Below are 60,948 nucleotides of genomic sequence, written 5' to 3' on the forward strand. Positions count from 1 at the left end.
CTTAAAAAAAAATTTCGCCCTCAAAATTTTACCTTCATTTGCATCAAACGAGTCCGGAACTGTTTGGGTGCCTAATGCATAAGTTTTTGCTGGCCCACTAGTTCGGTTCCCTCTTTCATTTGCTTGTTTTGTTTTAGCTCCCTCTAGTTGCGGAATACTACCTCCGCGTGACTGTCTCCTCGGACAGTTGCTAACTTGGTGCTCACCACTCCCACAAATCAAGCACTTCCGCCCTTTCCACCAACAATCGTTCTCGGTATGATTGGCCTTTCTGCAATAGCCACAAGTCAAGTAGGAAGCCATTTTTTGGCTTTCTGGAGAAGTCTCCCCATATCCGGTTTGGCTTACTTTGGTAGACCTTTCATTTCCTGCCCCTACTGTCCATGGCGGGTAGGACAAAAAGTTCACTTTCTGCATTTTAGAAGGTGCTATTGATTCATTAGGAGATTCTTCAATCACATTACCAACTGCACCTCTTTTCCGAGTTTGGGAGGCGTTTACTTGTGCCTTTGCATTCTCGATTCGTTGAGCCTTCTCAAGGGCCTCCGTAAAAGTATTCACTTGCGCCGCGGCTAACGCCTCTTGGATGTCCAAATTCAGTCCCTGTATAAACCGTCTTACTCTTCGCCGTTCAGTGGCTACCAGTTCAGAAGCAAACTTGGATAATCTTGTAAATTTTGTTTCATATTCGGCCACACTTAACGTTCCCTGGCGTAACCCAATAAACTCCTCTTCCCTCCTTTCTTGGACTAAAGGTGGGAGGTATTTCTCGTTAAATTCTCTTATGAAGTTCGCCCATGTCCAGATGGTCTGTTCTCTTTCCCACTTTGCTCTAATTACGTTCCACCATGATCGGGCCGGTCCCTCAAATTGAAATACTGCAAAGTTCACTTGCCTTTGCTCAGTGTAGTTTAGGGCTGTGAAGATATTAACCATGGTTTCTATCCATTGTTCAGCCACGTCCGGATCGGGCCCTCCAAGGAATTTTGGTGAGGCAAACTTCTGGAACCTTTCAAGAGCCTTATCCTCGCCCATCTCAGGGTTCCGATTTTGGGTTACGGGTATTTGGCCTTGTTGATCCACCAGCCTTGCCAAGATATCCGTCATCTGTTGCATTGCCGTTGCCATTTGGTCTCCAGTCGCAGCTCTTGATCCCTGCCCTTGCTCGGCTGACGTTTCCCTTTCTCCTCTTGATTCCGGGGTCCGCTCAGTTCCCTGGCCTCGACCACGTCCACGACTAAGTCTCCCGTCCATAGATATATTTTTCTCTCTCTCTTTTCTTTTCTTTTCCCCAAAAGGTATTTAAGTGAATAAACACAGTAAATTAACTAAGCACCAATTCCAACATACCAAATACACAAGTAAACATATACGCACATAACATGCCAGATCAAGGAGGCACAGAATCAAATATACAAATACATATCACAAATACATATCAAGTTTGACAGATAATCAAATTTGGTCTTGGTCAAGGCCCTAGATGGCCAACAAGTGTCACTACCAATTTCCACTCATTTTTTTGTTTCTTTTCCTTGCCAATTTGGTCAAAATTTTTGGCCAAAGCCAGTTGGAAATGAGGGGATATTTTGCTCAAATTTTAATGAGCTTATATGGTAAGAAAGTGGTGATCAAGTGGTGGGTTCAATCGGTAGTGATCGATACCCGTCGATTCGAGCCATTTTTTTTCTTAAATCACGTATACTAGGGTTTTTACCTTCTAATCACTAACTTATTATTATCACTTCAAATCATATAATATTTCATCATCCAAAAGTCACTCGTACTTATCAAATTTGATCCTCACTCCGTACCGAAAAATCACCCTACGGAAAAACGTGAAAACCCTAACTTGCTCCAACTTGAAAACGAAAAGTGAAAACCTTTACTTTCATGTTCATTTGCACTTATTGTGGGGTGATTGAGTGGTAGGGCTATTATAAAATCATATTTTCCAATTAAAAGGGCATTTTTAAGAAAACGTGAGGGATTTTAAAATTCCATAAATTGAATTTAGGGTTTCGGTTGAAATATGAGAAATTATTTCTAGAATTTAGGCTTTCTAGTCTGTAAAAAAAAATAGTAAAATAAAGAAACCGTAATATTCTCTTTGAGACTAAACAACAATAGTATCCTAAAAGTTGGGGTATCACAATCTCCCCTTCTTAAAAGAATTTCGTCGTCGAAATTCATCCATGCACTCCTAAATAGCGTAGGGTATTTTCTTGTATATCCATTTCTAGCTCTCAGGTCTCACTGTAGCCAAAATTTAGCTTAACAATAGAAATCACGAATCGTACCTTCTACTATCTCCGATGGTTCAGGTAATGCCTGTTGGTCCAGGGCGTACACTCTAGCTGGCACTCTTGGCTTAGTTCCTCCTACATTTGCATGTTCAGGGTTTAGGTGTGACCTACGGGGACAAGTTGCAAGCTGGTGCTCGGCACTACCACACCAGAAATATTTTCTTGCCTTTCGCCAACAATCATTCTCCGTATGATTGGCCTTCCCACAGTACCCACAAGATATTCGAGTTTGACCTCCTTGTGAGGCACCTCTTGCTTGCTCCCTGCCACGCGAGGCTCCTCTTGGAGTAATTTCCTTAGATGTCCCTGAAATTTTCTCGCCACCATCTCCTCGACCCATCTTAAAGGGTGGCATATCTAAATCACCTTGTCCTTGCCTTTGATATCCACCAGGTGCACCTCTCCTTTTTGCATGAAAAGCTCTCACTTGTACCCTAGCAATTTCTATTCGCTGGGCCTTCTCCAAAACCTCCGTAAACGTATTAATCTGGGCCGCCATCAAGGCCTCTTGTATCTCCACAAAGAACACTTGCACAAACCTCCTGACTCTTCTTTGCTCCGTAGCTATCAGTTCAGGAGCAAATTTAGACAACTTTGTAAATTGAGTTTCATACTCAGCTATACTCAAAGTTCCCTGTCGGAGCTTAATAAAATTGTCATTTCTTTTCCTGGACGATAGGTGGAAGGCATTTCTCGTTAAACTCTCGCACGAAATTCACCCATGTCCATGCGGTCCCCTCTCTCTCCCACTTAGCCCTCACTACATTCCACCAAGCCCTGGCCGGTCCCTCAAACTGGAATACCGCAAATTGTACTTGCCTATCCTCAATATAGTTTAAAGCGGCAAAGATGTTGATCATGGCCTCTAGCCATCTCTCAGCTCCTTCCGGGTCTGGTTCTCCCAGGAACTTAGGTGGACAGAACTTCTGGAATCTCTCTAAAGCCCTATCTTGCCCCATATCGGGGTCCCTAGGTTGATTTACAGGGGCTTGACCCTGTTGTTCCACTAAACGGGCCAGAATATTAGTCATTTGTTGGATTGCAGTTGCCACTTGATCTCCCCCTACAGCCTGGGGTCCAGGTTGTGGCTCAATCGTTGCCTCTCTTTCATCTCTCGGTTCTTGCACCGGTTCCTGTGCTTGTCTACCCCCACGGCCACGACTAGGACCACGTCCTCGGTTAGTTTCCCTGGCTTGACTTCTTCTACCCTCCATGTTTCGCGGCTAATCAACTATAGCAATATAGCCAACTAATCAATGATAGAGTATAGCCACTAAATAACTATATAAATATAAACAGAATAAAATAAGGCTCAAATAAACCTTTCCAAATCATAAAACAGGGGTAATGCAACACATTTAATCAAAACAAGTCACATCAAAACTCAAAGCACGTGAATAATAAGGATCCCAAATCCCACGAATATCTTCAATATATTTCAAGTCCAGACTATTTGCAATCCCCGTGCCTTTGCTTTCGCCATCCAAACTTATTCTAATATTATGCGAGATCTCAACTTATCGTAAAGGTATCACTCTTTGGTACTCGAGGATAAGAATCCGAAAATATGATAATTCACCACTCAAGCTGGCCGGGCTCAAGAGCAAATCACCCGTATTAGAGATTCCTACCAAACATACATATTTAAGGTCCCCAACAATAGACAATCGTTCCACACTTAACAAGTCAATCCCCACAGTCCGAGAACCTTCTCCCGGCACGAGCTCGATAGGAGCTCTGATACCATCTGTGACGACCCCACCTCCCCCTGGGCGTACCCTAGGGTTTAGCAGACCGCCTGCCCAGCTCTCGCCAGGACTCACTCACTCGCATCAATTAAAATAAAGTGCAACCACAATAACAAACGAAATAACGGTTCCCAAGTTTGGAACATACGAATACATTCATTTCTATCTCAACCATCCATACAGTCCCAAATACATCAAAAGATTTAAGTTCTCAGTACATTCAACCCTAATTGAGCGACTAGTGCGAATACAATTATAAAATTCAAAACAACTAGACTACACTAGTCTGTACACGTCTCATGCCTCACTCGAAACCCCTGTAAGGAAAACAAATGGAGTGGAATGAGATAAAAGCCCAGTGAGGTTCCAAATAGCAAATTGACCATTATTTATAAGTACAAGTTTTCGATATAGCTAAGCAACGAGCATGAGGAGTTCATAAAAGTGAGCAATAACACTTCAAGTAGCAATCTCAAAATGAGTGAGAATAAAAGTTTTCAGAAGAAACAATAATCCAAAAAACAATAACCATTCCAAAGCATAAGGATACGGATGGCTCTCAGGAGCCAACTTCCCATTTCATCATCAGGAGCTTGATCACGTAATAGTTGACACTCCGTCAACTTTCAACTAAAGCAACCAATCCAGTAGAGCACCACATACACTACTCTCCGTCCACCATTCAAACCCCCTACTAGGCCCAAAATCCTCAATAAACACGAGTGATAATACTCGAGTATACCGATTAGTCGAGGAGATATCACTCCACTCGACAAACATGAGACCCAGGGTTCGTTACCCAATCGACCAAGCCCTTGCCGGCTCGACTCGAGTAATTTGCCGTAGGGTTTTTGAAATTCCAGGAAGTGCTCACATCATAAACAATTATATCAAATCGATTTCAACAATAAACAAGTATATATCAAATAAGGGCAAGTGCGATAAAGTACACTCTTGCCCGATCAAACCAATCATATATCATTTAATCATATTGATCAAGTATTGGAAACAAGTGTTCAGTTCAATCAGCAATTTGGAAGCACTCACCAAATGAAGTGCCCATAGTAATCACGTCTGGGTTATACTCCGGGTTCGGAGTCTAAATCTGCGATAAAACTTTGTTTCAGAACTTTAAAAATTGACTAAGGTTCGAAACTTAGACGTTTCGTTCAATAAGAATCAAGAAATGAAAATTCACTTGGAAAATATTCGTGAAACACTCGCTCGCTTTTCCAACTATATAACTTTGTAACATTTATACTTGGAAATGCCATTTGAGTCAAAAGTACAAGGAAAACATATTTCTAGTAGTCATGGTTGTATTTCTCAAGGGTACAAGTTCGGCCAAATCCTTACTTATATACCTCGGAAAAAGAAGACGCAAATATCCTAGATAGTTCAAGTGGTAATCACTCTTAACCCTTACTCAAGTCGCAAGTATATTTCTCTAGTACTCGAGCGTAAATTTGGGCAGCATGCCCTTTGTATTTATCTAATTTTCCAGCCATTTACGGCTTCATTATTTTCCTCAACCAATCCCAAAGTCATACACAATATAAATTCATCACAATAGCCGTTCAATAGGCTCAAGGTAAGACAAGTACAAAAATCAAGCTAATGACATGTGCGGAAATGAAGTTTAACAAAAGACGGATTTGACGTATTTTTGTGGAATGGACACATCTGAGGCTACGGTTATCGGATTGAGGTACCAATTATACCGTTTCGAAGCTAAGGTAGAGAGCTACAACTTTGATGAAGATCACTTAGTTCAATTTACAGTGTATCCCAGTCAAATTCCCAATTCACAGAACCAAACTCCTACTAATTAGCTAATTAACCATACTACCTTCAAATGGCCATATCTCATGCTACCAAAGTCTGTTTAAGACGTTCTTGGAGGTGTTGAAAATCTAAGACAACGTACTAAAACTTTCATGTTTTGGTAAATGGCTAAATCAGCACGAATCATAGTGAACAGACATGGTCAATTGGATGAACTGTCCAAAACGGATTACTAGATGCATCCTAGGGCAGTGAGGTTATTTTGGTCTTTTCACAGGCTACGTTGCTCTGATTGGGATGAAATTTTGTATGAATATATAAAATATCATTCTATACAACTTTCATGTTTTATACTAAGCCTAATTCTGCCTCTAAAATCATGAACTGGAACCGGACAGAACTGAGCTACAGTTTTCCAGAAATCTGAATTTTTTAGTATTCAAAGGAAACTTTCTTCATTTCTTGCCTCAATCACCACCACAACCTCTTATATAAGCTTAGATACAACATATACTATCCATACAGCAAGTATAGGCAGAAAATCATTAAACCCTAACTCATGTAACTCAAGAACATACACTATATCCATCCAAATCATTATAATAGGTATCATCCACCACAAATTTAAGGTGCTATGCCAAATTAAACAAGATCAAGAGTAAGAAATGGTAAATCATCCTTATTACCTTATTAAAATTACTATCAAGAGCAGCCCTAGATTTTCCTTCCAAACTTTCACCAACACACCACTAACTAAACACTCAAAGAAGGTTTTAATCGATTTAGTTTCTTGTTTCCTCACTTGGATGGCTCAAACTCAAGATGAAATGGTGTATCTCTCCCTTGGTTTTTTCTCTCCCTCTCTCTCGGCCAAAGCAAGCAGAAATGATGAAGAAAGGAAGCAAAATGGTGATAATAAGGCAAGACAATTTGGTCTTGGTCAAGGCCCTAGATGGCTAACAAGTGTCACTACCAATTTCCACTCATTTTTTTGTTTCTTTTCCTTGCCAATTTGGTCAAAATTTTCGGCCAAAGCCAGCTGGAAATGAGGAGATATTTTCCTCAAATTTTAATGAGCTTATATGGTAAGAAAGTGGTGATCAAGTGGAGGGTTCAATCGGTAGTGATCGATACTCGTCGGTTTGAGCCATTTTTTTTCTTAAATCACGTATACTAGGGTTTTTACCTTCTAATCACTAACTTATTATTATCACTTCAAATCATATAATATTTCATCATCCAAAAGTCACTCGTACTTACCAAATTTGATCCTCACTCCGTACCGAAAAATCACCCAACGAAAAAACGTGAAAACCCTAACTTGCTCCAACTTGAAAACGAAAAGTGAAAACCTTTACTTTCATGTTCATTTGCACTTATTGTGGGGTGATTGAGTGGTAGGGCTATTATAAAATCATAATTTCCAATTAAAAGGGCATTTTTAAGAAAATGTGAGGAATTTTACAATTTCATAAATTGAATTTAGGGTTTCGGTTGAAATATGAGAAATTATTTCTAGAATTTAGGGTTTCTAGTCTGTAAAACAAAACAGTAAAATAAAGAAACCGTAATATTCTCTTTGAGACTAAACAACAATAGTATCCTAAAAGTTGGGGTATCACAATCTCCCCTTCTTAAAAGAATTTCGTCCTCGAAATTCATCCATGCACTCCTAAATAGCATAGGGTATTTTCTTGTATATTCATTTCTAGCTCTCAGGTCTCACTGTAGCCAAAATTTAGCTTAACAATAGAAATCACGAATCGTACCTTCTACTATCTCCGATGGTTCAGGTAATGCCTGTTGGTCCAGGGCGTACACTCTAGCTGGCACTCTTGGCTTAGTTCCTCCTACATTTGCATGTTCAGGGTTTAGGTGTGACCTACGGGGACAAATTGCAAGCTGGTGCTCGGCACTACCACACCATAAACATTTTCCTGCCTTTCGCCAACAATCATTCTCCGTATGATTGGCCTTCCCACAGTACCCACAAGATACTCGAGTTTGACCTCCTTGTGAGGCACCTCTTGCTTGCTCCCTGCCACGCGAGGCTCCTCTTGAAGTAATTTCCTTAGATGTCCCTGAAATTTTCTCGCTACCATCTCCTCGACCCATCTTAAAGGGTGGCATATCTAAATCACCTTGTCCTTGCCTTTGACTTCCACCAGGTGCACCTCTCCTTTTTGCATGAAAAGCTCTCACTTGTACCCTAGCAATTTCTATTCGTTGGGCCTTCTCCAAAACCTCCGTAAACGTATTAATCTGGGCTGCCGCCAAGGCCTCTTGTATCTCCACATTGAGCCCTTGCACAAACCTCCGGACTCTTCTTTGCTCCGTAGCTATCAGTTCATGAGCAAATTTAGACAACTTTGTAAATTGAGTTTCATACTCAGCTATACTCAAAGTTCCTTGTCGGAGCTTAATAAAATCGTCCTCTCTTTTCGTGGACGATAGGTGGAAGGTATTTCTCGTTAAACTTTCGCACGAAATTCACCCATGTCCATGCGGTCCCCTCTCTCTCCTACTTAGCCCTCACTACATTCCACCAAGCCCTGGCGGGTCCATCAAACTGGAAAACCGCAAATTGCACTTGCCTATCCTCTATATAGTTTAAAGCGGCAAAGATGTTGATCATGGCCTCTAGCCATCTCTCAACTCCTTCCGGGTCTGGTCCTCCCAGGAACTTAGGTGGAGAGAACTTCTGGAATCTCTCTAAAGCCCTATCTTGCCCCATATCGGGGTTCCTAGGTTGATTTACAGGGGCTTGACCCTGTTGTTCCACTAAACGGGCCAGAATATTAGTCATTTGTTGGATTACAGTTGCCACTTGATCTTCCCCTACAGCCTGGGGTCCAGGTTGTGGCTCAATCGTTGCCTCTCTTTCCTCTCTCGGTTCTTGCACCGGTTCCTGTGCTTGTCTACCCCCACGGCCACGACTAGGACCGCGTCCTCGGTTAGTTCCCCTGGCTTGACATCTTCTACCCTCCATGTTTCGCGGCTAATCAACTATAGCAATATAGCCAACTAATCAATGATAGAGTATAGCCACTAAATAACTATATAAATATAAACAGAATAAAATAAGGCTCAAATAAACCTTTCCAAATCATAAAACAGGGGTAATGCAACACATTCAATCAAAACAAGTCACATCAAAACTCAAAGCACGTGAATAATAAGGATCCCAATTCCCACGAATATCTTCAATATATTTCAAGTCCAGACTATTTACATTCCCCGTGCCTTTGGTTTCGCCATCCAAACTTATCCTAATAGTACGCGAGATCACAACTTATCGTAAAGGTATCACTCTTTGGTACTCGAGGACAAGAATCCGAAAATATGAAAATTCACCACTTAAGCTGGCCAGGCTCAAGAGCAAATCACCCGTATTAGAGATTCCTACCAAACACACATATCTAAGGTCCCCAACAATAGACAATCGTTCAACACTTAACAAGTCAATCCCCACAGTCCGAGAACCTTCTCCCGGCACGAGCTCGATAGGAGCTCTGATACCATCTGTGATGGCCCAACCTCCCCCTGGACGTACCCTAGGGTTTAGCAGACCGCCTGCCCAGATCTCGCCAGGACTCACTCACTCGCATCAATTAAAATAAAGTGCAACCACAATAATAAACGAAATAACGGTTCCCAAGTTTGGAACATACGAATACATTCATTTCTATCTCAACCATCCATACAGTCCCAAATACATCAAAAGATTTAAGTTTTCAGTACATTCAACCCTAATCGAGTGACTAGTGCGAGTACAATTACAAAATTCAAAACAACTAGACTACGCTAGTCAGTACACGTCTCACGCCTCGCTCGTACCCCCTGTAAGGAAAACAAATGGAGTGGAATGAGCTAAAAGCCCAGTGAGGTTCCAAATAGCAAATTGACCATTATTTATAAGTACAAGTTTTCGATATAGCAAAGCAACGAGCATGAGGAGTTCATAAAAGTGAGCAGTAACACTTCAAGTAGCAATTTCAAAATGAGCGAGTATAAAAGTTCTCAGAAGAAACAATAATCCAATAAACAATAATCATTCCAAAGCATAAGGATACGGATGACTCTCAGGAGCCAACTTCCCATTTCATCATTAGGAGCTTGATCACGTAATAGTTGACACTCCGTCAACTTTCAACTAAAGGAACCAATCCAGTAGAGCACCATTTACACTACTCTCCGTCCACCATTCAAACCCCCTACTGGGCCCAAAATCCTCAATAAACACGGGTGATAGTACTCGAGTATACCGATTAGTCGAGGAGATATCACTCCACTCAACAAACATGAGACCCAGGGTTCGTTACCCAATCGACCAAGCCCTTGCCGGCTCGACTCGAGTAACTTGCCGCAGGGTTTCTGGAATTCCAGGAAGTGCGCACATCATAAACAAGTATATCAAATCGATTTCAACAATAAACAAGTATATATCAAATAAGGGCAAGTGCGATAAAGTACACTCTTGCCCGATCAAACCAATCATATATCATTTAATCATATTGATCAAGTATTGGAAACAAGTGTTCAGTTCAATCAGGTATTTGGAAGCACTCAAAAAAATAAAGTGCCCCTAGTAATCACGTCTCGGTTATACTCCGGGTTCGGAGTCCAAATCTGCGATAAAACTTTGTTTCAAAACTTTAAAAATCGACTAAGGTTCGAAACTTAGACGTTTCGTTCAATAAGAATCAAGAAATGAAAATTCACTTGGAAAATATTCGTGAAACACTCGCTCGCTTTTCAAACTATATAACTTTGTAACATTTATACTTGAAAATGCCATTGGAGTCAAAAGTACAAGGAAAACGTATTTCTAGTAGTCATGGTTGTATTTCTCAAGGGTACAAGTTCGGCCAAATCCTTACTTATATACCTCTGAAAAAGAAGACGTAAATATCCTAGATAGTTCAAGTGGTAATCACTCTTAACCCTTACTCAAGTCGCAAGTATATTTCTCTAGTCCTCGAGCGTAAATTTGGGCAGCATGCCCTTTGTATTTATCCAATTTTCCAACCATTTACGGCTTCATTATTTTCCTCAGCCAATCCCAAAGTCATACACAATATAAATTCATCACAATAGCCGTTCAATAGGCTCAAGGTAAGACAAGTACAAAAATCAAGCTATTGACATGTGCGGAAATGAAGTTTAACAAAAGACAGATTTGACGTGTTTTTGCGGAATGGACACATCTGAGGCTACGCTTATTGTATTGAGGTGAAACTTATACCGTTTCGAAGCTAAGGAAGAGAGCTAAAACTTTGATGAAGATCACTTAGTCCAATTTCCAGTGTAACCCAGTCAAATTCCCAATTCACAGAACCAAACTCCTACTAATTAGCTAATTAACCGTACTACCTTCAAATGGCCATATCTCAAGCTACCAAAGTCCGTTTAAGACGTTCTTAGAGGCGTTGAAAAACTAAGACAACGTACTAAAACTTTCATGTTTTTGAAAATGGATAAATCAGCATGGATCATAGTAAATAGACGTGGTCAATTGGATGAACTGTCCAAAACGGATCACTGGATGCATCCTAGGACAGTGAGGGTATTTTGGTCTTTTCACCGGCTACGTTGCTCCGATTGGTCTGAAATTTTGTAGGAATCTATAAAATATCATTCTATACAATTTTTATGTTTTATTCTAAGCTTAATTCGGCCTCTAACATCACAAATTGGAACCGGACATAACTGAGCTACAGTTTTCCAGAAATCTGAATTTTTTCATTTTCAAAGGAAACTTTCTTCATTTCTTGCCTCAATCACCACCACAACCTCTTATATAAGCTTAGATGCAACATATACTATCCATACAGCAAGTATAGGCAGAAAATTATCAAACCCTAACTCATGTAACTCAAGAACATACACTATATCCATCCAAATCATTATAATAGGTATCATCCACCACAAATTTAAGGTGCTATGCCAAATTAAACAAGATCAAGAGTAATAAATGGTAAATCATCCTTATTACCTTATTAAAGTTACTACCAAGAGCAGCCCTAGCTTTTCCTTCCAAACTTTCACCAACACACCACTAGCTAAACACTCAAAGAAGGTTTTAATCGGTTTAGTTTCTTGTTTCCTCACTTGGATGGCTCAAACTCAAGATGAAATGGTGTATCTCTCCCTTGGATTTTTCTCTCCCTCTCTCTCCGCCAAAGCAAGTAGAAATGATGAAGAAAGGAAGCAAAATGTTGATAATAAGGCAAGACAATTTGGTCTTGGTCAAGGCCCTAGATGGCCAACAAGTGTCACTACCAATTTCCACTCATTTTTTTGTTTCTTTTCCTTGCCAATTTGGTCAAAATTTTCGGCCAAAGCCAGTTGGAAATGAGGGGATATTTTGCTCAAATTTTAATGAGCTTATATGGTAAGAAAATGGTGATCAAGTGGTGGGTTCAATCGGTAGTGATCGATACCCGTCGGTTCGAGCCATTTTTTTTCTTAAATCACGTATACTAGGGTTTTCACCTTCTAATCACTAACTTATTATTATCACTTCAAATCATATAATATTTCCTCATCCAAAAGTCACTCGTACCTACCAAATTTGATCCTCACTCCGTACGAAAAATCACCCTACGGAAAAACGTGAAAACCCTAACTTGCTCCAACTTGAAAACGAAAAGTAAAAACCTTTACTTTCATGTTCATTTGCACTTATTGTGGGGTGATTGGGTGGTAGGGCTATTATAAAATCATAATTTCCAATTAAAAGGGCATTTTTAAGAAAACGTGAGGGATTTTACAATTCCATAAATTGAATTTAGGGTTTCGGTTGAAATATGAGAAATTTGAGAAAACGGTCAGTCACAAATGAAACGAGGGTTTTGATTAGACTTTATTTCTAGAATTTTGGGTTTCTAGTCTGTAAAACAAAACAATAAAATAAAGAAACCGTAGTATTCTCTTTGAGACTAAACAACAATAGTATCCTAAAAGTTGGGGTATCACACTAATTAGCGGGCTAGAGCCCAAACTAACAACCATCACTTGGCTCCTCGTGGGCTTGGATTAATGGGTAGGTAACTTGATTAACATCCTTCAAGCCTTCAAGGTCCCACCACCCGTGCACACATCAGTCCCCTCCACTTGAATAGGATTTGTCCTCAAATCTATATGGGGATGACTGATACTAACAAGAGTTAGTAGTATGACACCTCAAATCGATAGTGCGCTTGGAGGTTAGCCACGTTGGGAACAAATGAAAGATCACGAGCCAAGTTAAATGTCGTTTGGTCAGCTTCATGAGGCTCTCAAACAAGAACATGCGCCAAGATAGGAAAGAGCTTGTGTAAGGCTCGTGAAAATTTCAAGTAGCAATCCAAAGCTCTCTAATCAGCCTTCGGCCATGGATTGTCAGATTGTCACTTACACAATAAATCTCATAGTTAGTGGTCATAGGCATACAATTGTGCAACAGCCTCCCATTCTCATGCACAGGATAAGGATCTTCATAATGATGCTCATGGGAGCTAGAGAAATTCCGAATCGGGTTGTTCAAGGTGGTATGATTCTTCCCTGGTGGTCGCTGATTTGGCACAACTTGCCTATCTGGAGGTGGAACATTGAACCAATCGGGTTGCACTTCCCTAGAAGCATGAACCAGTGAGGTAAGGATAGCATTCGGATCTTGATTGACACACTTGTGTGCATCACCCAACATAAGCGGCAGCAATGAAGTGAAGTTCACTTCATACGAATCACATGCATTCGCGCAACATGCAGCTGGAACAAGCAGGAAATCAGGTTGCAACTCTTTAGTCATAGTTGGAAAATTTTGGACAGCTTTACAACCTACAAACACAAAATAACCTTCAACTTGAAACAATTCAGAAATTGAATAAAGAAAGAATGTGACATTATTAACTAAATGGTAAGAAGGTGTAGAACAAGATTTAAATGAGAAAACTCCCTTTGACACTTCAATATTCCTTCCACCAATTGATTCAACTTGAGATTCCAGTGCTAGTCCTTTACACTTCTCATCAACACCTACATAAGAGCAACAAGAGTTAGTGCTAGTAACATGCTCAAAATAAGGCAAAGGTGATGAATGAACCATAGGTAAAGAACAAGAAGTAGAATCTGGAATTTCCCTTTTAAGATGAGCTCGAATGAATCCTCCAATGGCGCGGACAGATTTGAATGGACATTGTTCCATGAATTGATACCAAAGAGATTTAGTTCCTAGAAGACAAACTCCATGGAAACTCACAAAGTGTCCAAGTGACTTCGGGATGGAACATGCCATGACCAACTCTACTTGACTTTGTTTAACCTGCACAAATGAGGATATACTAAACAAAACACATGTTACACTTTTCGCCTTTGTAAACACGGTCAGCCCCTCCTCTTTACTCTTCACTAAGGCCAAATTATTCTTGCCTTTTCCCCTCCATTCTTCTCGGGCCATTGCTCACTCATTGTATATGAGGTTTGATTTTCATTGTCTAGCTCATGTTCATGGCTCAGTTGCAACTCATTCATATTTGGCTTTTCAATCAACGAGAAACTAGAATGAAATTTTCCTTTATTAGCACCGGTTGACACATGATTAAGTTGGTCCAAGTGTGAATCCAACACTTGGCTAATTCTTTCCATCATAGAATCAACCAATACTTTAGTTCCGACTTCGGAAATCATCGCTTGATTTACGAAGCGTTGACTCAATTCGAGAATTCTCAAACTCCTTGTCTTGATTGTCAAGACACTTCTCAGATGAATCTCGTTGGCTTGAGGTGGACCTCAATTTAGAGGTTTGGCGCAAACTTCTTTGCTCCTTCTCATATTCAGCACAATCTCGTTTATACCCTTCATATACACGCGAAGCACGGTAACGTTCCATCTCCTCCCGGAGTGAACGAAACTCATGTTGTGATAGATTCCATGGAACTAGAGTGCTTGGGAGTAGGCCGCTTGGAACCCCTCCTCTTGAGAGGCTCATTCTCCAAGAATTCTTGGTTGTATGAGTAAGAGGCAACTTCCCTAGGCATGATTACGTGACCTGCCAAAATGGTTAGCAAAGAAAAAGAGATTCCTCAGGACACACAAGCTCACGTGTATGTGCTCATCACTCATGTATCATTCAAAGCACTCAAATAATCTTACCAAAATTCCTTACCTTGCCTGTTTGAGTAGTTGAGAAATGCCGCGCAAAAATCCAAAAATTGTTCACCCAACTTTAGCACAAGAGTAACCAAGAACAAAGACACAATTTGAAAACAATTCAGACACGATGGTGTAAGATTTTGGCAATTTCCTAAGGTGGACATATTTGGAATATGCGAGAATGGAAAAGGAAATAAGCAAATGCGGGATTTGGAAGTTTCCTAATTTAAATGGACTTAGTCAAGTGGAAATAGGAGAGTTATCCAAGCTGTCCACTTAGTTTCCTAATTGAATTTGGAAACAAGTTAGTTTTTGGTAACCCTTTGGAAAACCTTTTCTTCTTGTAACAACGTTTAGAAACTTCCAAATTATACTTCAAGAAGGATTGTACAAATCAGATTTGGTTTAGGAAACCTTTTGGGAAACCCCTTTCCTTCTCGTAACAACTTTAGAAGGTTCCAAATTCTATTCCAAGAAGGATTGCGCAAATCAAAAATTTCCTTCCCACAATTCGGTTGCCTTCCCTTTTTTTTTTTCTCTTGTTGTGTTTTGCCAACTGATCCTTCCTTCTCTCTTTTTTTTTTGTTTATGTTTTGTTCCCATTTTTTTTTACTTGTAACAAACCAACACAACACAAAGATTTGACCGAATGGACTATTGTTTGTCCAGATTTGTGTTCGGCCAATTCAATCACACAAGAAACCTTCAAGATCCTCAAGATCCTTCAAGAACTCCCAAGTAAGTTATCAAAAACTTCAAGAACTTCAAGATTGTGGTCAAGAAATTCAAGAAACTCAAGATTCTTGTAGGTTCTCTTCAAGATTCACAAATACCAACAAGTTTTACCAAAATTCAGATTTGAAAAATAAGTAAACAACTTGGACGAAGCAAGCAATACTTGGACAGATTTGAAACAAAGAAACCCTAGCGCAAACGAAACCCTAGCCGCCGCCCCACTTGTTTTCTTGTTGCTCAAGTGATGACTAATGACCAAGAACCTTACGGCAAATTTTGGACAGAAATTATCAACAAACTAGACACAAACACAAAAGAGATAACACACCAACAGATTTTGTGTTCGGATGAACAGTAACGTGAACAGTGTTGATGAACAGTACGGTGAATAGTGACATATATATTTTTTTTAAACAAGGCAGCAGACAAAACACAAAATCCCTACGACACAACTACGAAAAACAAGGATATAACGAAAGATACCTCCACCTAAGCTCTGAAGCCAACTGATACGGTCCTCGATCAACACGTTTCGAGACACGTAGCACGTTTGCCCAAGGATCTAGCGAGATTGTCCAACGCTTAGATTGCGGGACCTAAAATCAACACGGACGACACGAGTTGGTTTAAGGTGGTAGAACGACGACTCCAATCGAGGTGAATACTCAAGTGGATAGGTCGGACGAACAATCAAGGACAACACGAGATTGCTCAAGAAACCTTGCCAAAAGCAAGTAAAGGAACGAAATTCTCACAAGAAGAAAATCGAAAGAAGACAATTTTATTAATCAATCGAGTCTACCCTTAATGCTTACAAAGCAAGCCTTTATATAGGCAAACTAACGAAACCCTAATGCTAGTAAAAAGGAAATAAAGGTTCGTCCAGGCCTTGGACAAGGTGGGCTGAATCCATGACTCATCAAGTCCTACAACTAGTAACTAATCCAAACAATAACTTGACGGCTCAAGACTAAAAAGGCCCAACAGTTGGCCGACTCCCTTTAATTGGAAAAAATACAAAGACTAACTAGCGGGCTAGAGCCCAAACTAACAACCATCACTTGGCTCCTCGTGGGCTTGGATCAATGTGTAGGTAACTTGATTAACATCCTTCAAGCCTTCAAGGTCCCGCCACCCGTGCACACATCAGAATTGATTTTGAAAATGATTTGTTCTGATAAAATGTAGCCTTTTGAATCTAGTTTTCAATGCCACTGACCATTCTTAATTCCAAGTTGTATTGAGTGAGATATGGTACAATTTGTAAACTGCAGCAGAGCTAGAAAACCCTACTTTTTGCTGGCCAACTGATTTGGTTGTTTGTGAGATGCTTTGCTTTGAAAATTTTGATGTCAACCAACTACGAACTGCTTATGAAATGTTTCTTGGACCATGGTTTCACAAATGAACCAAAATGGGACTGATTTCGTGGTGCAAAATGTTTGAAAAGGAAAAAGGAAACAAGAAGACAGATTTGTCTTGGAAGTTCCTTAAACTTTGGTAGTTTTGTTAACTACCTTCCAATGTGAATTTTCAAATGAAATTTGATAGAGGAGTAGTCCTCATATGGAAGTTGAATTGTACCAATTTTGGTGTCAATCTAAGACCATTTCGATATACAAATGATGTCCCAAAGTTGCTTTTCAAATCTGGAAAACTTTTCCTTTTCTCTTGGCCGAATGGTCAAATCTGATTTGGGAAGTTATATTTCGAAAACCTTGATGTCAATTACCTCTAAATTGCTTATTGGATGTTTATGGAACATTGTTTTCGACGCTTGAATTAATTGAGGTTGATTGTGTGGAATAAAACTTTTAAAAAGGAAGGAAATGTGAGAAGGCAGATTAGCCTTGGAACATTTCTTGAACTTCAGTTGTTTTAATGACTGCCTTCCCGTGAGATTTTTTGCATGAAACTTGGTAGAAATATTGTTAACACATGGAATATTTAGCGTACCAAGTTTGGTGTATTTCCAATGCCAAATTGATGGCCAAATGATACTTCAAAGATAACCTTTCAAACCTGAAAAATGACAGAACAGTTTATAAAATGTGACCAACTTTGAACTGATGTATCTCGACACCCAAAACTCCAATTTTAGTTCTGCTTGTTGTGTTTGAAACCTTGATTGGATTTCTTATTGTGTTACGAATTTCGGAGGCTAGTTCACATTCTATGAATTTTTCCGAATTCCCAAAGTTTACCGAAAACTAAGACTGAAACTGTCTTGTAAGTATAAGTCAGCCACTTTAAGCTGAAATTTGAATGTCTTCCATTTAGAATCTTGGAAAAGTGTCTTCTGGAAACTTTTAGTACTTTGAAACTAGTTTGCAACGGTATAAATTTTTCCAATTATGGACCTACTGAGTGCAAGATACAATTTTTCAAAGATTGTTCCTTAAAGCTAAATTTTCGAACTTGTTGGGAAATGATTTTTGGAAACTCTTCCCTATCCTTTGATATTGATTGATCATTTTAGACTTGATTTCATGAAGGAAATCAGTTTTTCCTTGTGTTATTAAACACCATTTTTTAACCTAAAATTTTGAGCAAGCAAAGCTCTATTTCATGATATTTTCTTAGATTGTACAAGTGTACAATCTCCCTTGTTAATAAGGGATTTATATAAGTAATAGTGTGTTATAGCCAATTGTTATTTGCTCAGGCACTCAAGGGGACCTTCAAGAGGATCTCGAAGCGAAAGCCTAAGAGTTATTTGAGCACTTACTCCCTATTTTGATTGGTGAGTGTCAAGTGCATGAATTGTTGATAAATGCTTTAATTGTTAATTGAGTATTATGGAATTGTTGAGACGAGTGTGTACTTTACCGCACTCGCTCTCCCTTATTGAATTGTGCTATGTGAATTGATATTCAAATTGTGTGAAGTGAATTGCTTTGTGAATTAAGTGAAGTGTTGCTATCGCAAACCATATTTGTGTTGTGATGTCGAGTGGAGTGAACCTCCTCGACTTATGTGTATACTCGTGGGGACGCACTCGTCCTCTCTTTCTTTTAATTATGCGATACTTGTTACTGGAATACATATGATCGGTAATTGTTTATAAACATGTCTAACTCGTAAGCCCTGAGCGGATGAATGCACCACACCAATCTGGGTGGGAGGTGCCTCTCATACCATCTCAGTGCTATAATCGGTTCCCTGATCTATAGCATGTACCACACCAATTTGGGTGGGAGGTATCTCTCATGTCGACTCAAAACCCTAAACAAATAATCGATTCTCTAAGCGATAGCATGTACTGCACCGATTCGGGTGGGAGGTACCTCTCATGTCGACTGAGTACCATAAACAATTGTAATCGGTTCCCTAAGAGATAATATGTATCACACCGATTCGGGTGGGAGATGTGAGGACTCGAAAAATTTGTTTATTTTAAACTCCTAATTCTAGCTCATTTAATTATTTATTTGGCCAATAGCCCCGAATATTATTTTCTAACCTTTTTAGACCTAATTACATGGATCTATAGCTTAATTATATTTTTAAAGTGACTTGTTTCAAAATTTAATTTTTTGGAAGCTCGTTAAGTGAGAATAGTGAATGCGCGTTTGGAAGCAATAACTGATTTGAGAGTACAATGAGCTTGAAAAATTGGAGACTTGTACATTAGTCTTAAAATATGTATTTTTATGTTCAAGTGTTAGTTAGTTATACTATCATTATAAGAATTTCTTGAAAATTCCACTTTATCGCGCACAAATCGGAAGTACGCGTTTTTACGCGCGCGATTAATTGAGGGACTTTAGACCTTTATTTTTAGACCATTAAGAGTGAATAATAATAGTATGAATGCAAGTGCATTAGAGGTTTAGTGCACTAGTGCAACAAACTCGAGAGGAATCGAGCACAAAACGTGTGCGTGCGCGCGGGAGAAAGAGTTGACTTTTGAATTAATTAGAACCACACATTTTAGCTTATCTTGGAAGCTTCATTAGAGCCCAAAACACTCTTTTTTTTGCTCCATTCCAAACGTGCATATCAAGAAGAAAAGAACCAAATTTCTCCTCCAAGTTCTTCTTCATTTCATCACTAAATTTCCACCAAATCACCTCAAACTTTAACCACACTTTGCAATCTACTTGGAGAGCAACTCAAGCTACAAAAAGAGCTTCAAATCCATGGTTTTTTTTTAGCAAGAAGGACCGAAATTTCTGCCTTAATCATCTAAGAAAGGAAGTGACGATCAACCTTGCAAATCTTGACTTATGGAAGTTGTTTAGCACTTATGAGTTCATAATTTCTTATGGGTAGCTTTAAATTGTTGAAAAATTGGTGAGTGGGCTCTATGAACTCCCACTATAGCTTGATGGACTGATTTTGTGAGTTTTGATGTTAATAATGTTGGATTAGTGCTTAAATTAGTAGAAATGAGTGATATTATGGATGAAAGCTCAAAGGAAGTGAAGGGGAGAATTTTTCTATTTCTGCCCCTGTGAATGCCGTGACCTTTAGAGCATTTTTTTGAAGTTCTATTGACTTGTTTATGATGTATATATGTTGTATGGGTTGTTGGAAAGTTTTCACAAAAAATTACGTTATTTGGTTGGCCAAATATGGTGATTTCGAAAGTTCATTCAAAACTGGAATTTTTCCCGTATTGCACTGGCAGTGTTTTTCAAACAGCTATAACGTTTTGCTCCGATGTCGAAATCGAGTGCTATTTGTGGCACTGGAAACTAGACATTCCCATCTTTCCAACGGCATAAAATGTACATCCTGATTCCACTTGAGTGATCCGAACCAACCTTGTAAATTTGCCTGTTCTGTTTCTCATTTTACTGGAAGCTCTGTTTTATGTAGCGAGTTGATGCCCAAATATGAGCTAGTTATGGATAGATTTTTAAAACAATTTCTTCTGAGAAATTGTATCTTTATGAATCTAGTTTTCAACGCCACTAACCATGCTCAATTCCAAGTTGAATTGAGTGAGTTGTGGCCGAAGTTCGAAACTGATTCAGGGATTGAAAACCCTCTTTTGGCTAGTTGATGCCTTAACCTTGAGTGGGACTCGTTGTTTCGAAATTCTTGGTGTTAATCACCTACCAAACATATCTTGGATGCTTCTTAGACATTTTCTACCTAAATGAACCATATTTGAGATGTTTTCATTGGCCGAATATTTAGAAAAGGAAAATTTGCATACAAAGACAGATTTGTCTTGGAAATTCGTGGGACTTTAGTGATTTTGTTAACCGACTTTCCGTACGTATTTTTCTATGAAATTTGACAGAGGAATAGCCCTTATATGGTAGTGTAATACTGCTAATTTTGGTGCCTTTCCGAGTCCATTTCGATGTTCAACCAAAGTCCCAATGTAAGTGAATTAAATCTGGAATTTGGTCTAACTGTCTCACTTTTCAGCAACTTTGAGCCGCCATATCTTGGTGCTCAAAACTTCAATTCTTGTTCCGCTTATTTTGTTTTAAACTTTGATTGTAACTCTAATCGAGTTTCAAATTTGAGAGGCTAGTTCAAATTCTGTGAATTTTACCGAATTTCCAAAGTTGGCCAAAAACCAACCCCGAAACTGCCTCGATAGCCTAAAACAGAAACTGAGCCAAATTTTGAATGTCTTCCATTTGGAATCATGGAAAAGTGTCTTCTAAGAACTTTTAGTACTTTGGAAGAAGTTTCCAACGGTACCAAGTTTTCTAATTTTGGACTTGTAAAGAGTGAGATACGATTCTTCAAAGATCTTGTATCAAAGCTGAAATTTTTGAAACTTAAGGAAATGGAGTTTTTCGAATTCTCCTTTTTCCTTCGATATCACATGATCGTTTTACACTTGAATTTAGAGATAAAAACCAGATTTCTCTTGTGCTTTAAAACCCCACCTTTGAGTCTCGATTTACGAGTAAATAGGGCTCATTTTCATGAGATTTTCTTAGATTGTACTCTAGTACAATCTTCTTCGATAATTGGGATTTATAAGTGATAGATTATTATTAATTGCTCAGGCACTCAAGAGGACCTTCAAGGGGATCTCACAGGAGACACCTAACTTATCGCTTGTACTTGCTACTTGAATCATTCGGTGAGTGTCAAGTATGTGAAAACGTGTTAATTGCTTTGATAATAGAATATTTTGAAAATGCTGAGTCGGATGTGTACTTTATCACACTCGTTCTCATTTAAGTGAAGTGTACTTGAATTTCGTGACATGAAATACTTGAATTGCTTGAAGTGACTTGTTAAGTGAATTTAAGTGAAGTGTTTAAGTGATTATTTATGCTATGGTTGCATAAGTCGATGGGAGTGAATCTCCTCAACTCTTAAGTGTTAAGTGGGGGACGCCCAAATCTCACTGACTAACCCTGAACTCGAGCCGGCATGGGCTTGGTCGGGCTCCTTGGCGAACCATGAGAAATAAAATCTTGACCTATTAAGAGGTCTTACTTGGCATACTCAACCAGTATCACCTCAAACAAAAGACAGGCGGGCCCGATACTGTGATACCCCGACTTTTAGGATAATGTTTTTGTTTAGTCTCAAAGAGGATATTACGGTTTCTTTATTTTATTTTTGTTTTAAAACATTGTTTTATTTTAAAGACTAGAAACCCTACTTGTACTTTAAAACCCTAGTTTACTTGTGACTAACAGGTTGTGTTTAAAATCCCTCATATTTGACTCAAAACCCTAATTTTATTCTATGGAATTGTAAAATTCATCACATTTTTCTTAAAATTTCCTTTTATTTGAAATACATTACCTTATTATAGCTATACTACTTATTTACATCCTCAAGGGTTAGAATAAAGAATAGAATTAAGAGTTTTACCCTTAGTTTTATAGTTCGGGTAAATTAGAGTTTTCACGTATTTTGGTAATGTGATTAAGTGTGGAGGTTTGTGTGCTAAATTTAGTAATTAAGAGTGAGTTTTAGATGAGAAATAATATGAGATTAGAAGTGAGAATAATGAGTTAGTGAATTATAAGTAAAAATCCTAGTACGTGCGAGTTAAGGAAAAACGGGTAGAACCGACGTGCACCGTTTGTTACCGAGTAAGTGTACCACGTGAACACCACTTTATTACCTTAATATATATATATGGACGGGAGACGTAGTCGTGGACGTGGACGTGGCCGTGGAAATAAACAAGCTCAAGAGCCAAGAGAGGAAAGGGAAACTACAGCTGCACAAGAGCAAGGACCGAGGGTTGAAGCCGGGGACCAAATGGCGACGGCAATGCAACAAATGACAAACATCTTAGCAAGGTTGGTGGACCAACAAGGTCAAATACTTGTGAATCAACCTCCGAACCCTGAAATAGGAGAAGATCGGGCTCTTGAGAGGTTTCAGAAATTTGCTCCTCCGAAATTCCTTGGAGGGTCTGATCCGGATGTAGCCGAACAGTGGCTGGAGGCCATGATCAACATCTTTGCAGCTTTGAACTATACCGAACAAAGGCAAGTGAACTTTGCGGTATTTCAATTTGAAGGACCGGCTCGAGCATGGTGGAACGTGATTAAGGCAAAGTGGGAAAGGGAACAAACCGTATGGACATGGGTTAACTTCCTAAGCGAATTTAATGAAAAGTATCTCCCACCTTTAGTTCAAGAAAGGAGGGAGGACGAGTTTATTGGACTACGCCAGGGAACCTTAAGTGTGGTTGAATATGAAACGAAGTTCACCAAACTATCCAAGTTTGCTTTCGAATTAGTGGTCACGGAACCGAGAAGGATAAGACGATTCATACAGGGATTGAATCTGGAAATTCAAGAAGCACTAGCAGCGGTTCAAGTGAATACATTTACGGAGGCCCTTGAGAAAGCCCAACGAATCGAGAATGCAAAAGCACAGATAAAAGCCTCCCAAAATCGAAAAAGAGGTACACCTGGTAATGTGCCTGAGGAACCAAGTGAATCGATAGTCCCTTCCAAAGTGCAGAAAGTGAACTTTTTGTCCTATCCACCATGGACAATAGGGACGTTAGATGAACGATCTACAAAAAGAAGTCAAGTAGGCCATGGGGAGATTTTTCAAAAAAGCCAACAAGTGGCTTCTTCCTTGACTTGTGACTACTGTGGAAAGGCCAATCACACTGAGAGTGATTGTTGGAGGAAAGGACGGAAGTGTTTGATTTGCGGAAGTGGTGACCACCAGGTTAGCAACTGTCCGAGGAAACAGTCACGTGAAAGTAGTACTCAGCAACTGGGGGGCACTAAATCAAAACAAACGAATGAAAGAGGGAACCAAACAAAAGTACCGGCAAAGGTATATGCTGTAGACAGCCAACCAACTCCTGAGCCATCTGAAGGTAAAAATTTTGAGGACGAAATTTCTTAAGGGGGAGAGATTGTGAGGACTTGGAAATTCCTTATATTTTCTCAAATTCCCTTTTATTTGAAAATTATTTGGTAATTATTATTCATACCATCCTACGGCTAAATCACCCTAGAAAAGTGCCAAAAGTCATAGGAAATTAGGGTTTTCCTATTCGTTTTCAATTCAAGGTGAAATAAGAATTTTCGTGTATCCGCAGTGTAATTATCCGGTACAGAGTACGGATCAAATTTGGTGCTTAAGAGTGACTTTTAAGTGAGAAATAATATGTGATTTGAAGAAATGATAAAAAGTTAGTGAATAGGAAGTAAAAACCCTAGTACGTGTGTTTTTAAGAAAAACGGCGCGAACCGGCGGGTCCCGCGCACTACCGTTTGAACGCACCACTTGACCACCACTTTCTTACCATACAAACTCATTAATACTTGAGCAAAATATCTTCTCATTTGCCAGCTAGTTTGACCGAAATTTAGGGCTCAAAATAGCAAGGAAAAGAAAGAGAAAAATGAAAGGTGGTGGTGGCGACACTTGTCGTCACCTAAGAGTTTCTTGACCAAGAGAGTAACCATCATTCTTATCCCAATTTTTGCACCTTTCCTCTTCATTATTTCAGCAGCTTGGCCGACCAAAGAGAGAGAGAAAAGAGAGAACAAGAACAACTTTCTTCTTCTTGATCTTAGCTATCCAAGTGAGAAATCAAACTTCCAAACCGATTAAAGTGCTAGTTGTGGGCTTAAGAAGCTAGGGCAAACAAAAATTTCCAAAGGAAGTGGAGTATCACTCTTCCAAGCTTGTCTTTGAGGTATAAGATCTGATTATGGTTTTTGGTCTTTTAAATTTTGGTTTAAGATGTCATCTAGTTCATGTTTTGGCTTGATTACAAGATATGCAAGTGGATGTGATGATTTTTGGATGATATATGCAAGTTAGGGTTTAATAAATTTCTGCCTAAACTTGTTGTATAGTTAGTATATGTTGTATATAAGGTTATATAAGGGGTTTTGGTAGTAAGTGAAGTAAGAAATCAAGAAAGGTTGCATTGAAATCAACAAATTCCAGATTTCTGGAAATTTTCACCCTATTCTGCCCGTTTTTGTTGCACCATGTTAGAGGCCGAATTGGGATTGGAATAAAACATGAAAGTTGTATATAATGGTATTTTATAGGTTCCTACAAAATTTCAGCTCAATCGGAGCAAGTAGCCTGTGAAAAGACCAAAATACCCTCACTGTTTTAGGATGTTTCTCAGTGTTCCGTTTTAGTCAGTTCATCCAGTTTATCATGTTTATTCACTAGGATCCGTGCTGATTTAGCCAATGTCCAAAACATGAAAGTTTTAGTTTTCTGTCTTAGCTTTTAAACGCCTCCAAGAACACCTTAATCGGACCTTGGTAACCTGAGACTATAGCCATTTAAATGTAGTGCGGTTAATTGGCCGACTAGTTGGATTTTGGTTCTGTAAATTGGGAATTTGACTAGGTTGCATTGGAAACTGGACTAAGTGATCTTCATGAAAATTGTAGCCCTGTGTCTTAGCTTCGAAACGGCATAAGATTCATCCCAATCCATAAGCGTAGCCTCGGATGTGTTCTTTCCGCAACCACACGTCAAATCTGTCTTTTGCTAGATTGCATTTCCGCACTTGTTATTAGTTTAACTCTTGTTCTTATATTGTTTTGAGCCTATGGAACGGCTATTGACTTGAATCATTGATATGTATGACTTTGGGATTGGTTGAGGAAAAATAATGAAGCCATAAATGGCTGGAAAATAGGTAAACACAAAGGGCGTGCTGCCCAAATTTTCGCTTAAGAGCTAAGTTTCTATTTGAACTTATATATTTTCGATTGGCAAATCCTATGACTGTTTTTCCATCTTAAAACATGATCCTTCTTCAATTGGAAACTCCAAATATTTACTTACTCTTACCCAAATAGAGAGGAGTGGTTTAGGGTTTTTCTTGGGTATTTTGTTCTCCCTTTTACATGAATTTCATTAAGGCATTTAGTCTATAATATCTACTTGAATATGAGATGATTTTGAACCATATAAACTGATTCCGAAAACAGTATTTCTTAGCCTATCTAGTTGGATTCCGACTTGTCGTTAGTTCAAGGATTTCCATTGGAAAATTTTATGACCCTTTTGAATTTGGTTTCACGCTTGGATTACGAAACCCTAATTATTTCCGACCACAGATTCAAATACCCTCTTTTCACTTAAGAATCATCTTTATACGTCCTACTAGTAATTAGTCGGACTTCCTTTAATTTTACCTAGTTGATTTACTAGATAACTTGTAATATGTTCTCTTGCTTAATTTTAGGTTTCATTGGTGATTGAGGAATTGGACGTTATTTTGCTTGTATAGGTGAGTGTTCCTTGTTTGTTATGTTTCTTGATTATATGGCTTGTATATATGACTGATAACATGTTAAACGCTTTCAATGATTAGCCAAAACGAGTTTTCTAGGCGAGTGTGTACTTTATCGCACTCAGCCTAAATGATTGTGAACTTTTCAATGATTGAACGATTGAAATGTTACTTGTGCATGAATGTAAGCCTTTTTGGCTGAACTGGCCACTGCCCCTTGTTACCGATCGACTCGAGCCAGAAGCGGACTCGGTCGGGGAATATGGTGACTTGGGTGAACGTTTGGTATACTCGAGTATTACCTTGTAGGTTGGTGGAGGTTGGTGGAGCCTGGCCAATATCCAGGAAAGGGTGAATGAAATGAACGAACGAACGAGGGTTTTATGTATAAACGAAAAATGCATTTTCAAATGAATGAAGGAAAGGGGAATGACAGGAGAACGAACGAACGAACGAACGAATGAACGAACGAACGAACGAACGTATCCTTTTCATGTATGGTTTATTGTACATGTTGTAAATGTTTCTTGACTTATTGTTTGATTTATGGCTTGATTCTATGTTCGGAACCTCACTGAGCTTTTAGCTCATCCCTTTAGTTTTGTTTTCCTTAACAGGGGAAGGCGAGCAAGGGCAAGAGCTCTGTATCGACTGGCTGGGTCTAGTTTTGGTTTTGTTTTAGTTCTCACCCTAGTGCTTGGCACGGGCTGGTTGTATGGTGACTTGAGAACTTTTGTATTCTCGACGGTTGTACTTCTTTCTGAGATAGCAATGTATATAAGCTTTGTTTTAAGTTTTGGATCCTCGTTTTGCTCTTTCTTGTGGTTCTATTTCTGATTTGTGTGAGTGGTCGACTGAGTCCTGGCGAGAGCTGGGCAGGCGACCCGCCAAACCTTGGGGTACGCCCTAGGGGGAGGTGGGGCCGTCACAACTATCTCCTTTAAAAGATTATATACCATATATACACATCATACAACACCTAACCCACAAGAAACCCTAACTCAAAAGTCATCCATCTAATCAGCAAAATCACTTGGAAGAAGCATCACAAGCACAATACTAACATTAATGCCCAACTTAATCATGATTAATGGAGAAAGAAAGGTTGATCAGCCATTATACCTCAAGACAAGAGCTTGCAAGAATGATCCTCCACCTCTCCTTGAAATTTTTGGTTCCTTAAACTTCCCAAGCTTCCAAACTAGTGATTAATCGGTTTAGTTTTTCTTGTTTTCACTCAAATGATTCAAACTCAAGATGGATTGAAGGTGTTTCTCTTGCTCTCTCTCTCTCTCCCTTAAGCTCGGCCAAAACAGAAAAGATATGAGGAAAGATGAACTCAAATGGAAGATAAGAAGGTGAGACAAAAGGTTGGTCAAGGAACCATAGGTGGTTGACACTTGTCATCACCAAAACCAACTAAACTTTTGTTTTCTTTTCCTTGCATTTTGGCCACATATTTCGGTTGTATGGCTGAGGATGAGGGGGATATTTTGTAAAAATATCAAGGGTATGTGGTGGTAAGGAAGTGGTGGTCAAGTGGTGGGTTCAATCGGTAGTGATCGATACCCGTCGGTTCAAGCCGTTTTTTCTTAAATCACGTATACTAGGGTTTTTAACTTCTAATCACTAACTTATTATTATCACTTCAAATCATATAATATTTTATCATCCAAAAGTCCCTCTTACCTACCAAATTTGATCATCACTCCGTACCAAATAATCATACTACGAAAAAAAAGTGAAAACCCTAATTCACTCTAACTTGAAAACGAAAAGAGAAACCCTACTTTCTAGGTTCATTTGCACTTATTGTGGGGTGATTGAGTAGTAGGGCCATTATAAAGTAATAATTTCCAAATAAAAGGGTATTTTTAAGAAAAAATATAAAGAATTTTACGGGTTCTCACACTCTCTCGCCCTTAAAAGAATTTCGTCCTCGAAATTCATCCATGCACTCCTAAATAACGTAGGGTATTTTCTTGTATATCCATTTCTAGCTCTCAGGTCTCACTGTAGCCAAAATTTAGCTTAATAATAGAAATCACGAATCGTACCTTCTACTATCTCCGATGGTTCAGGTAATGCCTATTGGTCCAAGGCGTACACTCTAGCTGGCACTCTTGGCTTAGTCCCTCCTACATTTGCTTGTTCAGGGTTTAGGTGTGACCTACGGGGACAAGTTGCAAGCTGGTGCTCGACACTACCACACCATAAACATTTTCCTGCCTTTCGCAAACAATCATTCTCCGTATGATTGGCCTTCCCACAGTACCCACAAGATACTCGAGTTTGACCTCCTTGTGAGGCACCTCTTGCTTGCTCCCTACCACGCGAGGCTCCTCTTCGAGTAATTTCCTTAGATGTCCCTGAAATTTTCTCACCACCCTCTCCTCGACTCATCTTAGAGGGTGGCATATCTAAATCACCTTGTCCTTGCCTTTGAGTTCCACCAGGCACACCTCTCCTTTTTGCATGAAAAGCTCTCACTTGTGCCCTAGCAATTTCTATTCTTTGGGCCTTCTCCAAAACTTCCGTAAACGTATTAATCTGGGCCACCGCCAAGGCCTCTTGTATCTCCACATTGAGCTCTTGCACAAACCTCCGGACTCTTCTTTGCTCCGTAGTTATCAGTTCAGGAGCAAATTTAGACAACTTCGTAAATTGGGTTTCATACTCAGCTATACTCAAAGTTCCCTGCCGGAACTTAATAAAATCGTCCTCTCTTTTCTCCTAGACGCTACTAGGTGGGAGGTATTTTTCGTTAAACTCTCGCACGAAATTCACCCACGTCCATGCGGTCCCCTCTCTCTCCTACTTAGTGATGTGTGTACGGGTCAAAGCCCACGCAATGACTTACATGTTTCGAGTCCCATTGGGCCCAGTCACGCATGCATGGGCCAAGCTATTCAAAGAATCATTCCAAGTTCTGGTTAGAGTTGTCCAAGACCAACATGGAGTTCACAAAGATATTGAGGGCTTGGAGAGAGACAATCGAGCCATTTACGCCATGATCCAAGCCCACGAAGAGTCAAGCGGGCCACCAAGAGAATAAGACCTTAGACCCCATCAATTAGTTAGCAATGAGTTAATGATTAAGTAAGAGCATGGGCCGGCCCATCTTGTTCCAAGAGCATGGGCCGACTTTTTCCTTTTCCTAGCCCCTTTAGGGTTTTTGGTCACTTTAGCCTATAAATAGGCTTGCTTTGTAAGGTTTAAGGGACAGAACTTTTATCAATAAAATTGTCTTATTTTCGTTCCTTCTTCTAAGAAGAGTGTTCGAGCCTTTTACTTGTTTTGGCAAGGGTTTTGAGCAATCTTGCGTCTCGTCCTAGATTGTTCTACCGACCTATCCCGTGGAGTAGTCACCTTCATTGGAGTCATCGTACTACCGTCTTGAATTCAATCGTGTCGTCCGTTTGGTTCTAGATCCCGTAATTTCAAGCGTTGGACATCCTCGCTAGATCCTTGGGCAAACGTGCTACGTATCTCGAAACAAGTTGATCGAGGAATGTATCAGTTGTTTCAGAGCTTTGGTAGAGGTATCTTTCGTTATATCCATATTTTTCGTAGTTGTGTTGTAGAATTCTTAGTACTTTCCGCTGCCTTGTTCAAAAAAAAAATTACTGTTCATCGTACTGTTCACCGTACTGTTCACCGACACTGTTCATAGTTACTGTTCATCTGAATACAAATCTGTCCAGCCTTGTTGTTTGTGTTATCCAACTTGTTTACTCGGTTTTCAAATCTGGATTTTGGCAAAACTTGTTGAAATTTTGTGAATCTTGAAGAGAACTTACAATAATCTTGAGCTTCTTGAATTCTTGACCACAATCTTGAAATTTCTGAAGTTCCTGACAACTTCCTTGAAAGTTCTTGAAAGATCTTGGAGTTCTTGGTAGTTGTTATTTGTGGACTTCCTTGTTTTGTGTCGTGGTTGATAGTTGTAGTCAAGAAAAAAAAAACAGAAAACAAAAACGAAAAAAAAGAAAAAAAAGCGGAATCGGTTGGCAAGAGAAAAAAAAAAGGAAAGGAAAGAAAGGGGCAACCGAATTGTTTTAATAGGGAACCAAATTTGATTTGTGCAATCTTTCTTGGAGTAGAATTTGGAAGTTACCAAAAGTTGTTTCAAGAAGATTACCAAAAGTTGTTCAAGAGGAAAAGGATTTTCAAAAGGTTTACAAAAACTAACTTGTTTCCAAAATCAATTAGGAAACTAAGTAAAGCACTTGGATAACTCTTTGTACTCACTTGGACACTCTCTCTCCTACCTTTTTAGGAAACTTTCCCAAACTCTCTCATCCATTTTTTTTTTGGAAACTTTCCTAAATTCTCTCATCCATTTTTTAGGAAACTTTCCTAAACTCTCTCATCCATTTTTTTTTTGGAAACTTTCCTAAAGTCTCTCATCTATTTTTAGGAAACTTTCCTAAATTCTCTCATCCATTTTTAGGAAACCTTCCTAAATTCTCTCATCCATTTTTTTGGAAACCTTCCTAAACTCTCTCATCCATTTTTTTTGGAAACTTTCCTAAATTCTCTCATCCATTTTTAGGAAACTTTCCTAAATTCTCTCATCCATTTTTTTGGAAACCTTCCTAAACTCTCTCATCCATTTTTTTTGGAAACTTTCCTAAAGTCTCTCATCTATTTTTAGGAAACTTTCCTAAATTCTCTCATCCATTTTTTAGGAAACTCTCCTAAAATTCTCTCATCCATTTTTAGGACCTTTCCTATATTCTCTCATCCACTTTAGGAAACTCTCCTATATTCTCACATGGAGTTCTCACATTTAAATCTTGCTCTAAACCTTCTTACTATTTAGTTAATAACGTTCCCTTATTTCTTTATCCAATTTCTGAATTGTTTCAAGTTGAAGGTTATTTTGTATTTGTAGGTTGTAAAGCTGGCCAAAATTTCCCAACTATGACTAAAGAGTTGCAACCTGATTTCGTGCTTGTTCCAGATGCATGTGGCGCGAACGCATGTGATTTATATGGAGTGTGTCTCACTTCATTGTTGCCACTTATGGTGGGTGATGCACACAAGTGTGTCAATCACAATCCGAATGCTACCCTTACCTCCCTGGGTCATGTTTATATGGGTGTACAACACGGGTGGTTCAGTGTCCTACCTCCAGCTTGGAAAGTTGAGCCAATTCAACAATGCCTAGGACCGAACTGTACCATCTTGCACAACCAGATTCGGGGCTTCCCTAGTCCCAACGAACATCGTTATAAAGTGCACGTGAATGCCCATACTCGAAGACAAATTAGAGAGCTTTGTGTTGCAACCTGGAACGTTCACAAGCCTTACACACGTTCCTTCTTACCTTGGCGAATGTCCTTGTTCGAGAGGCCCTTGAAGCTGACTAAGAGACATGTGCACCGAATTATTTTAACCATAACTTATGCAAGTGTTATTCAATCTAAGAGGGCCAATATGTGGAGATTTGAGGTGTCATACTGGCAACTCTTGTTAGTCTCATTCATTCCCATTCAGATTTGAGGACAAATCCTTCTCAAGAGGAGGGGACTGATGTGCGTACGGGTCAAAGCCCACGCAATTACTTACATGTTTCGAGTCCCATTGGGCCCAGTCACGCATGCATGGGCCAAGCTATTCAAAGAATCATTCCAAGTTCTGGTTAGAGTTGTCCAAGACCAACATGGAGTTCACAAAGATATTGAGGGCTTGGAGAGAGACAATCGAGCCATTTACGCCATGATCCAAGCCCACGAAGAGTCAAGCAGGCCACCAAGAGAATAAGGCCTTAGGCCCCATCAATTAGTTAGCAATTAGTTAATGATTAAGTAAGAGCATGGGCCGGCCCATCTTGTTCCAAGAGCATGGGCCGACTTTTTCCTTTTCCTAGCCCCTTTAGGGTTTTTAGTCACTTTAACCTATAAATAGGCTTGCTTTGTAAGGTTTAAGGGACAGAACTTTTATCAATAAAATTGTCTTATTTTCGTTCCTTCTTCTAAGAAGAGTGTTCGAGCCTTTTACTTGTTTTGGCAAGGGTTTTGAGCAATCTTGCGTCTCGTCCTAGATTGTTCTACCGACCTATCTCTTGGAGTAGTCACCTTCATTAGAGTCGTCGTACTACCGTCTTGAATCCAATCGTGTCCTCCGTTTGGTTCTAGATCCCGTAATTCCAAGCATTGACATCCTCGCTAGATCCTTGGGCAAACGTGCTACGTGTCTCGAAACAAGTTGATCGAGGAACGTATCAATAACACTACAAGTAACAATCATCTCAAAGTATAAGGATACAAATGGCTCTCAGGAGCCAAATTCCCCATGCATCACCAGGAGCTTGATCACGTAATAGTTTACACTCCGTCAACTTTCAAGTAAGTAACCAATCCAGTAGAACACCACTTACGCTACTCTCCGTCCACCATTCAAACCCCCTACTGGGCCCAAAATCCTCAATAAATACGGGTGGTAATACTCGAGTATACCGATTAGTCGAGGAGATATCACTCTTGTGAGGACTTGCAAATTGCTTATATATTTCTTGAAAATTTCCTTTTATTTAAAAATTATTTGGAAAATATTATTCTATACCATCTTACTACTCAATCATCCTAGAAAAATGCCAATGATCCTCGGAAATTAGGGTTTTCCTTTTCGATTTCAAATCGAAGTGAAATAGGGTTTTTCGTGTATCCGTAATGTAATTATCCGGTACGGAGCGAGGATCAAATTTGGTGTTTAAGAGTGACTTTTGGGTGAGAAATAATATGTGATTAGAAACAATGATAATAAGTTAGTGAATGGGAAGTAAAAACCCTAGTACGTGTGATTAAAGGAAAAACATTGCGAACCGACGGGTACCGCGCACTACCGATTGAACGCACCAATTGACCACCACTTTATTACCACATGAGCTCATTAAAATTTGAGTAAAATATCCCCCTCATGGCCAGCTAGCCTTGACCGAAAATGTGGACCAAATGCAAGGAAAGAGAAAAGAAAAATGAGTGGTGGTGGTGAAGCCACTTGTTGGCCACCTAAGGGCCATTGACCAAATAATTTTTCTACCTTCTTATCACCTTGGAGCCATCTTTTTTCTTCATTTTTTCTGCTGCAAGGCCGAGAGAGAGGGAGAGGAAGACACCAAGGGAAAGTTGCTCCATTTCTTCTTGAATCTAGTCACCAAGTGAGGAAACAAAGAAAACAAACCGATTAAAGTCATCCTTGGGTGTTTAGCTAGTGGAGTATTGGTGAAATTTTGAAAGGAAGAACTAGGGTTGCTCTTGGAAGACACTTAAGCAAGGTAAGGATGATGATTTCCCCATTTCTTACTCTTGATCTTGTTTAAATTAGCATAGCATCTCAAAATTGTGGTGAATGATGGTTGTTATCATGCTTTGGGTGATTTTCCTTTTAGTTACATGAATTAGGGTTTGATGGATTGCTGCCTATACTTGATGTATGGTTAATATATGTTGTATCCAAGATTATATAGGGGGTTTTGGTAGCAAGTGAAGCAAGAAATGAAGAAAGTTATCATTGAAACCAAAAATTCCAGATTTCTGGAAAAGTATAGCCCTATTCTGTCCAGTTTTATTGCTCCATGTTAGAGGCCGAATTAGGCTTGGTACAAAACATGAAAGTTGTAGAGAATGATGTTTTATAGTTTCCTACAAAATTTCAGCCCAATCGGAGTAATGTAGCCTGTGAAAAGACCAAAATACCCTCACTATTTTAGGATGTTTCCAGTGTTCCGTTTTAGTCAGTTCATCCAGTTTATCATGTTTATTCACTAGGATCCATGCTGATTTAGCCATTTTCTAAAACATGAAAGTTTTAGTAATCTGTCTTAGCTTTTAAAAGCCTCAAAGAACACCTTAAACGGACCTTGGTAGCCTGAGATATGACCATTCTAGTGCAGTGCGGTTAATTAGTCGTATAGTTGGAAGTTGGCTCTGTAAATTGGGAATTTGACCAGGTTACACTGGAAATTTGACTAAGTGACCTTCATGAAAGTTGTAGGACTTCGTCTTAGCTTCGAAATGGTATAAGTTTCACAGCAATCTGATAAGCGTAGCCTTAGATGTGTCCTTTCCGTAAAAAAAAAACCCGTCAAATCTGTCTTTTGTAAACTTCATTTCCGCATTTGTTATTAGTTGATTTATGTTCTTGTATTGTCTTGAGCCTATGGAACGGCTATTGAAATGCATTTATGTTGTGTATAAACTTGGGCTTGAATGAGAAAAATAATGAAGCCAAAATGGCTGGAAAATTAGATAAACACAAAGGGCATGCTGCCCAAATTTTCGCTCAAGGGCTAAGTTTCTATTTGAACTTGTATACTTTTGTTTGGCCAATACCATGACCGGCTTTCCATTTTAAAACATGATACCTCTTTAGTTTAACACTTCAAATGCTACTTACTCCTTCTCAAAATATAGAGGTATGATTTAGGGTTTTCTCGGCCACAAGTGAACCACTTTTAAGTGAGGTTTTAAGTGTGAACGTAAGGTGGTATTGTCCTCCATTTCACATGATTTTATCATGACGTTTAGTCTATACTAGCTGCTTGGTTATGAGGTGATTTTGAACTATCTAAACGATTCCGAAAACAATATTTTTAGCCTATCTCTTTGGAGTCCGAGTTGTCTTTGGTCCAAGTGTTTTCCGCCGGACATTTTATAACCCGCTTGAGTTAGTTTTGTATTTGGTTTATGAAACCCTAGTTATTTTCATCCTCCGATCCAAATATCCCCTTTTCATTATAAAGGCGTCTTTATACGTTTTACCTATCATTTGCCGGTTTTTCTTTGATTTCACTTACTTGTTTGTGCTAGATAGACTGTAATATTCTTTCTCATTTACTCTTAGGTTTTCTTGGTGACTAAAGATAATATCTGGAAGGATATTTTGCACGTTGTTTTGCGTATATAGGTGAGTGTTCCTTGTTTGTTATGTTTCTTGATTATATGGCTTGCTTATATGACTGATAACATGTTAAACGCTTTTAATGATTGGCCAAAACGAGTTTTCTAGGCGAGTGTGTACTTTATCGCACTCAGCCTAAATGATTGTGAAATTTTCAATGATTGAACGATTGAAATGTTACTTGTGCATGAATGTAAGCCTTTTGGCTGAACTGGCCACTGCCCCTTGTTACCAATCGACTCGAGCTAGAAGCGGACTCGGTCAGGCGATATGGTGACCTGGGTGAACGTTTGGTATACTCGAGTATTACCTTGAAGTCTGGTGGAGTCTGGCCAATGTCCGGGAAGGGGATGAATGAAATGAATGAACGAGGGTTTATACTTACAAAAAAAAGTATTTTCAAATGATTGGAGAAATAAGGGAATGAAAGGAGAATGAATGAATGAACGAATGAATGAATGGCTCCTCGTGAGCTCGTATCCTTCTATTGAATGTATTACCGCTTTATATTGTAAATGATACTTGAATTATTAGTTGTATATGGTTAATGCATTGAGTTTATTGTTTGCTTATGTGTTCGGAACCTCACTGAGCTTTTAGCTCACTCCTTTAGTTTTGTTTTCCTTAACAGGGGGATGCGAGCAAGGACGAGAGCTCTGTATAGACTTTTTGTAATGGTTCTCGCCCTAGTGCTTGACATGGGCTAGTTGTATAGTAAATTGAGAACCTTTGTCTATGCGACGGGTGTACTTCCTCCTAAGATAGCAATGTATAAAAGTTTCAATTTAAGTTTTAGATCCTTGTTTTGCTCTTTCTTGTGGTTTTACTTCTGATTTACTTGAGTGAACGACTGAGTCCCGGCGAGAGCTGAGCAGGCGGTCCACCGAACCCTTTGGTTCACCTTAGGGGGAGGTGGGGCTGTCACAACTCTACTCGACAATCAAGAGACCCAGGGTTCGTTACCCAATCGACCAAACCCTTGCCGGCTCGACTCGAGTAACTTGCCGCAGGGTTTCTGGAATTCTAGGAAGTGCGCATATCATAAACAAGTATATCAAATCAATTTCAACAATAAACAAGTATATATCAAATAAGGGCAAGTACAATAAAGTACACTCTTGCCCGATCAAACCAATCATATATCATTTCATCATATTGATCAAGTATTGGAAACAAGTGTCCAGTTCAATCAGGTATTTGGAAGCACTCACCAAAATAAAGTGCCCCTAGTAATCACGTCTGGATTATACTCCGGATTCGGAGTCCAAATCTGCGATAAAACTTTGTTTCAGAACTTTAAAAATCGACTAAGGTTCGAAACGTAGACGTTCGTTCAATAAGAATCAAGACATGGAAATTCACTTGGAGAATATTCGTGAAACACTCGCTCGCTTTTCAAACTATATAACTTTGTAACATTTATACTTGGAAATGCCATTTGAGTCAAAAGTACAAGGAAAACGTATTCCTAGTAGTCATGATTGTATTTCTCAAGGGTACAAGTTCGGTCGAATCTTCACTGATATACCTCGATAAAAGAAGACGTAAATACCCTAGATGGTTCAAGTAGTAATCACTCTTAACCCTTACTCAAGTCGCAAGTATGTTTCTCCAGTCCTCGAGCGTAAATTTGGGCAGCATGCACTTTGCATTTTCCTATTTTCCAGCCATTTACGGCTTCATTATTTTCCTCAACCAATCCCAAAGTCATACACAATATAAATTCATCACAATATCCGTTCAATAGGCTCAAGGTAATACAAGTACAAAATCGAGCTAGCAACATGTGCGGAAATGAGGTTTAGCAAAAGACAGATTTGACATGTTTTTACGTAACGGACACAGCCGAGGCTATGCTTATCAGATTGAGGTGCACCTTATACTGTTCCGAAGCTAAGACAAAGGGCTACAATTTTCATGAAGATCACTTAGTCCAAATTCCAGTGTAACCCAGTCAAATTCCCAATTCACAGGACCAAATTCCAACTAATAGACCAGTTAACCGTACTACTTTTAAATGGCCATATCTCAAGCTACCAAAGTCTGATTAAGACGTTCTTAGAGGCGTTGAAAAGGTAAGACAAAGTACTAAAACTTTCATGTTTTGACTGAAAGCTAGCTCAGTACGTATCAAGGTGAATAAACGCAACCAACTTAGTGTACTGTCAAAACTGTCCGCTGATTTTACTCCTAGGGAAGTCAGGGTATTTTCATCTTTTCACAGGCTACATTGCTCTAATTAAGCTGAAATTTTGTAAGCAACCATAAAATGTCATTCTCTACAACTTTCATGTTTTGTACTAAGCCTAGTTCGGCCTCTAACATGATGAAATGGAACCGGACAGAACTGAAGCTACAATTTCCAGAAATATGGAATTTTGCTATATTCAAGCTATAATTCTCATTTTTACCTTGAAACTACCACTACTATCTCCTTTACAAGATTATATACCATATATACACATCATACAACACCTAACCCATAAGAAACCCTAACTCAAAAGTCATCCATCTAATCAGCAAAATCACTTGGAACAAGCATCACAAGCACAATACTAACATTAATACCCAACTTAATCATGATTAATGGAGAAAGAAAGGTTGATCAGCCATTATAGCTCAAGACAAGAGCTTGCAAGAATGATCCTCCACCTCTCCTTGAAATTTTTGGTTCCTTAAGCTTCCCAAGCTTCCAAACTAGTGATTAATCGGTTTAGTTTTTCTTGTTTTCACTCAAATGATTCAAACTCAAGATGGATTGAAGGAGTTTCTCTTGCTCTCTCTCTCTCTCCCTTAAGCTCGGCCAAAATAGAAAAAAAAATGAGGAAAGATGAACTCAAATAGGAGAAAAGAAGGTGAGACAAAAGGTTGGTCAAGGAACCATAGGTGGTTGACACTTGTCATCACCAAAACCAACTAAAATTTTGTTTTCTTTTCCTTGCATTTTGGCCACATATTACGATTATATGGCTGAGGATGAGGGGGATATTTTGCAAAAATATCAAAGGTATGTGGTGGTAGGGAAGTGGTGGGTTCAATCAGTAGTGATCGATACCCGTCGGTTCAAGCCGTTTTTTCTTAAATCACGTATACTAGCGTTTTTAATTTCTAATCACTAACTTATTATTATCACTTCAAATCATATAATATTTTCTCATCCAAAAGTCACTCTTACCTACCAAATTTGATCCTCACTCCGTACCAAATAATCATACTACGAAAAAAAACGTGAAAATCCTAATTCGCTCTAACTTGAAAACGAAAAGAGAAACCCTACTTTCTAGGTTCATTTGCACTTATTGTGGGGTGATTGAGTAGTAGGGCCATTATAAAGTAATAATTTCTAAATAAAAGGGCATTTTTGAGAAAAAATATAAAGAATTTTACGGGTTCTCACAGTGATGGCTGGGATTTCATTAAGCTTGAACGAGATTTGTCTTGAGTGCTGGCGAGAGTTGGGCAGGCGTCCCGCGGATACCCTTTGGTTCGCCTTAGGGAGAGGTGGGGGCGTCATCAGGAGATACCTCTTATGTCGACTCAGAACCATAAGCAAAGTATAAGTCGATTGGAGCGATGTCTCATCGACCACTGAGCGATAGTATGTACCACACCGATTCAGGTGGGAGGTACCTCACATGTCGACTCAGAACCATAAACGAATAATCGATTCCCTGAGCGACAGCATGTACCACACCAATTCGAGTGGGAGGTACCTCTCATGTCTACTCAGAACCATAAATGGAGTAAGTGAAGTTCTTCGGATTTAATTACCTACCCGGGTGACGGAGTGTCATCACGAGGAGATATTGGATTGAACTTTGGCAAAGAAAGTGGAAATTAGCTCTTGAGAGCTCCTCTACCCTCATTGAATGTGTTTAATTGAAAATTTTAAATTGCTTGAATGTTACAGCTTTAATTCTTGCTTGAATGTTACAGCTTTAATTCTTGCTTGAATGTTACAGCTTTAATTCTTGCTTAAATGCTATCACTACCTGAACTATATGTTTTGCACGTTTTCTTGGCTTCACGAGCATCCGCTCACCCCATTAGCTTTATTTTCCTTAACAGGGTCAGATCGCTTTTGGTTAGAATCATGGGATGTAATTGGCTAGTCGAATGATAATGACTGTATATTTTGGGAATGTTGATGTACTTTTGAGAACTGGTGATGTAAGATCTGAAAGTTTATTTGAGGAAGTGACCTTTCTCTACTTGGACTTGTATTGCCGGGTATTATCTTTAAGTTTGGATTTGAATTGTTCCGAGTCCTGGAGAGAGCTAGACAGGCGTCCCGCTGATACTCTTTCGTTCACCTTAGGAAGAAGTGGGGGCGTCACAGGTATAGATGGGTTACCCAATAATACCTATTTATTTTTTTAAGTTTTCGTCTGGTATCAGAGCCAGAGGGGGAAGTGGGGTGATGGCTATCTTTCTTTACTTATTATGATGTTGCTAGTGTAGATCTACAAGTTTATATCTTCCTGATGAGATTTATTAACTTTGTAATTACCATCTTTCTTTATTTATAATTTTGCTAGTGTAGATCTACAAGTTTAAATCTGTCTGATGAGACTGGTTAACTTCGTGATTACTATCTAATGTATTCAAGCCTATTATAATTTTGATAGTATTAATTTTGTGACTTTGGATCTATCCAAAGGGCATGGAGCCTGTAATTGCCAACCTTCGGTCCAGGCTGAGCCATGAGATTTGGCAGTCCTGTAGGGATGTTGAGGTTCTTGTGGTCCGAGATCCAGGACGGTAAAGTGCCAAAGGATCAGATCTAGGGTTCATGGGTTTTTACTATCAATCTTATGATTTTGTTTGGAAATATAGTCGTCGTGTATAGTTAATCTTTCTCAAAGGATTAGATCTATTCTTGTAGGTTCATCACTATCTTTATTATGATGGAAATATGGTCGTCATGTATAGTTAACTTTTCTCAAAAGATTAGATCTTTTCTTGTAGTTCTCTCACTATCTCTGTTATAATCGGTTCAGAAAAATGGTTATCCTCCATGGATCTTGAAGGATTCTGTTCCAAAGGGAAGAGGAATATAAAGTTGATTTATTTATTTAATTGCTTTTCTATACTCATGGCTTCCTTTTTTAGAACCAACTCTACCTCTTCTAGTTCTTCTTCAAACACCAAACTAAAAGAAGAAATCAATATACAAGACATTAATCAAGACATAGACAATTGGAAAATTCTTAAATATACTCAAACTGATATATATGAAAGAGAAAGAAAGTGGATGTTTTCCACTTCAGATTATACAATTAAGACAATAGAACAAACTATAGCCTTAGATGCCGATCATGAAGAAATCAAACTATTATCCAAAAGAACAATAGAAAAACATAAAGAAAAATATAATTATATTCATTTTTGATTAGTACAAATCGCAGTTAAACCTTTGACAAGAGAAGGATTAGACACATCTTTACTCCTTTGTCTTAGAGATAGCAGATTCTTAGAATTCAATGATTCCCTCTTAGGAATGGCAGAAACTAGCCTTTGTGGAGGACCAGTATATTTTGATTGTTTTCCAAATTTTACAGTCTCTTTAAAAGACAAAAACATTCTAGATGCTTTAACATTAAATATAAAAACTGCTAACTGTAGAGTCAAAACTGGGACTCTTCCTGTAGCTATTATTTATAGAATTCAATACAAAGTTATGAATTCAGCATTTAGGACAGGAGCCCTAAAAACATTACGGGAGAGACAGTCCTATTCCAAATAGATCTGACTAGATCTCAGATTACAGTTCCAAGATCTATCACCTGGAACCAGATCTCACTGCCGGAAGGCTGAGTTCTTCCTAAAGTAGCTCTAGCAGACCCAATACAAAATACAACGGTTTCAAGCATCCAGCAATTTGCTTATGGAGCTGTTCAAATCAAATTTGATAGATCTATGAGTTTCAGGGCATCATCTTCATCAACAACTGGTATAGATATGCCTAGATAATCAACAGGAAGAAGATCAGTTTTAGATAGGCCACTGACTTCTTCTATCTCAACCTGACTTCAAGATTTAGATCTTTCTTCTAAAATTCCACAAGCAAGGTATGCAACCAACAGACCTACTCCTTCAAAAATCCAAGATGGATCCTCTGATGATCTAGAACAGGAAGGACTTCCTAGATCTCCTACATATTCCTCCATAATAGACTGTTGTCTTCAACTTGACGAATTAAAGGTACTGACTATGGAATATCAAATTGACAAACAAAATCTCAAGACAGAATTTTATGCAGAATACAATCATGCCAAGAGAACTTCGTTCTTTGACAAATACAAGGGACAACATCGACAAAAAAAAACAAGAAAAATTCTATGGATTTCTCGGAAGAACAAAACAACATATTTAGTTCTTTGATTGGTTCGAAGTATATTCACAAAGAAATGGGATTGATTATCCTTTTTCTCAAACAACAAATGTGGTAAAAAGGTGGCAAACAACTGAAGGAGAAATTCAAGCAGAACTCCCACCACCAAAATCAATCACTTTCTCATACAAGTCAACCGAGATCAATGCCAAACCATTCAAGCTCAAATCTGCCCAGGATGAAGGAACAGTCAATGGCAAGGACATCCAGGGAATCTATGAACAAAATAATTACACCAACAAATACTTGCAGACACTTGGGGAATATCTCCTAACCAGGCCTATTCCTAAAACTCCTTCCATGAATATCTCTTCATCAAACCCACTTTTCAAACCTCATGAAATACCAATCAAATTCCACAAAGACCTCCAAATCAAACCAATAACCCAATTAGAACAACGAATAACCAAAATAGAACAATCCTTTTCTACCCTAACATCCAAACAAAGGTCAAACAACCAAGGATCCGCAAGTGTTAGCCAATCAACCTGTACAATAACCAAAGAAGAATTCCAAGAGTCTTTGATCATAAACAAACTACAAGCCTCTTCTTCACAAAACCAAATTACCAACTGGAAAAATCCTCAAAAATTATACTACTCCAGAGCTACCTATCCAGATATCCTTCTTGAAGAAAAATTCAATATTTTGCAAAATTCATATAATGCAAACAATATATATGAATGGAGCATTGATGGAGTTTCCGAATACAATATTCTTACAATCCTTCAACAAATGACGATGGTAGCTACAGCCTATCGGACATCACATGGCTGCACTGACCAATTAGCTGCCCATATCCTAATACAGGGTTTACTGGGCAACTTAAAGGTTGGTGGGACGAGCACCTCACCACTGAAGACAAAAGCAACATTCTCAATGCAGTCAAAATTGATATTAATGGTGAACCAATTCTTCAGGATGGATACACCATCTCAGATGCGGTGGCAACATTAATATTCACTATTGCAAAGACATTCGTCGGTGATCTAGGAATATTCAGGGAAAAATCATCAAAACTACTAAACAATCTCAAATGCAAAAGCCTCTCTGACTTCAGATGGGACAAAGGCACATTCTTAACCAGAATATATGCAAGGTCAGACGGTAACAAAGCCTATTGGAAAGAAAAATTCCTTGATGGCCTTCCTAAATCATTGCGAGATCTAGTTCGAGAAGAACTCAGGACTCAATACAACGAAACTGTGCCATGGGAAACAATAATCTATGGACAGTTAACCAGCCAGATCCAGCAAGTCGCACTCAAAGATACTCAGACAACTTGCAAAGGACCGAGCCCAACGAAGAAAAGACCTTGGATCCTTCTGTGAACAGTTTGGGCTACCAAATTGTTACAAAAAACCCCATAAAATATCCAAACCCACAAAACACCTTGAAAAGCCCTCCTATTACAAAAGGAGATACCAGCCCAATAAACAAATACCTCTCATACAACCACCTCAAATCATCGGGCCTCCATCACCAATTATTTGTCACAAATGCTACAAACCCGGACATATAGCCCGATATTGCAAACTCAACCAAAAAATCAATTCCTTTGATTTAGAAGACCAGATCAAAACCCAGTTATCAAATCTTTTTATTCAATCAGATATTGATGATGCTGAACGAGAAGATGATTATATCAACCAATTAGAGGATGACATCTCAACATCATCATCCTCCTCCCAAACTACTAATAATGAAGAGGAAGAAGAAGGTCATACAATCAACGTGTTGACCAAAGATCAAAACCTTCACCTCGATATTATTGAAGAAATTCCTGAAAAAGAGAAAAAACAACTCTACCTAAACAAATTTAAAGAATCCCTGAACCAAACCTCAACCTCTTTGAATCCATTAGCCAAAGACCCAAGACTTCTCAAAACCTATAATCTCATAGACATTCTTGATAGTTTTCCCTCTAAACCTACCAAACCCTTGACTCTTCAAAATCTCCAAACAGAAATTGATCTTCTTAAAGAAGAAATTAGGGCAGTCAAAGCTAAACAAGAACTTGACAGCCTTGTTCTTCAAAACCTAGTACCAATTGATTCAAATATTCAGGATGATACTGAATTCTTAAACCAATTACCCAAAAAACCCAAGGAAAATAAAGATCACTTGGTCCAAGTTCGATTACTAATTAACAATAATTACGTAATCGAAACTGAAGCCTTATTGGACACTGGGGCAGGCCAAAGCTGTATTCTTGAAAATCTTGTTCCATCCCAATTCTTTGAAAAAACCAAAGAAGTTCTTAGACGAGCTGATGGAGCTAAACTTGAAGTTAGTTTCAAACTAACAAATGTTCAGATCCAATTCTCCTCTGTATCAATCCCAGATTTCTTTTTCCTAGCCAAAAAACAAACCAACAATGTCATATTAGGAATGTACTTTATTTGACAACTAATTCCTTACCTAACCACAGAAATAGGCATAATACCTCAACTCCTTGATCCTAATGCCCTCTTACCCTTCTCTAAACCATTTAAACTAACAAATTCTGTATTGCAGGAAAATGACGAGCGCAACATCTAGAAAAATCAGCAACTGGATGCCAACCAAGCTTGCTGATAGTACAATACTGCATATTTCAAAAAATTATTATTCATATAAACAGGAGTGTAGGGAAGACAAGATTAGATACTTTGATGTTGTATTCTACAACACAGAGACTGGTCAACGAATCCCCCCATATCTAGGCATAAACATGACAACATTGTTGCAAAACCAACAAATAATACCGTCCGAAGCTTAAAAGATCACAGCTTCATGAAGCGGAGAAAAATTCAAAGATTAATCCTCAACAGACATTGGCTCAAGGAACGGGGGAATATAAACACCTGAATATGACAAAACGATTCAGGAAACAAAACAAGAGCTATCTATAACAATCTACTAAAAATACAAATAGACATTCAAGCTGGCTCAATCGGAACAAAATTCAGAAAAAATCATTTTTACTGCAGCACCGGAAGCACTGTAGCAGTCCGAGGGCATAATACCTCAACTTCTTGACCTTAATGCCCTCTTACTCTTCTCTAAACCCTTAAAACTAACAAATTCTGTTTTGCAGGAAAATGACAAGCTCAACATCCAAACCAATCAACAATTGGATACTTCACAACGTTGTTAATAATCATATTGCTAAAGATTATTATTCTTACAAACAACAATGCAGAGAAGACAGAATCTGATATTTCGATGTTGTATTCTACAACATCGAAACTAGACAATGCATTCCTCCACATCTTCGGCACCAACATGACAACATTGCTACAAAACCAACAAACTATACAGTTCGCAGCCTGAAGGATCAAAGCTTCATAAGACGAAGAAAAATTCAAAGATTAACCCTTCACAAACATTGGCTTAAGAAACAATGGGGAATGCAAGCATCTGAATTTGACAAAATGATTCAGGAGACAAAACAAGAGCTATCTGTAACAATCTGATAAAAATACAAACAGATATTCAAACTGGCTCAATCGAAACAAAATTTAGAAAAAATCATTTTTACTGTAGCAATGAAAGCACTGTAGCAGTCCGGCAAGTTACTGTACAAACATGGCAACAAAAAGACAAACGATGCATTGTAGCGCATACTGTAGCGGTACTGTAGCAAATAACTGTAGCGAGTACTGTTGCAACATGAAAATTTTGCTATAAATACCCCTCAAACCCAACACAATCCACACACCATTCAGGACACCATTCTTACAACAATTCTTCAAGTCTAACTCTCTCTCTAGCTTGAAGAAACCTCTCCCTTCTCTCTACAAAGTAGTTCTTAGTTTTTATATTTTAGTTTTTAGCATCAAACAAGGGAGCAAGCCTTGCAAGCTTCCCAAACATTGTAAGTCTTCTTACAAACTCATATTCAATATCATTCAAATAGTCGGTTGAGCCGCCTCATATTCATATTCATTTATTTGTTTTATTTATTTTGATTATACTAACCATACATGGCCGGTTATACCGCCTGATCTAACTTATTAACTTGTTTTTACATTCCATTTACATTCTGTTTATACATGGCTGGTTCAACCGCCTATACTAACTAGTGGCAGTCCGACTGCGACCCACTTCCTAACTCTTATGCTTTCTTTTTAATTCATTTTATTTACTTTCCTAGTTTAAGGGACTAACCCCTCGTCCCGTTTGGTATTAGAGCCAGAGGGGGAAGTGGGGTGATGGCTATCTTTTTTTACTTATTATGATATTGCTAGTGTAGATCTGCAAGTTTATATATTTTTGATGAGATTACCATTTTCTTTATTTATCATTTTTCTAGTATAGATCTACAAGTTTAGATTTGTCTGATGAGACTGGTTAACTTCATGATTACTATCTAATGTATTCAAGCCTATTATAATTTGAAAGTATTAATTTTGTAACTTTGGATCTGTCCGAAGGGCATGGAGCCTGTATGATGTGATCCTCGATTCATGGGAACCAAGGAGACGACACGCGGAAGCAAAACCCTAGACCTTAGAGGACACATTGCGATTTGATGGACTCGACCTCCAAACTTGGACCACTCAAGCTTGAATTCGATGGTAGAAAACGCCACAATCAAGGGTGTGTTCTTGATTGATAAGTCAGGGAAAAAACCTAGGATCAACTCTAGGAAGTTCAATCTAGCTTTCACAAGCTAAAGGAATTTGCTTCAATGAAAGACGAAATTCTGGAATTTTTGTATTGATGTCAAAAAAAACTGAATGTAAACATCAACTTGGGGCTATTATATAGCCTTTGTCTAAACCTAATAAAGTTGGAAACTACCAAAGGAAATTCGGCCAGCACTTGCTTGTCCTTTAGGCCGAAACTAACCTAGTTAACGAACTAACTAACTAACTCACGAAGGGTCTACTAGGCTAAGGCCCACACAGCCAGCCTCTAAGCTCAACATGAGCAAATCAATGTAACCCAATCCGCCATTGGAAGCCTGATCACTTGCCTCCTCGATTGTTAGCATTATCTTGGTAGTCTTGCAAGGATCCGTCATGTCAATTCCTTTAATGCACGGTTGCTCCAGCATGAACTAGGGCTTGAAGCGACTCTTTGAATCTCTTAGCTCGTGCATGTGTCACTGGGCCTTGGGGCACCCTCACAGGGTCTGCTTGATCACCATAGGCAGCTTGGTCATTCGCATCATTTCCCTCCTCTTGAGAAGGATTTGACCTCAAATCGTGTTTGTCCCCTGCAAGAAATGGGCTGAGATCAGCAACGTTAAATGTAGCACTTACTTGATACTCACCGAGTAGATCTAAGCGGTATGCGTTGTCGTTGTTGCGCTCCACGACTTGGAAAGAACCATCGCCTCTTGGTGACAACTTGATTTGACGTTGCTTTGGAAATCGTTCCTTGCGCAAGTGTAACCAAATCCAGTCACCAGGTTCAAAAACAAGCTTGCGCCTATTCTTGTTAGCCTGTTGGGCATATTGGGCCGTCCTTCTCTCGATGTTGGTATGGACCTTCTCGTGTAATGTTCTCACGAATTCAGCTTTCCTTTTGCCATCTAAGTTCACATGCTCAGAAGAAGGTAATGGCAACAAGTCTAAGGGAGTTAAAGGGTTAAAATCATACATAACTTCAAAAGATGAAAATTGTGTAGCACTATGCACAGCCCTATTGTATGTAAATTCTACATGTGGTAGACACCCTTCCCATGTTTAAGATTTTTCTTGATAATTGCACGTAAGAGTGTCGACAAGGTTCTATTTACTACCTCAGTTTGACCATCCGTTTGAGGATGACTAGAAGTAGAAAACAGCAGTTTGGTTCCCAACCTACCCTACAAGGATTTCCAAAAATAGCTCAAGAATTTAACATCTCTATCAGACACTATAGTCCTAAATATGCCATGCAAATGAATAACTTCTTTAAAGAATAAATCAGCAATATGCAAGGCATCATCAGTTTTATGACATGCAATGAAGTGAGCCATCTTGGAAAACCTATCTACTACAACAAATATAGAGTCATGTCCACGTTTAGATCGAGGTAATCTAAGTACAAAATCCATGGAGATGTCAACCTAAGGTTGGTCAGGTATAGGTAAGGGAGTATACAAACCATTCGGGTTAACCCGTGACTTAGCCTTATGGCACACTCCATATTGTTCAACAACCCTTTCCACATCCCTGCGCATGTGTGGCCAATAGAAATGTTCCTGCAACATAGCTAAGGTCTTGGTGACACCAAAGTGTCCTATTAAGCCACCACTATGTGACTCCCGAACAAGTAAGTCACGTATGAAACCTTGGGGAATGCATAACTTGGAAAGGTAGAATAAGAATGTAATGATCCCACATCGGCTAGGGAGAGAGCCCGGGCTACTTTGATAAGTCTGTTGTGGTATCACCCACCTCGACGAGGCCTTTTGGTGAGGTAGCCTACGAGTGCCTGTTGTGTTGTCCAGCACCGCCAAGAACAAAACCCACGGCCCCACGGGGTGTCAAACTGTGGGACAATATTGTCGAGAGACTGTTAAAAAGAAACCCTCATGCACAAAGTATTTTTCAAAGTTAGACTTCCCACAATTCACATAAGCATTCAAAAAATCCAAGTCATCTTTGTATAGTTCTTTCATGAGCTCAAGTCCTAGCAGTTTAGCATCTAAAGCAGTGAGCAAAGTATATCTGCGTGATAAAGCATTAGCCACTACATTAGTCTTACCTGTCTTGTACTTGATGATGTAGGGAAAGGATTCGATGAAGGCTACCTATTTGGCATGCCTTTTGCTCAATTTTTGTTGTCCCTTTAAGTGCTTGAGGGACTCATGGTCAGTTTTGATGACGAATTCCCTTGCATGTAGGTAGTGTTGCCAAGTCTCCAAAGCACGTACAAGGGCATACAACTCCTTGTCATAGGTCAAGTAGTTGAGAGCCGCGCCATTTAATTTTTCACTGAAGTATGCGATTGGCTTCCCACCTTGCATAAGTACGGCTCCAACACCTACATCTGATGCATCATATTGCACTTCAAAAGTAAGGTCAAAGTTAGGTAGTGCAAGAAGTGGTGCATGTGTGAGTTTGTTTGAGTAATTGGAAGGCCTTATCTTGTGTTTTCCCCCAAAAGAACTTCTCATTCTACTTCATGACCGTGGTGAGGAGTGCGGCAATGGTACTAAAATCCTTCACAAAGCAACGGTAGAAGCTTGCTAAGCCATGGAAGCTGCGCATATCACTGACTGAGGTAGGTGTCGGCCATTCTTGGATGGCTTTAACCTTCTCTTCATCTACATGAATGCCCTACGCACTAACAACATAGCCTAGAAACACCACATGGTCAGTGCAAAAGGTGCACTTTTTAAGGTTGGCATATAGCCTCTCCCTTCGAAGTATTTCAAAAACAGATTTGAGGTGTTCAAGGTGCTCCTCTAAGCTTCTACTATAGATCAAAATATCGTCAAAATAAACCACAACAAATTTTCCAAGGAAAGGTCTTAAAACATGATTCATTAAGCACATGAAGGTACTAGGTACATTAGTTAAACCGAAAGGCATTACTAACCACTCATATAGCCTATGTTTAGTTTTGAAAGCGGTTTTCCACTCATCTCCTTCTTTCATTCTTATTTGGTGGTAACCACTTTTCAAGTCAATTTTGGCGAAAATAATGGCACCATGCAGTTCATCTAACATATCATCTAATCTAGGGATAGGGTGATGATATTCTACCGTGATAGCATTGACTACTCTACAGTCGGTACACATTCTCTAGGCGCCATCCTTCTTGGGTACGAGAATTACTGGCACAGCACATGGATTTAGACTATCTTGAGCCCAGCCCTTCCTTAGCAGTTCCTCCACTTGCATTTGTAATTTCTTTGTTTTCCCAAGGCCCATTAAATAGGCAAGCTTGTTAGGCAATGGAGCTCCCGGAATGAGGTCAATTTGGTGCTCGATTCCCCTTAGGGGTGGTAGTTTATCAGGCACGTCCTCAGGGAATATGTCCTCAAACTCCTGCAAGAGAGATAAAACATTAGTAGGTATGGACGAAATGACCAACTCTTCTTTGCACACAAGTACAAGAGTTGGTTGGAAGACAAAACTCACTTTACATCTTTGGCTTGTGCTAGCAAGCTTAGCTTGCCTTTGTTCTCCTCTCTCATGGCCGACCCATTTTGATACGGTCCTCGATCAACACGTTTCGAGACACGTAGCACGTTTGCCCAAGGATGATGAGAATATAAAGACCAAGGCCTATTCAAGCACATGGGGAATTGGAAGATTCAAGTGAAGACTAGTTGATTGCACGAATGCTTGAGTTTAGTAGGATTATTTGATTTTCCTCGTTGATTTTGGTTATTTCTCGTTTTAAAAGTCTAGGTAATTAAGATAGTTTAATTGCGGCCCATTTGTTAGTAAGTAAGGCCCAAAATCTTTCTTAAGTATGTAGGGTAGTTTGGTCAACTTTTGGATTAGGGTTAATGCTTGTAAGGGCTATAAATAGCCCCACTTCCTCTTTGTTTTGGGATCAGTTTTTGACTATTAAATACAATTAGTGAGTTTTCACTTTCTCTTTGGCAAGAGAGTTTCCTTTGAATACTTGAGAATCTTCTCAAGTTATTCACCCGAACTTATCAATCGAGTATCTCCTTGATTGTGGCGTTCTACTACCTCCAATTTGGTTCGTTAACTCGAGTAGTTACGGGTTGAGATAATATCAAAATTGTTCGTGACTTCTAGGGATTAGTTGGGTCAAATTTCCGCTGCCTAAGCCATGGTGTTTTGGTTGTCTAGATCGGGGTTTCACATTGGAGGTAACTACTCGAGTTAACGAACCAAATTGGAGGTAGTAGAACGCCACAATCAAGGAGATACTCGATTGATAAGTTCGGGTGAATAACTTGAGAAGATTCTCAAGTATTCAAAGGCAACTCTCTTGCCAAAGAGAAAGTGAAAACTCACTAATTGTATTTAATAGTCAAAAACTGATCCCAAAACAAAGAGGAAGTGGGGCTATTTATAGCCCTTACAAGCATTAACCCTAATCCAAAAGTTGACCAAACTGCCCTACATACTTAAGAAAGATTTTGGGCCTTACTTACTAACAAATGGGCCGCAATTAAACTATCTTAATTACCTAGACTTTTTAAAACGAGAAATAACCAAAATCAACGAGAAAAATCAAATAATCCTACTAAACTCAAGCATTCGTGCAATCAACTAGTCTTCACTTGAATCTTCTAATTCCCCATGTGCTTGAATGGGCCTTGGTCTTTATATTCTCATCATTCCCCTCCTCTTAAAAGCAATTTGCCCACAAATTGAAGCACGAATGGTGACAAGACGAGTTACATGCCTTCGACTCAATCTTGTTATGATGGCTACAGATGGCATCCAATGCAAAACCCATGTGCTAAGTTGGAAAATAACCCTCGTCGAACCTTGAATCTCACAAACCATCTTCAATGTATGCTCAACTTTATTGTTTGTGGTCATGAGGTAAGGGTCCTCAAAGTGGTATGAAGTGTATCCCGTGAAATCAAACTCCGGCTCGAACACACTTGCAAGGCACCAAGGCGGATTTGGTGATGTTGGAGCTGCATGTGGACTAAGAGCAAGACGAAAATCATAATGGTCATTGTAAGGATCGAAGACAACCTAAGAGGGGGGTGAATTAGGCTTTCAAAGAACTGCTAAGATATAGTCCACTTTTTTCACAGATTACCTTTCTTTTCTCAAATACCTCCCAATGAACGAGATAGCACAAGAGCACAGATATTCATGAGATGAAGAGAAGAATAGTTTATGTAGAAAAGCAGTAAATGAAAGTAAAGAAACAAACCAGGCTTCAAACACAACTGAGGTTTGAACACCACCTTTATATATCAAGTTACTTCAAGTTGAACAAACTTGCAACCAATCTTTTGTGTACAAGGAAGGGATCACTTCCTTCTTGCCCCAAACCACACTTGGTCAAGCAAGGAAGTTTTACAAACACTCGCAAACCCTCACTATGCTACACTATTGAAGAAGTTGTGTCACACTTGAAAAACTACACGAAGATTGCACAAACAAAGAGTACAAATGTTCCTTTTGAGTATTCTAGCACTTGAATCACTCACAATCTGATGTAGTCTTGTTGTACAAAGTTGTCTTGAAGTGGTTGACTTTGTTCTATTTATAAGAGACCAGAGAATTCTTCAATTAATGCTGTCAACGGGTAGAAGGCAACTGAAGAGTCAACTAGCCGTTGGTGCTGTCGGACGTCCGATACTTGGTATTTATGCGTCCGAGGGTAGGATGCATTCTTGGACTTTCTTCTTCAATTCCTTCGGACGGCCGATGCATCCTGAGTGATTCGTCCGAAGAGCAGCAATACTTGTCGGACGTCCGATACACAGTTGTTGAGCGTCCGATCCTGATCAGTAAACAAGTAACTCCTGGCTTGTCTTCTTCGGACGTCCGAGTCTGAGTTCTTTATTCGTCCGAAGATACTCAAAGAATGTCGGACGTCCGATACTCTCCTTTTGTGCGTCCGACATCATCCTCAGCAGACTTCATTCTTTTTATCTTCTTTTTCTACTTTAAATCCACAGACCTGTTTGGTTCATTTCTGAAAAGGATCTCTACAAAAGGTATTAGAAACATCCAATTGTTTTGTAATCATCAAAAGATATGAGTTGAGATAAACAATCTCCCCCTTTTTGATGATGACAAAACAATTGGATAGAGCAAAATATAATAGCTCCCCCTAACGAAGTGCATGAGTAGTATACAGGAAAGAAACGCAATCCACATCATCAGTGCTGATCCAACTTAACTCCCCCTGAGACTGACTCCCCCTAACTAGTTACTCTATACCATCAGTGTTAAACCAAATCCAATTCCAATTCTCCCCCTTTTTGTCATCACAAGATTTCGAAGCAGTTTTGGTACCAGCAATGCATCTCATTAGAAACAATATCATTTACAATGTACATCACAGTTTGGAATCAATCATTGAGCAGATATCAATCAGAAACATTCATTCAACCAGCAGATTGCACAAACACATAACCAATTATATCACCCAAGAAAAAACATTCATAACAAAATACTTAGTTATAACATTCATAAGCAGTAAAGAAAATATCCAGTTGTACAGACCATGTGTCCAGCACTTAATACAAAAGTGCAATGCAAAAGATAAACTATAGTCCTAGATAAAGGTGCAATGACTTAGTAGTGCCTAGATGGTGATTTTAGATGATCCAGGCCTTCTCCTTGCCAGACGATACTGTGCAGGATCCTCTTCTTCTTCAGTTTCTTCATCACCATCTTCATCTGATTCCTCAGTTGCTGGAGCCTTGCCTTTATCCTTGGGTTGAGAACTAGAAGCTCGTGTAGTCTCAGCACCAGTAGTTGGTCCTGTGGGCTCAGTTCTTGGCTCATTTACATTGCTCTCAGGTATTGGAGGGACAAGAAGGTTTCTTTTTTCAATGAAGGAGGATTTTTGGTCAGAGGTCATGGTCATCATGAGACCTTCTTCAACAAGCAAGACATGCTGCTTGAGGTCTTCAAGCAAGGAAATGACTTCAGAATTGGATGCAAAGGATCTGCTAGCAGACTTCCTAGGATGAATGGTGAAAGGAGAGACAAGGTCTGACTGATCACGAGGAGTCCTAGGAGTGACAGGGGTTTCATGAAGATTCTTCCTTCTAGACTCAGCAACAGTTTCCTTATAGCACCAATGGCCTTCAAAAAATTTTAAGTTCTTTCGTTCAAAATAAGCTTTTGAGAAGACGGATGAAGCACTGTCTTTGGGAGATTTTCCAGAGAAAGGAATTTCAAAATAGGCAAAGATAGGGGTCAGAAATCTGCCATAAGAGAGCTTCCTACGGCTGTCAGTGCTAATTTTGAGCAAAAACTTGCACATTACAAATCCAAAGTCAATGCGAATTTTTTCAACAAAGCAGTAGAACAGATAGAGTTCCATTTTGTTTGCATCTGTTCTGTGGCCATCAGTTGGCACTAACAGATTTGAAATGATGGTGAAGATGATCAAGTTCTGAGGACTAAGATCATCCAGTCTTGCCTCAGCAGGAGTATTGAATGTGGTTTGAAAATAGGTCATGAGTTTAGCATTGTAAAAATGATGATAGGCAGAAGGAAATTCCTCATACGAAAAGAAATTGGCAATTTTTCCTTTGAAACCAGTTTCAATACTAGTTTTCAGAATAGAATTCACAATGTCAGGAGTTAACATGATGTCTACAGAGTTGACCCTAGAGATGAGTTCAGTGTGTGATCTACCCTTTCTAAGATTAGCAAAGAATTGATAAAGCATGTCAGGATAAAAAACATTAGGAATGGTCAGAAGATGAGTCCATTTCTGGAATTCAAATAGTTTGATGACAGGTTCAAGATCAAGCTTACGAAATTCAAAGGGAATGATGAGCCTTTGGGTGATGAACCCTTTTTGAGAGACTAGCTCAAATCTATCTCTGGCTTCATCATCGATGAACTTTGGTAGAGGAACAGGTTCAGGTTCAGGCTGAGATACTGGATTCTTCCCAGAACGTGTCCTTTTTGAGGTTTGGGTGACAGATGCACCAACATTTTGAGTCTCAGTCCTTGTCCTTGGAGACTTCCTGATGGAGGGTTCAGGTGTTGGCTGACTCTCAGTAGTGTTTTCTTCATTCTGCTGATCAACAGAGGGATCAGCAGATTGCTTTTCCTTGGATTGGGGAGTTCTCTTCCCCTTTGCAGTCCTTTTTCTTTTACTAGAAGACCTTATGACAGTTTCATCACCTTGGGTAGCCTGCTCTGGTTCCTCATTTCCACCAGCAATGTTCCCTTCAGAGATCTGCCCTTCCGTTTGTTCATCAGATGATTCAGCAGTTGGAGTAACCAATTTTCTTCGAGCAGTCTGCTTCACTTTGCCACCACGGGTCACTTTCTTCTTTTTAGGTGTCACAGGAGGTGGATCAACAACTTCAATGTCTTCATCCCTAAGCCTAAAAGACCGTCCGGCACTAGTAGATCCTCCCCTAATTCTAACCATGATGCAATGTGGATATGATTTTTGATGCAGAACGTTGTGTATAGAGGAAAAAACAGTAAAAGCCAACAAGAGTGCACTAAAATGCCGCAAAGAGAAGGTTATATGAAGTTAGGGTTCCGTGAGTAAATTGGGAATTTTGGGGTAGTTGGGTGTTAGGAGTGCTTTTTATGAGTGGTTAATGAGCAGGAGAGGTGTAATAGAGTTGGTTGAGTCAATTTCTCGGAACTTGGTTTGAGGAGGGAGGAATTTGAATTTCAAATTTTAGAGAAACTGAAAGGTCGCGTCCGAGACTTATGGAGGAAAATGAATTGAGAAGAATGGGTAACTGCCTTATAGGACACATTTTTTGAGTGTCGGACGTCCGAACGAAGTGATGCGTCCGACACAACCGTCCGAACCAGGGTTTTTCTGGAACTTGGATGAAGAACACTGTCGGACGTCCGTTCCAATTTATCGGACGTCCGATAAAGATTGACTAGAAATAAGACTTAGAGCATTTTTTCTGAAACACCCAATTTTGTCCTCAAGGACACAAATTGATCTAACGGAAGAGCTTTTGTGAGGATATCAGCGATCTGTTCTTTAGAACAAACAAACTCAACACGGATTACCCCCTTTGAAACAAGATCGCGAATGAAATGATGCTTTATATCAATGTGCTTAGTCCTAGAGTGTTGAATGGGATTTTTTGTTAGATTGATTGCACTAGTGTTGTCACAGTACATGGGTACACATTCATATACTAAACCGGAATCATTCAATGTGTTTTTCATCCATAGCAATTGAGCACAGCAAGCACCAGTAGCAACATATTCAGCTTCAGTAGTGGACAGTGAGATAGCATTTTGTTTTTTACTAAACCAAGAGACCAAGCAATTTCCAAGAAAGTTGCATATGCCAGTAGTACTTTTTCTATCTATTTTACAGCCACCAAAGTCAGCATCAGAGAATCCACACAAAGGAAGTTCATGACATTTTGGATACCACAAGCCATAATTTAAGGTTCCTTTAAGATATCTTAAGATTCTTTTTACCGCATTCAAGTGTGATTCCTTTGGACAGGATTGAAAACGAGCACATAAACACACAGCAAACATGATGTCAGGCCTACTAGCAGTTAAATAAAGTAAACTTCCAATCATACCTCTGTACTTCTTCTCCTCAACTTTTGTACCTTCTTCATCCTTGTCAAGTTTGGTAGATGTGCACATAGGTGTCCCAACAGGCTTTGAATCCTCCATTCCGAATCTTTTCAGCAACTCCTTGGTGTATTTTGTTTGATTTATAAATGTTCCATCTTGGGTTTGAATCACTTGGAGTCCAAGGAAGAAGTTCAGTTCTCCCATCATGCTCATTTCAAATTCTTTTTGCATGATGATGGAAAAGTCCTTGCACAATTTTTCATTAGTAGCACCAAATATGATATCATCCACATATATTTGCACAATCAAAAGATCTCGTGAGCTTTGTTTTGTAAAAAGTGTAGTGTCTACAATGCCTCTTTTAAAACCATTTTCAATCAAAAATCCACTCAGACGTTCATACCATGCTCTAGGAGCTTGCTTTAATCCATATAAAGCTTTTGATAGTTTAAACACGTGATCTGGATAAGATTCATTTTCAAAACCAGGAGGTTGGTCAACATAGACTTCTTGATCTATAAATCCATTTAAGAAGGCACTCTTAACATCCATTTGAAATAATTTGAAATTCTTGAAACACGCAAATTCTAAAAACATTCTTATGGATTCCAGCCTGGCTACTGGTGCAAAAGACTCATCAAAGTCTATTCCCTCTTCTTGAGTGTATCCCTTAGCCACCAGTCTAGCCTTATTTCTAACAATCTCCCATTTATCATTCATTTTGTTTCTAAAAACCCATTTAGTGCCAATGATAGGATGGCCTTGTGGTCTGGCAACCAGGGTCCAAACTTTGTTTCTTTCAAATTGGATTAACTCTTCTTCCATAGCTAAAATCCAGTGCTCATCATTCAATGCATCAGCAACATTTTTGGGTTCAAAATGTGATACAAAAGCAAGATTGTCTACCAGGTGACTAGAGGAACGAGTCCTGACCTTTTCAGAAGGATCACCAATTATAAGTTCCCTGGGATGATTATGAGCAAATTTCCAGGCTCTTGGAAGATCATTAGTAGTAGTGGTATCTCTATTATTTACTTCTTCAGCTGGACTGACCTGAGCATCAGTATCCTTTGAGTCAGTTTCTGGTGAGGCAGAGTCATGATCATTGATTGCTAGCTTCTTTAGTTCTTCTTGAACACCTGTGTCATCATCTTCACCACAACTCATAGAGATGTCACCATTAGATTCATCAGAAGTAATGTGTATAGCCTCCTCTATAATCAATGTTCTACGATTATAAACTCTGAAACCTCTTTTGTTTTCACAATATCCCAAGAAAATTCCCTCATCAGATTTCTTCTCAAACTTTCCAAGATGTTCCTTGATATTCAAAATGAAACATTTACAACCAAATACTTTGAAATAACCGACAACAGGCTTTTTGTCATTCATGAGCTCATAGGAAGTTTTGTTCAAAATTGGTCTTAGAAGAACTCTATTCATGGTATAACAGCCTGTGTTTATGGCTTCAGCCCAAAAATATTTTGGTAAATTGCATTCACTAAGCATGGTTCTAGCAGCCTCTTGGAGAGTTCTATTTTTTCTTTCTACAACTCCATTTTGTTGAGGGACTCTAGCAATAGAGAATTCATGAGTAATACCATTATGATCACAAAATTCTGGAAAATCACAGAACTTGAATTCTGTCCCATTATCACTTCTAATTCTGACAATTTTCGAGCCAAGCAGATTTTGTACTTTAGCAAATAATGAGGTAAAATTCTTAAAGGCATCATCTTTATGAGCAAGGAATATCACCCAAGTATATCTGGAATAGTCATCAACAATCACAAAACAGTATCTCTTACCACCAAGGCTTGCAGTCTGTGTAGGACCAAACAGATCAAGGTGCAGAAGTTCAAGTGATTTTGAAGTAGAAACACATTTCTTAGGTTTAAAAGAAACCTTGACTTGTTTTCCAAATTGGCAAGCATCACAAGTTCTGTCTTTTTCAAATCTAATTTTTGGAAGACCTCTAACAAGCTCCTTTTTAGAAATTTCTTTCAGCAAATCCATATTGAAGTGACACAACCTTCTATGCCACAACCATGGGTCCTCATTTGCTACTTTGAGACATTTGAGATATGAGGAATCAATTTTTTCAAGGAAAACTACATAGACATCATTAACTCTTTTTCCTTTGAAAATAATGTTGAACTTTGAGTCAAATATGAGACATTCAAACTTTTTGAACAATACAAACAGATTCCTGTCACACAATTGGCTAACACTTAACAGATTGTAGCTCAAATTATCAACAAGAAGAGCATTTTGGATAAAAGTTTGATCATTCTTACCAACATCGCCAATAGCAACAGTCTTGGCTTTGTTATCATCTCCAAACGTTACCTTTCCACTTGCTTTTTGCTTGAGTTTAATGAATTGTGATGCATCACCAGTCATATGTCTTGAGAATCCACTATCAATGAACCATTTTGATTTTTTAGCAGTGTTATCCTGGTTTACCTGCACACAAACCCATAAGATAATACTTGGTACCCTTTATATATTGGGTCCTTGAGAGTTAGTCTTATGTTTAACTACCCACATGCATCTCATGCCATTCCTCATATTTTTCTTAACATGACAGTTGCTATTCATGTGACCAGATTGACAGCAAAAGTTGCATACTAACATTGGATTAATCAAATGAACAGGTTTAATGAATCTGACTTGCCTTCTTCTGTGGATAGCAAACTCATTTGTATTATGGTTCAGTCTTATTTGATGAGTATAAGGCACAGTGTTATTCTTTTGAAGATGGTTCTGTTTCAAATGATGTAACAATTGACATAAGTCATCCATCCTTTTTCTTAAGCTGCATTGCTCACTCCTGAGTATGTCACAGTAATTTTTCTTTTTGTAAAATCCAGCAAGCACATCAGACTCAGTCCTTTTCAAGTTGTCATTTTCATACTTAAGACATTTGTTTTGTCGAAAAAGATTTGTATTGTCTTGTATTAGAAAGCTAATTTTCTGCTTCAGTTCCTTGTTTTTAACATAGGATTCTTTCAATCTGTTATGCATTTTTTCTAGAAAAGAATTAACATCATCATCAGATTCACTATCACTATCGGTTTGAGAGTTGCATTGTGTTACCTCTTCATCTCCAATAGCCATGAAAGCCACTTGAGCAGATTCCTCTTCTTCTTCAACTTCGCCTTCTGAGTTGCAATCATTCCAGGTAATTTGAAAATTGTTGAACTTTAGTTTTCGTTCAATCTTGTTTTCCTTCTTTTTCTTCATTGGACACTCATTTGCATAATGCCCAAATTGGCCACATTCAAAACATTTGTCGTTTTGCTTCTTGTTGAACTCTAGTTTCCCTCTATTTCTGAAGTCATTAGTCTGATTCTGGAAGGAATTGCAAGATCCGCCTTTCCTGAATCTTCTCTTATTGAGAAATTTTTTGAATCCTCTTGTGATGAGTGCAATATCACTGTCATCACCTTCCAAGTCATTTTCATCCAGTGAGGCTGTTTCATCTTCATCTTGTGAGGCTTTTAGAGCAATACTCTTCCTTCCTTTTGTATCTTCTTCTTCCTACATCTTAGATTTAAGTTTCAGTTCATAAGAGGTTAGAGAGTTAATCAGAGATTCAATGGATAAAGAATTTAGATCCTTGGCTTCCTCTATAGCAGTCACTTTGCTTTCCCAATCCTTTGATAGAGCATTCAGAATTTTTCTGTTCTTTTCACCTAGAGAGTACTCCTTCTCAAGTACCTCTAAATCCTTGATCAGATCATTAAATCTACAATATATTTTGTCGATATTTTCATGAGGCTCCATCTTAAAAGATTCATACTTGGTGACCGGAATGGACTTTTTCTGTTCTCTTACGTTGTCACTACCCTCATGAATTTCTCTTAGCTTATCCCACATTTCTTTGGCAGATTTGCACCCTTTTACTCTAATTGACTCATTTGAGTCTAAGGCACTATAAAGAACATTCATGGCTTTAGCATTCAATGTGAGATTGGTTCTATCTTGAGCATTCATCTCAGCTCTCATTTTTTGCCGCAACAACCCTGTTTCTGCATCAAGAAAGTTAGCATCATGCGGTCCTTCATTCACAATAAACCACAGCTCAATATCAATGGATTGCAAGAAGATAATCATTCTTTCTTTCCAACTAACATAATTGAAACCAGTAAACGTGGGAGGCCTAGTAACAGATTACCCCTCAACAAACATAGCATGACTGGTTGTCATCTTTACTCCAAGCCGCTTGAGCTTAATCTCTAGGAGACTAAGCTCTGATACCAATTGTAAGGATCGAAGACAACCTAAGAGGGGGGTGAATTAGGCTTTCAAAGAACTGCTAAGATATAGTCCACTTTTTTCACAGATTACCTTTCTTTTCTCAAATACCTCCCAATGAACGAGATAGCACAAGAGCACAGATATTCGTGAGATGAAGAGAAGAATATTTTATGTAGAAAAGCAGTAAATGAAAGTAAAGAAACAAACCAGGCTTCAAACACAACTGAGGTTTGAACACCACCTTTATATATCAAGTTACTTCAAATTGAACAAACTTGCAACCAATCTTTTGTGTACAAGGAAGGGATCACTTCCTTCTTGCCCCAAACCACACTTGGTCAAGCAAGGAAGTTTTACAAACACTCGCAAACCCTCACTATGCTACACTATTGAAGAAGCTGTGTCACACTTGAAAAACTACACGAAGATTGCACAAACAAAGAGTACAAATGTTCCTTTTGAGTATTCTAGCACTTGAATCACTCACAATCTGATGTAGTCTTGTTGTACAAAGTTGTCTTGAAGTGGTTGACTTTGTTCTATTTATAAGAGACCAGAGAATTCTTCAATTAATGCTGTTAACGGGTAGAAGGCAACTGAAGAGTCAACTAGCCGTTGGTGCTGTCGGACGTCCGATACTTGGTATTTATGCGTCCGAGGGTAGGATGCATTCTTGGACTTTCTTCTTCAATTCCTTCGGACGGCCGATGCATCCTGAGTGATTCGTCCGAAGAGCAGCAATACTTGTCGGACGTCCGATACACAGTTGTTGAGCGTCCGATCCTGATCAGTAAACAAGTAACTCCTGGCTTGTTTTCTTCGGACGTCCGAGTCTGAGTTCTTTATT

The 60,948-nt window shown here is 39.0% G+C and overlaps 1 protein-coding gene across 1 annotated transcript; it reads right to left on the reverse strand.

Annotated features, from left to right (window-relative positions):
• Positions 1–46,715: 46,715 nt before the first annotated feature.
• On the reverse strand, positions 46,716–47,288 carry LOC113769649. Its single transcript, XM_027314115.1, has one exon. The coding sequence runs from the start codon at positions 47,286–47,288 to the stop codon at positions 46,716–46,718; it is 573 nt and encodes a 190-aa protein (XP_027169916.1).
• Positions 47,289–60,948: the final 13,660 nt, after the last annotated feature.

The sequence above is a fragment of the Coffea eugenioides genome, chromosome 1 (assembly GCF_003713205.1).
Source record: "Coffea eugenioides isolate CCC68of chromosome 1, Ceug_1.0, whole genome shotgun sequence".
In the NCBI taxonomy this organism is placed as follows: Eukaryota; Viridiplantae; Streptophyta; class Magnoliopsida; order Gentianales; family Rubiaceae; genus Coffea; species Coffea eugenioides.

Excerpts from the sequence above, each read along its gene's own strand:
- LOC113769649 (XM_027314115.1), bottom strand. The coding sequence starts at position 47,288 with ATGTATGATTTTAACCCTTTAACTCCCTTAGACTTGTTGCCATTACCT.